At 37.5% G+C, this 72,089-nt stretch overlaps 1 protein-coding gene across 1 annotated transcript; it reads left to right on the top strand.

The window, feature by feature from the left end:
• The first annotated feature begins 15,837 nt into the window (after positions 1–15,837).
• MTPN (myotrophin) lies at positions 15,838–61,821 on the top strand. Its single transcript, XM_069462761.1, has 4 exons — positions 15,838–16,161; positions 41,892–42,005; positions 42,914–42,997; positions 58,571–61,821. Exons 1-4 carry the CDS (start codon positions 16,090–16,092, stop codon positions 58,655–58,657), a joined length of 357 nt encoding a protein of 118 aa, XP_069318862.1. The 5' UTR covers positions 15,838–16,089; the 3' UTR covers positions 58,658–61,821.
• The last annotated feature ends 10,268 nt before the right edge of the window (positions 61,822–72,089 follow it).

Below are 72,089 nucleotides of genomic sequence, written 5' to 3'. Positions count from 1 at the left end.
TTTATTTCTTTGAAAATTTCCATGAGGACAGGGACCTAGTCTATCTAGAAAAAGTTCTAGATACACAAAAGGTATTATATAGGGTATATACTTCTGCATAACAAATTACTACATATTTAGCAGCTTAAACCACACCCATTTATTATCTCACACTTTCCGTGTGTCAGGAATCCCAGCTGTGTGCTCTGCCTCAGTGATTCTCCCAGGTCTGCAATCAAGGTGTTTTATCTGAAAGCTCGACTGGGGAAGGATCTGCTTCCAAGCTGATGTGGTTGTTGGCGGAGGTCAGTTCTTCAAGGGCTATCAAAATGAGTCCTCAGTTCCTAGCTGGCTGTTGTCTGGAAGCTGCCTTTTGCCCCTCCCCACCCCAACAGGGCAGCTCATTTCACAGCAACTTGCGTCATCAAGCAGTGCAAGCCAAGAAAGCAACAGTGAGAGAGTTTGTTAGCAGGAGAGAAGTTATAACCTTATGCAAAGTAATCACGGAAGTGCTATCTCATCACTTTTGCTGTGCTCCATTGGCTAGAAACGAGTCACTAGGCCAGCTCACACTCAAGGCCAGAGGATTGCTCAAGGGCATGAATACCAGAAGGCAGAGATCATGAGGCTGGTTTAGGAGTCTGCCTACCACAGGCAGTGATTAAATATTTGCTGAGTGGGTGAATGAGTGAATGGACAAAGACACTATTCTACCCTGGCTGAGTAGTTATGCCAGTATAGCACCTTTGTTCCTCACTGTGGAAGGTAAAGTCTCTTGTGTTAGAAATTAATCAAGGAAGAAATGGAGGATCTTTCCTTGATGAAATCTGAAAAATTAAAAGAGCAGTGAAAAAGAAAGTTCCTTAGCAAAGTAGGCAGAGCCTTACTTGATAATTGTTTAGAGCATGGGCCTTGGAGTCAAAATGCTCAGGTTCAAAGCACAACTCTGCATTTGTACCAATTGTATACTTACCTTCTGTGTGCCTCTGTTCGCTCATAAAACTGTTGTCAGGATTTAAAGAGTTAATAAACGCGGTGAACGTTTATTATCTATGTACCTGGCACAGAGTGAGCACTCCAGAAATGTTAGCTATTATTGTAACTATTAGCACAACGACTGAATTCTGTTTTGAAAACAAATTTTCTGCTTCTAGTGCTGTTAATGTAATTCTTACAAGCTAAAATGATTGTATCACTCGGGGTTCTTAGTTTTAGGTAAGAAAAACCAACTCCAGCTGACTTAAGCAACAAAAAAGAAATGGAATCTATTAAAAATATAGTGGATGGTTCCCAGAGTCACTGGAAGAACTGGAAAACTGGCAGGGTGCTGTGCAGCTAGCTGACTACAACACCAAAATCACGAGGTAGAATCCCCTGTACCCTCGGTTCCCACGGCTGCCGCCATCACCTCTGAACCTTAGAAGCCGTGGCTTGCTCCACCAACACCCCTAAGTCGCAGATGCTGCACAAGGACAACTGTCACAAGGAACTCGGTCTTCCTCCAGCTGCTGCTCCCACAGAATGTGATTCTCACAGTCTGCATATCCCCGGCTCTCGGTTCTCAGGTGGCTCCATGAGACTGACGAGGCTAAGTCTCAGAGCGATGCTACATCAGCAAGTATTTGGCATTTTCTTCTTCTATGGTTACAGACAAATCTGTTTCCTTCCAAGACTCATTAGAAGCGGAATTTCCAAAACATAAGATGAGCATTCCAGGGCTGGGCAGCCAAAATCATTTTAAAGGCAAATGTCCACTAGTGTGGCCATGAATGATTTCTCCTTCATAAGCATGATTTTTTAATCTGTGTATTAAAAATGCAGTAAGTTCCTGCAGAGAAGTTCTCTCAAGGATTTACATCTTTCATTATAATCCTTTATGGATCCAAGTGGTAGTTTTGGAGCCAGAATAAAAGAATGGTCAAAATACAAGTGGTTTGACCTACTTATTTAGTGTTGTTGTTTTTTCATCGATGGATTTTCCTTCACCAGCAAACCATTAATTGCGTATTATATTTCTCCATTAAGCCTTGTGCCCTTTCACTACTCAGAAGCTGTAATATTCCAAGCCTCTTGCCCTTTAAAAATTAGGTTGTCTCTATTCAGGACCTCCTTGGAAGAGGTTCAAAATCTTACTGCTTGTGGTATTGTTATTTTATTTTTCTAGGAGATAGTTGTGAGAGTTTCTCACATCAGAAACTTCAGAATGGGTGTCTCTGGGCCTTTGAAATTGGCACCAGTGAGCTTGATATGAAGTAGAGGCTCCTCCACACACTAGAGAAGGAGCCCCTGATACCAGAGTCAAGGGAAATGGTCTTCAAAAGGATTGTGCTGTTTTACATGCCTACCGACAGCTATGATGTCAAAGCATGAGCCTCCGGAAGTTTCTGCTTCGGGTAGTATTCTATTGCCAGTATGTCAAGAATTTGGAATTTTTCCCCAAAGTCTTTTTCCTTAAGACCATAATTTCCCCTCTTATTTTTCCCTGATGCTACACATCTGTAGAGGGTTGTCCAGTGAGCATACATTTGACAAGTTGATTGCATTGGTTTAAAAAATACTTTACAATTGTGTGAGGGAAAAAAATGTTGAGATATAACTCATGTGCCAGTAGATAAACTTGAAGCATACAATCTTGGTTACTTAATTCAATTTGATTCCCCTTAAACAATGGTTGTCAACCATGGGTGACTTTGCCCCCTAGGGGACATTTTGCAATGTCTGGAGACATTTCTGGCTGACACAACTGGGGATGAGGAGAGGCAATGCTACTACTGGCATCTAGTGCGTAAAAGCTGGGGCTGTTGCTCAACACCCTATAATGATAAATGTTCCAGAACAGCTCTCCAAATTATCCCACCCAAAATGTCAATAATGCTGAGGCTGAGCAATCCTGATGGGAACACAATGACTTTCATAACATTTCCAGTCCTGCCTGACTCCAAAACTCTTCCCCTTCCTGGCCTAATGGCATCTTTTCTAGCTGCCAGGTCTTCAAAGAAACAAGATTCTTTCTAACCTCGTCCTCAAGCCTGGACTGTGGAAAATGAAGGCATGTACTGATTTCTTCTAACAATTCTGAAACACTTTTACTTAGTTACGTGCATTGGAACCTGGGACTTTAACAAATTCAACTCCTGTTCTCACCGCACCATGCATGCCTGCCACCCCCCCCCCCCCCTCGGTTTTTCTAAACAGTATAGTTTTAAAGCCACAATGGACATTCAACGCCTCTACCTACAGCATATGTGGCCTTGGAAAGTCACAGAGTCTCTCCTTGCTTCATTTCCACACTGCAAAATGACATAGCAACGAAACCAACTTCATAGGGTAGGTTTGATGTTCATAAGAAATAATGTAAAAGCATTTGACAATCTACCAAACATTAGAACGTTTGTTTTCACCATTATTCTTTTCCTCCACAACTCCTTTCCGTACGTACTCCCCTGTGGCTAATATGCCTAGGCCTCCATGACAAAGATGTCACATGGCATGCCAATCATGCATTTGCTTTTAACTACAAAATCAGCATATCTACAACATGCATATTTATTACACTTGCTCCTACCCATATAGACGATGCATCTGCACAGTCACATATTTCAAAGATTAGAGAAAGAGTTATACTGCTATTGAACTTTCTCCAAATTTACCAGAAAAAAAAAAAAAAAAAGATAGGTGATTCAGAATTTTTACTATATGGTACTATGGATAAAAACATAAAATAAATCATCATAAAATATATTTTCTCATAAGAACAAGATTTTGATTTACGGTTTAACAAACATTTGATATCAAATAGATCAAAGAAAGAACAAAAAACAAACATCTATAACCCTTAAAACAGAAGGATTATACTCCAAGCCATATACAATCAACATAAACGTGTTGTACCTATTGATACTTGATATTTTTGTTAGCCTTTTTTTTATTATCATGGGTACATAATAGTTGTATATCTTTATAAGGTACATGTGCTGTTTTGATATAGGCATACAACGTGAATTAATCAAATCAGGGTAACTAGGGTATCCATCACCTCAAGCATTTATCATTTCTTTGTGTTAGGAATATTCCAATTCCACTCTTGCAGTTATTTTAAAGCATACTCTAACTTCTACACCCAGTTTTTGGAGAGTTTTTATCATGAAGAGACATTGAATTTAATCGAATTCTTTTTCAGCATCAATTGAAATGATCATATGGTTTTTGACTTTTGTTCTGTTGATATGTTGTATCACATTCAATGATTTGCATATGTTGAAGCATCCTTGCATCCCTGGGATGAATCCCACTTGATCATGATGAATATTCTTTTTAGTGTGTTGTTGAATTCAGATTGCTAGTATTTTTTGAGGATTTTTGCATCTATGTTCATCACAGATATTGGTCTATAGTTTTCTTTTTTTGTTGTGTCTTTGTCTGGTTTTGGTATTAGGGTGATACAGGCCTGGTAGAATGAGTTTGGGAGTATTTCCTCCTCCTTGATTTTTTGGAATAGTTCAAGTAGGAATGGTATTAATTCTTCTTTGAAGGCTTGGTAGATGTCAGCAGTGAAGCCATTGGTCCTGGGCTTTTCTTTCATGAGAACCTTTTTATTACTGCTTCTATCTTGTTACTTGTTATTGGTTTATTCAGGTTTTAGATTTCATCCTGGTTCAATCTTGGTAGTATATGTCTAGGACTTTATCCACTTTTTCTAGGTTTTCCAATTTATTGGCACATAATTGCTCATAGTATTCTCTAATGATCCTTTGGATTTCTGCAGTATCAGTTGTAATGTCTCCTTTTTCATCTCTCGTTTTATTTATTTGGGTCCTCTCTCTTTTTTTGTTAGTTAGCCTGACTAAAGGGTGTGTCAATTCGTTTATTTTGAAAAAGGGATTAAGTTCATTGATGTTTTATAATTTTTTGTTTCAATTTAATTTATTTCTTCTCTGATCTTTATTATTTCTTTTCTTCTACCAATTTTGGGTTTGATTTGCTCTTGATTTTCCAGTTCTTTGAGATGTGTCATTAGGTTGTTTATTTGAAGATTTCCTACCTTTATGGTGTAGGCCCTTATTGCTATTAACTTTCCTCGTATTACTGCTTTTTCTGTATCCCATAGGCTTTGATATGTTATATTTTCATTTGTTTTGAGAAATTTTTTAATTTCCTTCTTAATCTCTTAATTTACTCACTGACATTCTGGAGCATGTTGTTTAATTTCCATGTGTTTATATAGTTTCCAATGTTCCTCTTGTTATTGATTTCTAGTCTTATTCCATTGTGGTCAGAGAAAATATTTGATATGATTTCTATTTTTTTTGAATTGTTTAAGACTTGTTTTGTGGCCTAACATATGGTCTATCCTTGAGAATGATCCATGAGCTGGGGAGAAGAATGTGTATTCTGCAGCCACCATCTGTAAATATCTATTGGATCCATTTGATCTATAGCATAGGGTAAGTCCAAAGTTTCCTTGTTGATTTTCTGTCTGGATGATCTGTCCAATGCTGAAAGTAGAGTGTTAAGGTCTCCAGCAATTATTGTATTTGGGTCTATCTCTGACAATATTTGCTTTATATATCTGGGTGTTCCAGTGTTGGGTGCATATATATTCAGAACTGTTATATCCCCTTCCTGAAATGACTCCTTTATCATTATATAAGGACTTTCCTTATCTCTTTTCACAGTTTTTTTTCTTGAAATCTATCTTATCTGATAGAAGTATAGCTACTCCTGCTCTTTTTTGGTTTCCATTTGCATAAAATATCTTTTTCCATCCCATTTTCAGTCTATGTGTATCTTTACAGGTCAAGTGTATCTCTTGCACGCAACATATGCTTGGTTCTCATTTTTTGATCCATTCAGCCACTGTATATCTTTTGATTGGTTGGTTTAGTCAATTCACATTCGATGTTAATATTGATAAGTAAGCACTTACTACTGCCATATTATTATTTGATTTCTGGCTGTTTTGTGGTCCCCTCTTTCTTTCTTACTCCCTTCCTGTCTTCTTTTGTTAAAAGTGATTTTCTCTGGTAGTGTATTTTGATTTGAGGTAACCATGATGCTCATGGAAAATATTTTATAACCAATTATTTTAAGCATATGACAACTTTGCTTACAAATAAACAAGCAAAGAGAAATCTAACAGAAATTCTACCTTTTAACTCCATCCTCTTCCCCCTGCTTTTTAACTTTTTATTGTTTCTACCCATATTTTTTTATACTATCTATCTTTCAAAAAGTTGTTGTAATTATTTTTGATAGATTTGTCTTTTAGGCTTCCTATTCAAGATATGTTTTATGCACCACAGTTACAGCAATAGAGTATTCCATATTTGTGTACTTACTGTTACCAGTTAGTTGTATGCCTTCAGATGATTTCTTATTGCTCATTAACATTCTTTTCTTTCAGATTGAAGAACTCCTTTTAGCATTTCTGGTATTGATGAAATAAATACCTCAACTTTTGTTTTCCTGGGAAAGTCTTTACTTCTCCTTCATGTTTGCAGTGTATCTTTGCTGGATATAATATTCTAGGGTTAAGGTTTTTTTCCTTCAGCACTTTGAATATGTCATGCCACTTCTCCTGGCCTGTAAGGTTTCCACTGAGACCTCTGCTGCCAGATATATCAGAGCTCCTTTATATGTTATTTTTTTCTTTTTTCTTGCTTCGCTTAGGACCTTTTCTTTATCCGTGACCTCTCAGAGCTTGATTATTAAATGCCTTGAGGTAATCTTGTTTGGGTTAAATCTGCTTGGTGTTCTATCACCTTCTTGTACCTGCATATTGATATCTTTCTCTAGGTTTGGAAAGTTCTCTGTTATTATCTCTTTCAACAAACTTTCTACCCCAATCTCTTACTCTACCTCCTCTGTAAGGCCAATAACTCTTAGATTTTCCCTTTGAGGCTATTTTTTAGATCTTGTAGACATTCCTCATTCTTATTTATTCTTTTCTGACTGTGTATTTTCAAATAGCCTGTCTTCAAGCTCACTAATTCTTTCTTCTGTTTGGTCAATTCTGCTGTTGAAAGACTCTGATACATTTCTCAGTTTGTCAATTGAATTCTTAAGCTCCACAATTTCTGCTTGATTTTTTTTTTAATTAGTCCAATCTCTGTGTTAAATTTCTCTGATAGGCTTCTGAATTCCTTCTCTGTTGTCTTGAAGTTCATTGAGATTCTTCAGGATGGCTATTTTGAATTCTTTGTCTGAAAGGTCACATATCTCCATTGCTCCAAGATTGATCACTGGTACCTTATTTAATTTGTCTGTTGAGATCCTGTTTTCCTGGGTGTTCTTGATGCTTGTGGATGTTCATAGCTGTCTGGACATTGGAGAGTTAGGTATTTATTTTAAATTTCGCAGTCTGGGCTTGTTTGAACCTGTCCTTCTTGAGAAGGCTTTCCAGGTATTCAAAGGGAATTGAATGTTGTGACCTAAGGCTTTGGTCACTGCAGCTAGCAATATATCAGCACTTGGGGTACCCCAAGCCCAGTAATGACTCTGGCAGACTTCTGGTGATACCACCTTGGTGGACTAGGGTAAGATACAGGAGAATTCCCTGGATTGCTAGACAAAGACTCTCACTCCCTTCCCTCACTCTTTGTGCTGGGCTGCTAGAGTTGGGGGAGGCAAGATGTGGACACTCCCTAGTGGCCACCAGAGTCAGGTCACACCTGAAGCCAGCTCAGTCTCACCAAATCAGTGGTGACTGTTGATTGGCTGCATCTGATGTTTATTCAAAGCCCAAAGGCTCTTTAGTCAGCAGATTGGCAAATCCTTCCAGGACTGGGTCTTTCTCTTCAGGGCAGCAGGTTTCTTTCTGGACCAGGATGGGTCCATAAATGCCTTCTAGGAACTAAGGCCTGGACTCAGGGGCTTCAGGAGTCTGCTTGATACTTCATTTTACTGTGGCTGAGCTGGTACCCAAGTTGCAAAATAAAGTCCTCTGAACTTTTCCCTTCCCCTTCTGCAAGTATTAGAAGACTCCCTGAGCTGTGCTGCCTGTAGTTGGGGGAAAGAGTGACACAGACACTGGCTTGTCTGCCACCGCTGGAGTCTCACTCAATCACATGCACTGAGCCAAGTCCACTGGCTCCAAGGCAGCCCAGCCCAGCTACAAGAACTGTCCAAAAACTACAACTTTTGTGGCCTGACTGCCTTATGAATTTAGCTGGTGGAACTAGCAAGAACCCTGGGATGGGGGGTGGATTTCTCTCTGGGAGACCTGGTCTAAATGTTCCTTCCATAGGCCATGGGCACTGGCAGAATTCTGCCCTGTGCTGTGTTCCCCTATGCCAGAATGGCACTGGGTTTCAATGTAAAGTCCCACAATTATGTCATTCTCCCTTCCCCAAGCATATAGAGTGTCTCTGTACTCTCCCTCCACTTGGAGTGCTCTGCAGCACTGCTGAGGGATGTGAAAGGGGTGGTGTTGGCAATGTAAGATTGTCTTTTCTGACTTCTTTAGTGCCTCTTTCCTTGACATAATGTCAAAGGTTCTTTTCAGTTCTTCAGAACTTGCTTGCTTGCAGAGATAGTTTTTGAATTTGGTCTACCTGCAGAAGAATGATTGCTGGAAGTTTCTATTCAGCCATCTTGCTCTGTCCCCGCCTAGTCTTAATATTTATAAGACTTTTTGATTGATGACTTAGTTGATGTTTTATAAAAACAAAGCTCATGGAACTTCGAATTGTTGTTTTCTTTTTCTCTTAAGCTAGCAAAAACATCAGATCTCTTTCCATCTACCTTGGAGGACCTTGCAATATTGAGACCTTTAGTAAACATAGTTCACTACAGGATCTAAACATCTGAAGCTTTCCCAGAGAACTTTAGTTCTCCATTGCTTTTATCCTCTAGGGTACATTTCAGCAACTGCTGTCACCTGTGGCAGCTTCACATTTGCCTTTCCTATTATATGTTTAGGAATGCAAAGCTAACATATCAGAGACGATTCATCTCAACCAGGGATGTGCCCTAAAATTCAGGAACTGTCAAAGTAGTGCCTAGCACCAGAACCCACATAGATGTGGTTAATAAAAGGAAAAATAGCATACTTTCCAATTGGTTATATTTAGTCTGTAATAATACATTCGTTTCTATAAACGAAGGCAATAACAATAAATTATTCTCTAATACGAAATGATAAATGTTCCGGGTGATAGCCTAAATACCCTGATCTGATCATTATATACTGTATGCATGTATCAAAATATCACATGCAACCCATAAATATGTACAAATATTATGCATTTATTTAAAAATAATTAAAAATTAAAAAGACCAGAAAAGTAAAATATAATTTAGAAAAAAGAAGAATACAAACATCTCAGTAATGTTCTACTCACAAATAAACTTCTGCAGTAAGCCAGGATCTCCTCTTATCTCTGAACTAAACCTCTCTGTTTGGTCAAGCTTATTTACCGTCTTTCTCAAATGGCTCATCTTCTCTCAGCTAAGCCAACCAAACTCTGAGTGTGCTGCTGCTAGCACCACCCAATGCTTGGTAGGGAGTTTCTGAAGGATCAGAACTGTACTTCAGGGCCCTGCCAGTCTTCGCCTTCCACAGCTGAGGCTTTTTAAGCACAGCTTGCTCTCATTCTAAAAATGAATCCGGATCCTCTGAAGCAGAGGTACCTAATGAGCTCAATCATTCCAGTTGTGTGTCCAGCCCAAACACTGTGGCCTCCCAGATTCACAGCCACCCCCACCACCAAACACATGCACACACAACCAACATGACCTGTATGCTGTCCCTCTGACCCAACTCACCGACTCAGTGCCTGCCACCTAGAACTTGGTGCCAACACCATACATCACTTTTAGAGGGCTTAATCAGCATGAAGAATAGGGTTCCTTGAGGCATTATCTCGAAATTGTTTAACTATAAGGGGCTTAGCTGTTCATGACACTGAGTCTACATGAGATACATAATCTAAATGAGAATTTGAGAGAAGCAAAAAAATGCAAATCTGAATTTTATACTCAGACTTTCTGTGTGGTTTTAACGCCATTTTAGCTCTGCAATTATTCTTATCACATTTGACAAGTTTGTCAGTAACATCTTATAGGTAGTACTTTTTCCCCCTCAAGAAAATCTCTATAACACATTCAGCAAGTCCACATTCTCATCAGGACTTGCCCTGACTTCTCACGCACATGTTCGTACTGTTATAGCTGAGCCCACCCAGTCCCTGGCTCAACCAAGCCTATACCTGCATTGGCATTTGCAACTGCTGGTTCCTTCTGCCTGGAAGGCTCTGCCCCCAGAGGGTTGAGCGGCTTGCTCAAGTCTTAGCTCACATAGTCCCCGAGAGGCCTTCTTTGACTGCCCTGTCTAGCTAGTGTTACCCACCAACAATAACATTCACTATTATCACGACCTTCTTTAGTTTCTTAATAGCATTAAATATTACCTGAATTACCTTATTAATGTAAGGTAATTCAATTCAATTACATTATTAATGTAAGGTAATCATTCATTATCTGCTTCCCGTACTAGAATATTTATCTCCATGAGAAGAGGGATCTTATCTGTCTTAGTTACCACTTTATTCTCAACTCCTAAAACAGTGTTGGCACAAAATAAATATTTATTAATAAATATTTGTTGTAAATTTCTATTATGTTGACTACCTACTAGAGCTACACTAACCACATTACTCTTTTCACTTGACTTTTGTAAACTTACCACAATGACTTGAAACTCCTTCAGTTGAACTGGACATAAATCCTGCTCTACATAGATATTAAATTAGTACTTTTAATAGAAAATTAGAAAATGTAGAAAAGTATAGGGAAGAAAGCAAGAAATCAACCATAATCCCACAATCTGGAGAATACCACCATTAATACTTGATTCCTCCTTGTACTTTTCTAAGTATATATGTATACACATATACACGATACACTTATAAAACCATTTTATGTTTTTTCTATCTCCAATTAAGAGTATATGCCATGGTTCACCAGTTCTGCAGAATGCTTTCAGTGGTTATCTATGGGGAGGTATGTTATCTATGGGTTGTGTAAAGAAGAGATTAGGGACTGCAATAAAGAGTATTTTCACTTTTTACTCTATATACAATGATGTTTTCCTAAATTTTTAAAAAGCAAGCATACATTAATTTATTACTTTTGCAATATGGAAATAAAAGAACATGATCCCAGTTAAAACTGTAATGGCCATCTTTAAGTTCATTCTTTTTGTTGGCATTTTAAAGCAGACCTCAAAAGTCTTACCTTTTGTAGAATATATAGATCCTGTTTGCAAAGGTTAGAACCATGCAAAGGTGAGGAGACTGTCTACTCAGGCATGACTCTTGGTTAATTAAGGTCCTTAATTATGCAGATAGAATTCACCCAGCATAACCTCTATAAACACTCCCATTGGAAAAGGGAAAGAACAGAATACAGACAGCAATCATTAGTTTATGGAACTTCTGGAACCTTGCCCGGCAGACATTGCAAGGATCCTTTCCACTAGGGTCTCGGATGACCCTTGATGAGGCCCCAGTTTTGATCCATGGTACCCCTCTCCCTCAGTGCATTGTTTTCTGTGGTTCTTAGGTCCACCTTGCAGAGGGGTTTTTCTTTTCCACCATCTCCCTTGTCCTTATCTTAAGTGAGTATTAGAGAACTTGTTTGCTTGGAGTTTGAGCCACCTTCTCAGACTACTTCCTGCCCACAGAAGGTTGAGGTGCCAGGGTCATTTCAAGGCTATTTACAGTTTCCTTGAGCCCTAACTGATAGATATTCTGGTACTTCTCTCAAAAATTTAGTCAGCTTCCATATTTGATTCAAGTTAACTCTATGTCATAGTTACAGCCACTGTACTTTCTGAGACAGAACTTTCTCTGTACTTTCTGAGACAGAACTTTCTCTTCTGTTTCTTTTTTTTTTTTTTTTTTTTTTTTTAGGTATCTTTAGCCTATAAGGCTTTGTCATGGAAAGACCTGTACCACTCTGTCCAACTGAAAGTATTCACTTTATGCAGAGGTTTTAGTCATGGGTATGATAGTCATATCTTTACTTTGACCCTTGCCACAAGGTTGAGTTCTAATCAGCCTTTCTTGCTCATCTCAGTTTTGTTTTTTTAATGGAAAGGATAAGAATCACTTGTATCTTCCAATTGTGCAAGTCTTCACATTTCTGGCTCCCTAGAATCACTTTCAATCCTGGAAAATTATTTTATGAACTCATCTTTTCCTGTAGTATTTTATGTACCCAATATTTACCAACACATGCTACCAGCTTTCCACTTTCCAGCCTCTTTCCCTAGAGCTACAAGTTTATAGGGTACATTATCTGCCTTCCATGTTTCGCCAAATGTTTCACTCCTGTGAATATGAATCACCATTTCTATGGCTTCTCACATCACTTCCTTTGTTGTATACCACCTAGCCCCTGAGCCAATGCTATTTATTTAAAATTTTTGTTCTATTAGTAGAACATCCTCATCTGGCAATAATTTCCATATCAGTCAAGATGGGTTCAGCGTTCCTCCAGTAATAAACACTAAAATCTCAGTGGCTTAAAACAACAAAAGTTTAATTCTTATTCATGCTACATATCCACAATGGGATGGTGGGGGAGCTCTGTTCATTGCAGTCACTTGAGAACCCAAACTGATTGTGTAGCCACTATCTTGAATGTTGCTGGTTGCTGTAGCAAAAGGAAAAAAGAGTTCTGAAGAGTCTTGCTTTGGCAAGCCTAGAAGTGACTCATGTTGCTTCTGCTCATAACTAATAGGCCAAAATTAGTTATATGACATTAACAAACTATGAGGAAGCCAGGAAGAGCGATTCTCTCCTGTGCCCAGAATGACAGACAAAAGGATTTATTTAACACCATAAATACCTACCAAAATAGATAAATAAAAAAGATAATTAAAATATTTGTGATAAGTGCTGTGAAGGGGGTAGAAACTGTGCTGTCTGATAGAAGTAATTGAGGGACCTATTTAACATGGATGGTCTGAGAGGCCTCACTGAAGAGGCAACATGTGCATTGAGACCTCAAAGGTCAGAAGGCATGAGTAGGAATTAAAAGAACATTCCAGACAGTAAACAACAAGCCTAAATGCCCTAGGGTGGAATGAGCTTGGTTTTCCTGAAACTTACAGAAGACAAGATAGTTTAGAATTAAAGAAGCAATGTGGTGGGAGGGAGCGTCATAAGTTAGGCGATACAGTCAAGGGTCACATCACAGAGGGCCCTAAAGGCCCTAGCAAATAATTAGGCTTTTATTCTACCTGCAATAGAAAGCCATTGAAAGGCTTTAGGACAAGAAGTGCAAGTTTGAGTTATGTTTTAAAGGAGTAACTCTCTATGCGGGGAATTACCTGGAAACAAGTAAGAGTGAAAATGGGAGACCAGGATGGTGGTCCCCAACCTTTCTGGCACCAGTTTCAAGGAAGATAATTTTTCCATGTTGGGGAGGGAGGAGCTCTGTGGCCTGGTCCTGAACAGGCCACCAACTAGTACTGGTCCCCAGCTGCAGGGTTGGGAACCGCAGCTTTAGGAGGTATCATAGCAGTGCAGACAGAGATGGCAGTGGCTGGGGTGTGGGATAGGGGCAGAGATCAGTAGTGAAGATGGCAAGAAGTGAAAAATTTAAGATATTTTGAAGGACTTACTAATGGATTGAATAAGAGAGAAAAGTTTGGAATGACTCCCATGTTTTTTGTTTTAGTGACAGTGGTTAGTGTTGTGATTTACAGAGACCAAGAAGTATAGGGGATACCTAGGTTTAGAATCTATAAGCAACCAGATCCTATTTTGGACATGTTGAGACATTCAAATGGGTAAGAAATTAAATATAAGAATGGATCCCAGGCCGGGCGCGGTGGCTCACGCCCGTAATCCTAGCACTCTGGGAGGCCGAGGTGGGCGGATCGTTTGAGCTCAGGAGTTCGAGACCAGCCTGAGCAAGATCGAGACCCCATCTCTACTAAAAATAGAAAGAAATTATATAGACAGCTAAATATATATATAGAAAAAATTAGCCGGGCACGGTGGCACATGCCTGTAGTCCCAGCTACTCGGGAGGCTGAGGCAGGAGGATTGCTTGAGCCCAGGAGTTTGAGGTTGCTGTGAGCTAGGCTGACGCCACAGCACTCACTCTAGCCCGGGCAACAGAGCGAGACTCTGTCTCAAAAAAAAAAAAAAAAAAAGAATGGATCCCATAGGAAAAGTCTGGATTTAAGACATAAATCAAGAGCTCTCAGCATGATGTCACTCAGATCACACAGGCAGGAATGTGGGTTGGAGGAGAGACGGGGACTCCAGGATTTGCCTAACAAATTCCTCCTTGATATTTGTTCCTGGAAATGTGTCATTGCTGGGTACATAGATTTGCATTTCTAATTGTCAGGAAGTAAAATTAACAAATAACAATCTAGGTAGCTGTTAATATGTAGAGGTTTTTCTTTTGATTTGAAACCTATTTATTATTTCTAAATGAGAGCAAAAAATACATTTATTAAACACTATTGTTATCCCCATTTTACATATGTGGAAAACTGAAGTGGAGAGGGGTAAGTAACTTGCCCAAGATGAAATAAAATTAATAAGGGGTGGATCCTGTATTGAAAACTAAGCAATCTGACTCCAGAGTCTGTGTTTATAACCCCTAGCAGGGGTGGGGAACCTGCAGCCTCAAGACCACGTGTGGCTCTCTAGCTCCCCAAGTCTGCCCCTCACCCGAATCCAAACTTCACAGAACAAATCCCTTTATTAAAGATTTGTTCTGTAAAATTTGGATTCAGTCAAAAGGCCACACTCAAGGATCCAGAAGGCTACATGTGGCCCCAAGGCTGGAGGTTCCAAAGTCGCTTGCTTTATTTAGCGGGTCATAAATAACAGACTTTATGTTTATAATAGTTCCAACAAGGATTTTTATTGGATCTCTCTGTGTTCATGTGTGCATGTCTGAATCATTACAGTTGTGAGGTACAGTTTACTTGGTGGCTGTCCCCTGTGGCATTACAGCCAAACCCTAAGAAGAACAGAAGTGGCTTCACTACAATGGCCCTGAAGCTTCAAACCATTAAAAACAAACACAACATTTAAAAAAAAGGCAAATTGTACCAGACAGTTTGGTTTGCTCTGCTTTGTGGCATCAATTTGGATGCCATTTGCTAGTCAGGGAGATGAGTTAATTTCCGTCCCCCCCCCCCCACTAAAGCTTTTCTCTCCACAGAACATTATAATAGTATTAACACACTGAATTTACATGGTTGTTTTAAATGTTTAAGATTTCCTTGAGAGTAGAAATTGCTTTTCCATTGTTTTTTCCTATAATATATTCTCGGTGTCTAGCAGTCTGGCACGTAGTAGGAGTCCAGGAATACTGGATAGGATGGCAGAAGGAGGGAGAGACGGAAAGAGGAAGAGAAGGAAGGAAAGGAGGAAGGAAGGGAGGAAGGGAAAGGGTAAAGGAGGAAGGGAAGGGGGAGAAGAGGGATGGAAAGAAGAAAGAGAAACAGCGAACGAATTCAAATCAAACTCTCCTACTGGACATTTTTACAAGGTGAGCAAGATGCCCTCCAAGATCATGTTTTCCAAAAAGAAGTTTTTACTATTTATGGTAGTACAAAAACCTCCTAATCCCACCAGAAATAATAACTCTGCCTCCACTCGCTCTCTGCCCTTCCAGACCTCCCCTGGACCCTCGGCCTTCCTCTCGGCCCCGCCCACTCACCCCCAGCTCCTCCCCTCCATCCCTGCTTGGGCCTACCTAGCCACTGCGCCTGCGCACCAGTAGCCAGCCTCGGGCTGTAGGGGCGGGGTCCAAAGACCGACGTAGCGAGGAGAGGAAGAGGAAGAGGAAGTTGGGGGAGGGTCCTAGCGGGGAGTGAACCGGAAGCGTAAACGCTCCTGCTTCTCGGCCAGGCGGAACCTGCTCTGCTGGGCCCAGTAGCCGCAAAAGAACTTTCTTTCTCCCGCCCGAACGGTCGCTGCGGCCAACTGCCTCGCCCGCCTGGCAGCCTAACCCGCCTTCTCTTCTCTCCGGCTTTGCGCGGCCCTGTCTCCGTCTCGCCCGGCGGTATCCGCTTGCTGCTGCCACCGCCTCCTCGTCTTCTGCCCGGCCAACCGGCCTGCCCTGGCTGCAGTGATGTGCGACAAGGAGTTCATGTGGGCTCTGAAAAACGGAGACTTGGATGAAGTGAAGGATTATGTGGCCAAGGTAAGCGGGGATGAGTGGAGTGGGCGAGAGCACGGAGGTGGGATGCAGATGAGGCTGAGGAAGCTGATGGGAGCTGGACTGGCGGGGGTGGGGTGGGCGGGAGGAGAGACTTCCTGAATGGATGTGGCATCAGAGGAGAAGGGTGTCTAGACTGAAAGGTCGGTCCAGGTAGCTTGATAGCGTTCTGGGTCAGGTAACTGCTGTGTTGATAGTCAGGCTCTTCTTGCCTTCCTAACCCCTTGGGGGAGGGGAGGAGTGGTATCAGGCTCTTTGAGCGCCTTTTCTGAGAGCTGATCATTTGAGTTTGGCCCTCTTCTACACCAGATTACTTAAATCTTTCTTTGAATGAGGTAATTCTCCATCTTGGACTTGCCCATTACTGAATGAAGTTACCTAAGTAATTAGGATCAGAGGAACATGTCCTTTAACTTTGGGCCTGGTATGAATTTAAAGAATTCATTGACCGTGACAGAGTACCGAAAATAGCGATAGTTAAAATTCTGAAACTTGGTATCACTTCACTGTGAGTCTTAGCTTTGGGTGTGGCCTTTTTCCTCTCCCCTACCACAACAAATACATATTTGCTTCAAGTGGTAAGGTTGTCAACTGGCATCTGGGAGTGCTTAAGATGTCTTAGTTTTTAAACAAGCATGTTAACTTTAGTTACTTCATCCTTCTCTTTGATTCCATCTGAAATCTTACATGTGTAATAAATAGTAATGCAGTTTAGTCACAGTATATTTGGGGGTAAAGTCATGATAAAGAAAGCCAAACCAAACCTAAGGCCCGAAAATAAAACTGAATCCACATTCTGGCAGAGTGGGAAACTTAAAATTCCAAGCTAGCCTGCCTTTGGACGTGAAACTGTGCCTTGTGTAATTATGAAAACTTCCGTGTGATTTTAGTATGGTGGTAATCTAAAAAGAAGTCTTCCAAAACAAAAGTATAATTTTGTGACATAACCATGGAGGCATCTTGCTCACATTCTAAACCTGGTCTAGATTTTAATTTTTCAAAGGATATGACCACTGGTATGCTGCTTTGTTTTTGTTTCAAAGATCTGTGTTAGGAAGCAAGTAAGCAGAAGCACAGTTTCTTAAAATTTGCAGGATTGTGCAAGGCAAGCTGCTGGTGGTTTTTACTCTGTAATACCATTACAATTTAGACTTTTTGGATGCAGCTTATCTGCTTAGTTATTATTTGTAGTGGATTTTTAGGACAGGCTATCTTCTATTCACTGCTTTCTCAGCTGGTAGCAAACTGAAACCCTGACTTATTGACTGTTTCAATGTAAGGTTAAAGGGAAGATATTACGTGGTATACTTACCAGTGGTAGAGTACTGCAGTACTATGGAAGTGAGTGGGCTTTTTGTTTACCTGTCATGGTAGAACCTAGGTTATTTGATATACTTGAAATACAAAAAGTTGGTAAGTACTAACTGAACTTACAGCTACAAAAATAACACAGTTTATATAGTGTCTTCCTGATACATTATTTTATATCATCCTTGTGAGTCTTGTAAGTCCTATTATTAGTCCCATTTTACAAATTACTGAGATGTAGGGTCCTTAAGAATCCAAAGTTATAGAGATATTGAATGGTGAAGCAAGAACTAAACTGGTGGCTCCAACAGAAACTCTTTAACTGCTTCATGCAGTCTCTCTCAATCTAAGATATAACTGTGAAAGCATATAATACCAAGATTTCTAATAGGACATTCCCAAGGTCCTCATTGTGGCAGATAAATTGTGCACAAAGAATTCTCAATTACACAAAAATATTTATGTAGAAATAAGTGCCAGTAAAGGTGGATTAATTTATTTTCAGGTAGTTTTAAAATTAGGTCATTATATTCAGTTTGATTTTTTTGTCCCCTTGCTACTACCATTTTGCCTATTCTTCATTAACATAAAAAATGTGCACAAGAGGGAGGGTAGACATTCAAAGAAAGGCAAAGGGAAATACTGAGAAGTGATCTATCCAAAAAGATTTGACTGTAATGTAACCCTATGTACAGACCATTGAGCTTTTTCCTTTCTTAGTTTTTATTGAATAAGGTAGGCTTCTTAAGATATCTTCTACTTTGTTAATAAGAAATAGTAAGAAGACAAACAACAAAACTAGCATCCAGTTTTACTAACTGAGCTCCCTTATTGTGCCTCTTCAGACTCTCAGGTTCTTATCACATGGTTTCTTCTGCTCAGCAGCCATCCCTGCTTATTCATTTACTCACCTTTTTCATTCACCAATTTATGAACACTCATTATTGTCTGAGTTTATGTAATGTGCGTTTATCTGAGTAGGTATGTACTAAGAGAGTACTAAAAAAACATTTAGACTTGCCTAGTTTTCATTCTCAGAAATGAGAATCCTTTTAAAATACTCCCTTCAGTATTCCTGTATAGATCTCTCACATTGTTAACATAAGAATGTACTTATAAGACAAGCATTTTTAATATTTTCCCTTTTTAAATATTTTTTAAAATCCATAATTACACTTTTCTACCTGCTTCTGAATTCTCTATTGAATTTGAAGCGTGGATAGTCGTAAATTGTTGGTTTTAGGTGAGTTCTTGAACTCTGCCAAAAAGTCAATTCAGCGTTCTCAAACCACTGAAAATTGTATGTTTCTGAATGGAAAAGGCAGTATATAGAGAAAAATTACTGCATTAAATGTTCATCTATAACTTTAAAATGGTATCTCAAGCAATTTTAAAGTCTTTTGATGCTGTATTTTGGCTTCTTGACTGACCTAAGGACCACATTTAGTTAATTCATCCATTTTTATTGGGCATCTTTCAGGTCCCAAACACTTAACTAGGCCTGGAATGATAGTAAAAGAAGTTGGACACAATGCCCAGGAAACTTAAGCATCCATATTTAGCCTACCTATGTGAAAAACTTTCAGACCTTTAAAGTAGTATGCAAATTATAAATAACATCTCACTTTCATAAAATGCAGTTGTCCAGTTGGAAAACAAGTGAAAGCCAGAAAGTAAAAGTGTTCGTGAGCAGTTATATATAGCAGATATTCGTAGCCCCATTTTTGATCTATATGCTTCCTGTAGGTGACATTATTTTTGCCTTTGTCTTCCATTTCTGCCTTTATGTTAATTTCTCCCATTGGAGTTAATTCTGGCCTTAACCTGAGCTCCTCCAGACAGCTTAATGGATAGCTCTGTTGAGACAAATTCCAAATTGAGCTATTTTCCTCTCAAAAACTATTGCTATTCTTACTGTCTCCATTTTGACTAATGACATCATGGTCCAGCCATTTGCCAAAACCAGAAATTGGGAAATTTTCCTAGATCTGTGAGGGTCACTAAGACTACCTTCTTGGTCTCTCTCATCCATTCTTTATTCTCCACTCTTATCACCACTACTTTAGATTAGCTGCTACTTCTTTCCAGTCTGGACTATATTTTCCTTGACAATGATCTCCCCCTTCCTGGTTAATTTACACAGATTAGGTGGAAGGATCTCTCTATAATATGAATGTAAGCATGTTATCTTTTTCAGCCAACCTCCTTCACTGCTCTTAAAATATCTCTGTGATTCCTCCTTACTTATTTAAAAAGGGCCAACTCCTCCTCAGTATGGCGAACTAGGCCATTCTGATCTCGTCCATCCTGCCTTTCTAAATTTGCCTCGCTGCAAGCACTCTGCTCCAGACCCTGCCATGCTGTTTTACTTTACATGTGCCCTTCTGGCCTCCTTGATCACATCTGCTCACCTAAATCCCTAACTCCCAACCTAGTGAATTTCTCTTTATCATCTTAGGGTAAATATCACCTCTTCCAGAAAAACATTCTGATTTCAAGTGAAGCGCTGCTTCTTTTAATGTTTCACTTATCAAATTGCTGTGACTTTGTTTACATGTCTGTCTTCATTAGGCTCGAGCTTCAAGAGGGTAGATACTATATTCTTTTTTATCTTTGTATCTCCAGTATAGTGAGAGCCAAGGAATTTCATACATTAAAAGCATACATTCCTGGTAAGGAATTCTTTTTATTCTTAACTTAGCTATAATTTCAACATACTTCATTAGTTATATAATAATAACCATTTGTAGTTTATAACAATTTAGAAATAATTAGCATAGAGGCAAACATCTTTGTAAATTTAAATTCTCAGGTATATCTGTAAAAGAGACCGATTGCTTGTGGAAACTGTTTTGTGTTCATGGTCACACATAATCTTACCTTAACAATTTGTATTTCTAATTGTGATCCTGCACAGTCCAGAAAAAGTTAAATTGTCTCTTTGCCTTAGGAAGAAACAAAAATAACTAAATTATTGAGATTTCTATTCAGAATGATGTAAATTAAATAACACTTTAAAAAAAGATTATGTTCATAAAACTTTATGTATTTGAGCATTGCAGTATATAGGTATTATTTCATTATCAACATTAAGCCATGAGCATTGTTAATAATGTTAGTCTCATTTTAGAAATTTTAGAGGCAAAGATTAAATAACTTGCCCAAGATCACAAAGTTCTCGAGTAACGAACCTGAGATTTGACTCTAGTTCCTTGGATTCTAAAGAGCTTCAAAGTTCCTTGCTATTTAACTACTTCACCGTACTCTTGACCTCCATTTCTCAGTAATACAAGATAACTTGGTGGGGGGGAGGAGGATACTACATTATTGAGTATGTAAGTGTTTAAAATAATCACAGCAGGGTGGTAATTATCCATTGAGACTACTTAGAGGTGAGCTTTGTGGTAGATTTTGAGAATCCAGCACTCTTACAGCTGAATGCTTTTGAGTTGTATTGATATGCAGCCCCTTATAATCTCCAGCAGGTCTGATATATGTACTCTTGTTTACATGTGCTTCTGTTTCACTTGCTGTGAAATAGAAGCCTGGTCTCTAACTTCCCTTTCTCTGTGGTTTCCTTTCCCTCTCCAACCCCCATTCTAATTACATCTGCCTTTGACACTCTAATAGGTTTGAAAAGCAACAATTGTGTACCACGTGAGAGGATAGGATCTCTTGAACCTGAGAAAGGTATCAACTCTAGGCTTTAGAAATTGTAAGACTTATTGAGGTCACTTTTCACCTTCCTAATAAATTAGCCAATTTAAAAGAGGCCCTGATTCAATCTATCTTGTATTTATTAGTTTTAGACAGCTTCCTTTTTTTTTTTCTTTTTTAAATTATCAATTTCTTTCTTATAAAAATGTATCGCTATGTGTTGCCCTTTCTACAGCAGGGTTCAATACCCATTCAGAAAGCAAATATCAGCTTATATAAGATATAAATGCCCTCAGTAGATACGAAAAGTTTAATATAGATACTTTTCTTTATAAATATGCTTTTAGTCTTCTTTCTTTAAATGTAAAATGAAGATCTTTTTTTACATTGCAACGTAAGTGTTCATTCATATATCCATAGGCTATGTAAAATATTTTGTTTTGAAATTTTAAACATTTTCCTTCCATTGGTGGAAATAATTAAAAGTTTAATGAATTAAAGCTGATTTAATTTATAAAAAATAATGTGTGCTTATCATTTTAAAATATAAAACTGTGCTGAATAGAATAAACTAAAACAAGATATCTCATTGCCTAGTCCCACTACCTAGGTGGTTTCTTTCTTTAAAATATAAAATTTATTAGGTATTCTTAACATAAAAAAGTACAACCAAGACAAAAGTTGGCCTTAAATTCTGCTTAGATAGCTGCTATTAGCTTTTAAGAAAGTAAAATTAAATTAATTTAGGTGTAGATTTAAAAATCCACCAGAACTGAAAGGTAAAGGATTCCCCTTCCCAATTCTTGTGAACAAAGTTTGCCATCATTAACAAGTTCATGTAATTAATTTCAGAAAAACATTGGAAATTCACTTAACTCTTTCCCCACTTAAAAAAACCTTTTGCACTTTGCTTTTGACATTGAAATTTATTCATTCTCCTCCTTTCAAATGGTGCACAATATTCTATTTTATGGATATTTGTTTAATAGTCCTCTATGATAAACATTTTGTTTCCAGTTTATTTTTGCAATTAAACATTATAGTGATCACGTTTGTATGTATACCTTGACAACTTCTGAGAATATATCTGCATTACCCTGCAGATGAGTTTCTTTCACTGAGGCACACATTGGCAATGCCTGAGATAGATTGTTTCCTCACGCTGTTGACAGCACTGGACATCATCAGACTTTAGTTTTTGCCATTTGTATGGGTGAAGAATGATAATGTTGCTTCAATTTGCATTTCTTTAATGAGAAGGTGGAACATTTTATCAGAATTTTATTAGGCCCTGTATTCTTTTCCCCAAATTATATCTTTTATTCATTTTTCTATTAGGTAGTTGGTCTGCTGCTTATTGATTTGTGTGAACTCTTTATAAATAAAGGAAATTAGTTTTTTTATCATATGTTTTACAAATATTTTTCCCAGTTTGTCTCGACGTCATTTATTTTGTTGTTTTACAATGGTCTTTATTTTTTATGTTGTTATATATTAATATATCGTTTTTTTTCTCCCTTTTGTTACTTGGATTTTGTATCCTGTTTATAAAGACCTGTTTATTTTCCTCTATAAAATTATAATTAAATTTGCTCTTCTAGTACTATTTTTTAACAGTTACTATACCATTCACTTAATTCTTCTTTACTAATAATTGGAACTGTTATCTTTATCATAAGCAGATTTCTTGTCCTTTTTCTATCCATACTAAACTAGTTTAATGATTTGCGTTTTCACAGTATGTTTTAGCACAGGGGAGAGCCACTTTTCCTGTAATATTTTCTTTAGAAATTTTGGAGGTAGTTCCTTTAAAGTTTTTTCTTTTTTTCTAAAATCTCAGGAAAAATACAAGGATGATTTGAACCTATCTCACATTTAACCTTATGCTTAATAAGAATTAAACATTTTTTTTCCTGGAATGTTGAGGTCATATGATCTGAAGAACATAATAGTTTAGCTTTTAATTCTTTATGAAGTATCTTAAGATAGAAACATATGGTGCAATATGGGAATATGCTATATCAAAGTATCTGAATCAGAGAAATTGTGTTTAGGTAAATCACAGCAGAATTGATAATTAATAGTTACTTTATGGTATTACATCAAAAGCCACCTTGTAATAAGAAATATGGCTGAAAGTAATTTTTTTGCAACTGTATCTTTACTATATAAATGGTTCTGATAAGCTTGGAAGCTTGAATTTTTTTTTTTTTATTCCACAGAAAGCAACAAGAGTAGAGAGGAGCTGTGATTACTGAAAACAATGAGAAAAGGGACTACAACATAAGAAGCTGACCCAAGAAATTGAAGGGCAAAGAGTCATATTTACCTTAAAGTGCCAGAGGCCTGGACAATGATTAATATATATATAAGTGTAACCTTGAGCTTAGAGAAAAGTTTAAATTTCACTACTTTTCTCTTATTTAAAAAGTCAGAGACATGTACGGTATATTTTAGGAAGATTTCTATTTAACATATATAAAATAGTGAACATTTTGATACTTAGATCTAAACTAAGTATCTGAAAAACACTGAAAAATTTAAATGCCAAAAAAAAGATTGTAGATAATAAACACTTTACCCATAGTGCAATAGATGCTCATTATAGCATTGTCCTTTGGGAATTTGGAATTGCATTATTGGTGAAACCATAGTGTAGAGGCTAAACATGTAGATGCTTTGGAATTAGATCTAGTTTTGGTCTTCTTAGTAAAATAGATCACTTTGGGTGAGTTAATCACTCACAACTTGATTTTTTTTAATTGGTAAAAATGGGAATGGTTATAATACCTACTTAATATGTATAAACTGTACCATTGTGCCTGCCATATAGTGAGTGCCAATAAATGTTATTACTAATAATCATTAATTTGCTTAGAAGTGAACTTAAAGATCATCAAGTCCAACTGCTTTTTTTCATAGATGAAAAAAATTAGTTGTTGAAGGACTTGACCAGGATCGTATTGCTAATTGAGATTAGGACTTAAATTCAGTTGTACTGAACCTGAACAGATACTTTTTTCACTACATCATTGTGTTTCCTAATCAAGTGCCTTATGCTAGCTGTTACCTCTAATGGAATATTCTTTTTTTGCCCCACTCCATCTGCTTGGTAAATTTCCACTTATTTTTAAAGTTTTGTGTTCTTGTCTGTTTTATTCTGCATAGCATTCCCTGACTGCTTGTGTGGATTATCCCTCATTGGAAATATCCAATATAGAGCTTTCTTACTCTGTTTATACTCTGTAGTAGAGTTTCTTAAACATGAGGGCTTACGGGCTTCTGACTTTACTGACAAGTCACTTGACTTGAATTTGAAAAACAGTGGCTGACAACCTCAAATCTTGGTCTGTGGGATATGTCTTTTAAGTTTTGAACATTCAAAAAAAAGTGTTGTCTTAATGACTGGTTAAAAAAACAACAAAGGTACCTTTATCCATATCGAGCAGTTATTACCATTTAGATATTTGAATAATGCCTCTCAAACTTGAGAACTCATAGGCTCCCCACCTCCCCCAAAAATATTTCTGTAGATCTTATTTAAGATACAATGTTTATAGTGGAGCATTTGGTTTCTGGTGGGGAGTTGTAGCATGTGATGTCCTTTCCTGTGCTTGAGGAGTTCCCTACTATTCATTGTGAATCTTGATGAAATGTAAGTCCTGGTGCCTACCACAATAAAAGCCAAAAAAGACAAATAAATTGCTTTCTCCTGCCCACATGGGAAATGGGCTCATAACCCAAATATGATTAATTGGATGCTTCTGTCTGGAGCTGATACAAAGACTCAGACATGGTAAAAGGTTGTAGTGGCAGCCATGAAACATCCAATTTCCAAAAACAGCAGAAGTAGTAATGTGCCAGTTGTGGCATCTCTTCTGTGCCCAGGTGGTTCTTGTGACAGATTTTGATTTTACAGACGTTCCCCAACTTACAACGGTTCGACTTAAAATTTTTCAACTTTATGATGCGAAAGCAATATGCTTGTAGTAGAAACCATACTTTGAATTTTGAATTTTGATCTTTTGCTGGGCTACCAATATGCAATGTGATACTCTGTACGCAGGGAGCCACAGCTCCCAGTCAGCTTCACAATCATTAGGGTAAACCACCTGCCCATTTACTGAGCTTGGTTATGCAATCTTCCCAGCAGTTCTGGAGCTACTTTCAATATGTTTAATGTGTGAACATTTCTATTAATCAGCCTGAATTGGTTTCTGTTGCTTAAAATTAAGAATTAATGTGTTAACATTTCTATTAATCAGTCTGAACTGGTTTTTCTTGCTTAAAATTAAGAACCCCATATTAATTTTTACCTCCTGATCATCCTTGTTGTGCTGTATATGGGTTCGTTGAAGATAAAAATTATCTTTGTATTCTCAGTAATTATCACATTGCTCTTTATCTTCCATACATGTTAAATTAAATTTGTGTTGAATTGGTATTTGCAGAAACTAGCCGTTCCTTTGTTATTTTCTAAGTTGATTTACCATATACTTCTTTGTAACAGATGTTCTTAGTGTAAATGGTGTTCTTTCCTCTCTTAGCAATAGTTGTTTTCAAACTCTTTGTTGTTTTAACTCAATGAAGTCTGTCCAATTTTCCACACTATTGTAGTGACGATAGTTGTATTAATATAACACCAAGTTCTGCTTGTGGCCTCTCATGACCATCATTTTAGAATTTCAATTAAGAATTGAATTTTACAGTATGGTTTTACAAGAGGAAAGACAGTGTTTGTGCTTGTCCCCTTGTGAAAAAATAAAAATCATCAGTGCTTTTTCATTGCTATTAATAAATATTAAAACCTATACTTAATGCCACATTAATTATAACTATAAAAGCATGTGGACCCTCAAACCAATAAAATTGAAAGCTTTCTGGCTACAAACTAGGTCCTTTGAAAACATTCTTTGTTGTTTATTATTTTGAAGCTCTCTGTGAGAGAGTAATCATACTTTCACTTTGGATTTCAGTAGATCTGGGTTTGATTCCGAACCCTACCACTTGTTATCCTTGACCAAGTTATTTAATTTCATCAAACCTTACTGGCCTCGGTGGCTCACACCTGTAGTCTCAGTTACTTAGGAGGCTGAGGCAGGAGGATCACTTGAGCTCAGGAGTATGAGGCTGCAGTGAACTGTGCTCATACCAAAAAACCTCAGCTTTCTCATCTGTAAATGGGGATTATAATGGTACTTAATTCATGTTCTGTTCAAGCTTTAAAAGAAATAGCAAATGTAAAATTCACAAAACAACACTTCACACATGGTGACTCTATAGTAAGTCTTTGCTATTTATGGTATTGTCTGTGTAGGTCCTTTCCTAAGAGGAGGCTTAGAGAGACCAAGGCTTTATAGCAGGGGGTGGCAAACATTTTTTGTTGAGGGATATTTGGTAAATATTTTAGGCCTTGGCAGTCACACAGTCTCTATTACAACTTCATCTTTGCTGTTGTGCAAAAGCAGCCATAGATGATATGTAAATGAAGGAGTATATCCGAGTTCCAGTAAAACATTATTTACAAAAACAGGCAGCAGGCTGGATTTGGCCCATGAGCCATAGGTTGTTCACCCCTGCGTTAATACTGAAGTTAGAAAAACTAATTCATCTAGTAAACTAAATTTCACTTCTTTCTCCTCAAGTTTTTTAAGTTCTAAAAAAAATTAAGATGTATGATAAAATATAAAACTTACTTTGGGGATCAGCTTTTCCAAAAATGATTGATAGTTGTTGAACTGGGAACGCAAGGCATAGAAAGCCACATGTGGATAGATAAAAGAGAAAGAGAGGTTGAATGAAATTCTCTAAAAGAAAAAGCATAGAATCTCTATAGTACATTTGAACCTTCAGCAAGAGGCCTAGAATTATTTTAAAACTGAGGAATCATTGCTGGTAAACGTACAAACAGAAACTAATTTAGATCCTTAAGCTGAAAGGAGATTCCACAAAATCTTTTCTATGGTCAGAGGTCATCCTTTACCAAAAATGTTCCAGAATTCACTCCCCAACCTTAGTGCCTGTCCCGTGACCTGGCTTGATTTTCCAGCTCCAGAAGTGAAAGAGAAGGCTAGTTAGCAGTTTTCAGCAGTTCATTCATAATTCATTCAGCAAATATCATTCGAGCACCTACAGTGCCAGCCACTAAGGATGAGTTTTCTTTGGTAGCTTCAGTTAAAAGGGTGCACAGGACAAACAACAAATAGGATAGCGGTATGGGTTCTGAATAAATTATTTCCCTTATTTAATACATGAAATATGGATAAAACTTATAAAGCAGCTATACCCTGTGTTAAGTAAAGTCATATTTGTTTACAATATAGAGGAGAATCAGCACTGTAGAACATCAAAGTCAAAATCAAAGATAATGGGTACAGAATGCCTTCTCTGAGTACTTACTCTATTCCAGGTATATTCTACAAAATAAATTAATATACATATAGATATATATATTATTCAGCCCTCACAACTACCCAAGGAGGCCTTATCCCCATTTTATAGTTAGAGAAATGGAAATTAAGTAACTTGCCTGAGATTCCACAGCTAGTACGTGGAAGGACAAAATTTGAACTCTGATCTGACTCATTCTAAAAGAGTATTCCCATTCCTTTTCCATCATTTTGCATTGAAACATTTTAGAACTACAAATGAAATACATAGATGGAAAAAATTGAAAATGGAGTACTCCAGTATATAAAGCATTAAGATGGAACCAGCAAAAGATAGGGAGGAGCATACAAGTTTGAACTAATAAATAGAAGTAGAAATTTTCAGAACTGAAGGAAGACCCAAGGTTGTGAGGGTGCCCATACTTCTATGCACAATTAGTAAACACAAATGAAGAGCAAGACACATACTAGCTAAAATGTTTTAAGAGAGTAAAATCAAGGTAGCTTTAGATTTTTTTTCTGATAGTACTAGAAAACAATGAAACAAGCAGTTCTGCCAGGACTAAGAGATATGAAAAATGTTTCTGTTCAAGTTGTCATTTGTGTATAATGACAACAGAAAAATAATCCTAAAAAAATTTGTATTCTTCTTCCCACTCAATAAAATTTCTACAGATAACATACCTTGAAACTCTAGGTATTAAATTTTTCTCTTTCCCTATCTCTTTCTCCCCTCTCGTTACCTCTTTTCTTTCCTTTCTCCCTTCTTTTCTTCCTCCCCTCCCCATCTTGGGTTTATTTACAAATACAGCTTTTTATAATATAAACCATTGGATCAGGATACTAGATAATTTCTCAGGCTACATAAGATTTTAGGGATAAATTTCAATGTGGAGCCATGAACTAACACCTTATAAATGAAGCTACTTTTTGATTATGTCAGTTTTTTTTCCAAATTGAGATAGTACCGTAATGTTTTAAATGGATTTTCTTAATTTTGGTAGTCTTTCTTTAAATAAATACATGCATTTTGTTATTAAAATTTAAATTTTATACCACAAGTAAAAGTTTTTTAAAAATACTTCTCTATTTTCCATTAGAAAATGTCTGTGTGACTAACTTCCTTTAAACCTTCCAAAGAAGAAAAATAAAGTGTGTACTTAGTAAGTAAATCAGCTGTATAAAACTGAAGTTTCTATGATTTAAATGACTGAAATAATCATTTTGAATAAAAAAATGCGTAAGTTAAAGTTGCCAAGTAAATGTATAGGTGGAGGAATGAATATACTGTAAGATTTAGGGCCTTAAGCATTAAAGTCCCTAAATCTCATCGGCTTCCATTTAAAACCCCTTTTTTTAAATACGAAAAGTAGATGCTTAATGCTTTTTATTAGTGAAAAATACTTGGCAAGAGTTATACATTTCAATGGTTAATAGGTGCAAAAATATAGATAGAATGAAAAATATGACTATAATCAACAACAAGTTAGGGTATACTTCAGAATAACTACAAGTAGAATTGGCATGTTCTTAACACAAAGAAATGGTAAATGCCTGAGGTGATGGATACTCCAGTTACCCTGATTTGATTAATTCACATTATATACCCATATCAAAACATCCCATGTATCCTATAAAGATATACAACTATTATGTACCCATAATTATTTTTTAAAAAGTAATGCATTTCATATGCACTTAAAATTTTTTGTAGTTCAATTTTATTTCTTTGACTTCCATGAGTTCTGTGTAAACTGAGAAGTAAGTGAATGAAAACAAGCCTGTCATTTGAATGTATACTTCTAGAATCATGACTAGTCCTAGGTGAAGAATCCCAGAGTTATGTGTACAACTGTGTTAAAAACACAGGACTAGGTTTTATTGTGTAGTTTTCTTCCATAGCAAGATATATGTGTTTTGTTTTTTACTGTGAACAATATTTTTGGTAGGATTCTCAGCCATCACTACCAACCATTGAAGTATACCTTTTAGTAATTTGTCAGTGAAAATGCTCCTCATTAGAGACATGTCCTAGGTCAGCGGTCCCCAGCCTTTTTGGTACCAGAAACCAGTTTCATGGAAGATAATTTTTCCACAGTAGTGGGGCGGGTTGGGGGTTTGGGGGATGAGCTCTGCAGTCCCCTGGTCCCCTGGATGAGCTCTCCTGGTCCCTAACAGTCGGTCTGTAGTCTACGGCCCAGAGGTTGGGGACTGCAGTCCTAGGTGACTGATCTGTTAGATTGTAGAAGGTGATCACTTTGGTCAGGGTCAGCTTGTAACATTAAAAGTTTGATGCATTTGGGAGGGTGATATCAGTAAGAAAGTTTGATGCATTTGTTGTTAATTTTTAGAAAATATGTTGAGTAAAAGCAGATTGATTCTATGCTTCCCGGACCTTCTTTCTTCTTTCTGTTGTTACCTTTTTTGTTTGCTTTGCCCCTCAGTGGTAGATTTTACATTTGAACCCATTGCTACATAGTAATTTATAATTCTGGTCTTGTTTTACACACTAATCACTATTGTCTCCAGTGCGGTAATAAATATGATTCTTTTTTGCAAAATTATATCCTAAGATAAGGACTTGTAACCTGGGGCTGGCGGGAGGTTAGGAGGAGAACAGAGGAAGAGTGGGGAGAGGTAGGAAAGGAGAGAGACCATGATATTCATCTCAAAGGGATCTGTAATTTTAAAAATATTAAACACTGCAGTCTTAAGCAATTCTGAATTCTAAGTAGGGACAGGTTGGGGACATGGCTAAACTGTATAGAATTTGGTAAATTTAATAGTTTTGCTACTTTCTACTGTCAGCCAAATGTCCAGTATTAATTTACATGCTGTGCTACAAACTGGTCACACATATACTAATTTGGTTTACTATTTGTTACATAGCTGTTACATAGCTTTTGGTGACACTGGTCCCTTGTGACAGTACACTATGTACTTAGGCCTTAGAACTCAGTTGCAGTAATGTGTACATATCTTAGAGGTCAAAGGAATAGAATTGTTTCTTTTCGCCTGAAAAAAGGCCTAAAAAAAGTTGTCAGCAGGAATCAGGTGGCCATTTTATGTAGAAATTCTTTATTTCGATAGAAATGAAGAATGCTATTTCATTTTAATGTTTATTATTCAAATGAATCTAATGCTGTGTAATAGAGGCCTGTAAGAAGTACCGAATCTAGTAAATAATCTCCACCAAACCACACATTTGAGATGCATATAAAAGATTTTGCTGTTCAAGAGGAAATCTAAAACTATTAAAAATATACCACATATTTGTTAATATGTTTATATTCCATATTAAAACCAGTTAAGAGAGTAGGAGAGGCAAAGATTGAAAAAAGCCAGTATTATTTCGTATTAATTTAACTACATCACAAAAACTAACTTGGTTTTCTGCATTTTTGGTTCTGTCTGTAAGTAATCTTCTTGCCTTTAATATAATACCTTAATTTTAACCTTTATTTTCAAAATAGTCTGTAATTCTAGTATTGAGTTCCTCTTTGTTCCATCAGCAATTTAGGCCATTTAGTATTGGTTTAGTGGTGTGTGTGTGTGTGTGTGTGTGTGTGTGTGTGGTGTTATTTTTGTTCATTCAGTTGTTTTCTTCTATTTTGTGTGTGCTAGAGCTTATGGTATTAGTTTTGCTTTATTGCTTTGGGATTAAAGAATGGATTCTATAAGTTTTTAAGCTTTAGAATGTATTGAGGTTTTCTTTGGTCTCTTATAATCAAGTTTTGTTAATATTCAGTGGAAGTAGAAGGTACAGTTTCCATAGAGTACAAAGTTTAATATACATTAATTCAATCTCATTTATCATTAATCATGCCTGCTATGTCCTTACCTACCAAAGACTGAAATTATTATGGTAGTCTGTCACTACAATGCTGTTTTTTTCAGTTGTTTTCTTGCTATTCATTTAAAAGAGTCATGACTAGCTTATACATTTTTAAATGTAAAATAAACATCTCTTTTCCATTTACTTTTGTATACATTGAATTCTACCTTATTACTCATCCTAGTTTTTTGGATTTATGTGCCTGATATATTTTTGTCCATTTTTGAAATTTTTTTTATATTTTCTTGTATCATTCTGCTTTTAGTTGTCTCTCAATAGCAGTTTCTGGTTGGAAATTTGTTTAGTCTTTGTCGTTTAACAAAATTCAAGATTCATTCTTTACCTTTAAATTGACAGTTAAAAGCTGAGTGTGGTGGCATGCATCTGTTGTCCCAGCTACTGGAGAGGCTGAGGTAGAAGGATTGCGTGAGCACAGGAGTTTGAAACCAGTCTGAGCAAGATAGCAAGACCGCTGTCTCTTAAAAAAAATCTATTGTCATAACTGATAAATTTAAGCTTTCTGTTTTTTAGGCCTTGAATTTACTGTCTTTAGACTTACTTTCTTTTTGCCTTTTTTTCTTTTAGCCATAGGGACTTATTTTATTGCCTTCTTTTTCTTCCAGGACTGACTAGAAAGGTATATATCTTTTTTTAGTTCTCCTGGAACTTAAATTTCATCAAAAAACAAGTTTGAGTCTAAATTTTGCTAAGTCAACAAATAAGTGGTAGCTTTTGGTTTGTTTTAGTTTTTCAAAATGAAAATACCTGTTTTGCTTTCATTGATTATAAGAGTAATACATGCCCATTTTTTTAAAATGTAAATATCATGGAAATTCAGAAAGTGAGAGTATTCTCATAATCCTCTTCTCTAAGGATGTCTGCTAATAAATTTGTTATGTATATTATGTATATTCTATGAGATTTATGATTATATATAAGCATATACTCTTCTAAGTTTTAAAGTAAAGGTGTTCTTACTGTTCATCATTATCTGTAACCTGCTTTATTCACTTGATAACATGGTCATCTTCCCACGTCAACAATACAGAGCACAAGCAAGTTGCCTTCTCTGGACCTCAGTTTCCTTATACCAGAATAGGAATACTAGCCTCAAAGTTTTGTGGTAGTTAAGTGTATGAATGCCTGTAAGGACTTGTAACATTGTCTGGCACATGCTAAGCATTCAAGGAGTGTAAGCTATTTTCATTTTCATTTTACATGATATGCCATCATTTATTTAACAAGCTTCCCATTTGCAACATTTGGTTGTGAACCTGTCACTTGATGAGGTTTTTTATTTCCCCACCTACCTTCTATTTATTTTATATAAATGTGGGATTGTATATACTTGTTAAATTGTATATCTTCTCTTTCAGACTTGTTTTTGACATCTACATCTAGTTTTTAACCATATGTACTTAAAGTAAGGGCTTAATTGGCTTTACTGTTCATCATCAATTCTTTTATACCAAACTCTAGGACACAGTTGTATCCTAATTCTGAATATATTTCTTTCGTTTCACTAGAGCAAGAGTTCCTAAAGTATTATGGAACTCTGGGGATACTTGACACCTTTTCAAGAAGTCTATGAAGTCAAAACTATTTTTGTAATAATATTAAGATTTATTTGCGCTTTTCAAAGTGTGATGACACTTTTACTGATGTGCCATAAGCAAAGCTGAGTAAAACTGCTGCATGAATCAAGGCATTGGCACCAAACTAGTCATTGTGAACTTTACCACCACTCATGCACAGTGAAAAGAAAAATGCCAGTTACATTTATGAATGCCCTTGATGAAGCAGTAAAAGTGCACTCTTATTAAATCTCAATTATGAAATGTACTTTTTTAATATTCCATGTGAGGCAGTGAAAACTGCTCATAAAGCACTTCTACAGTTGTTGTAGTTGTGACCTGAACTAGCTGCTTTTCTCATAGGGGACATCATTTTTATTTGAAAAAACAACTGAAAGATTATAAATTTGGTTATTTAGGCTGGGCACAGTGGCTCACGCCTGTAATCCTAGCACTCTAGGAGGCCGAGGCAGGTGGATCGTTGGAGCTCAGGAGTTCGAGACCAGCCTGAGCAAGAGCGAGACCCCATCTCTACTAAAAATAGAAATTAGCTGGACAACTAAAAATATATATATAGAAAAAACTTAGCCAGGCATGGTGGTGCACGCCTGTAGTCCCAGCTACTCGTGAAGCTGAGGCAAGAGGATTGCTTGAATCCAGGAGTTTGAGGTGGCTGTGAGCTAGACTGACGCCATGGCACTCTAGCCTGAGCAATAGAGTGAGACTCTGTCTCCAAAAAAAAAAAAAAATTTGGTTATTTAGACTTGGATATTTGGCAGACATTTTCTTGAAAATGAATTGATTCTCAGTTTAAGGAAAAACAGTTAATAGTTTTTATTGCCAATGGTAAAAATTCAAGAGAAAATTTGAATTTTGAAACACTTATATCCGCCATTTTGAGCTTGAGGCTTTCCAGTGCTTAACGATTTTTGATAATGTTGAAAGTGATATTAATGAATTTTTTGATACTGTATAAAGAAATTTGGCAGTGTTTTGGAAAAATCTATGTAACTTGGCAAACCAATATTTTCTAAGTGACTGATGTTATAAAGTCATGCATGAATAAAAGATCCATTTAAAATGTAAGACAGACTGATGGATTTTAATATAACAGAATATAAAGTTCATTGACATAGTTTCAGATTCCACATTGCAAATAACCTTTAATAAACTATTTGTTGAGTTTTAGTGTAGTATCAGAGAAGAATATTCATAATTAACTGAAAAGGCTGTTAAAAACTCTTTTTACTTTTTCAGCTACATTATTTGTGGGAGGCAAAATTTTCTTCATGTATTTCAGCCAAGAAAACAGATTGAATGTGTAAATAGATATGAAAATCCAGCTACCTTCTGTTAAAACAAACATCTGAAGGTTTGCAAAAAATGTAATATAGTGCTACTCTTTTCACTTTTTTTAAAATACCATTTTTTATTTTTAATATTCTCATTTATGTTAACGTGTAATGTGTTTCTTTTTGCTATTTCTAAATTAATGAACATTTAGGTTTTCCACCCTAATTTCTAATTTGATACATATCAATAGATATAACCTATATAAACAAAAACCTTTGGGATCCTGAGATCAAAATGTTGGAGAACTGCTGCGCTAGAAGTCTTGATGTACTTCTCCCCAGTTTTCCCTACCCTCAAAGGGAGCATGAGTGGTGTATATTTTCTGATTTACTGATACCTAAGACTGCCTTTACACATGAATATTGATTTGCTGTTGGTGTGGTACGTGCTTGAATCATAACTTACTCTCTCCAAACTGTAGATCAGAGATTCTCAACCTTCTGCCTACCCCCAACATATTGAATGAATACCTCACACATCTCCCATTTGTATTAGTGTTAATAGCTCTCCTCAGGAGACTACACATGATCCCCAAACCCTCTCCAAATATCATTACTGTAGATAGCTTGTAGTCCTCTGAAATTCAGTGATGTAGGGAGGTCAGAAAGTTGAGAGAAGTCTAACTTAATTTTTTTTGGTGTTGATGTGTTTTTGACTTTTTTATTTTTTGGGTTTTTTTTTCCCCCCTTAATCCTTATGAAACAGAATGCATAACTGTACTAATTTGGGAGGGAGGAATCTACTAAATTTTTGCCTGTAATACAGTGAGCTCTTAGAATCTGCAGGCTTAGGTCTTTCTTGAGCTCAAAAATTTTGTTTTTATAACTCTCTGTTCCCATTGTTCTGGTTATATATTATTTATAGGTTAGAACTTTATACTCTTTATGCTAAGCATTTTTTTAAAAAAGCATTTTTACTTCTTTGTTTATCACCTCAGTATTCTGGGAGAATTTCTTAAGCTTGTTCTCAATGGTTTAATTGAATTCTCTTAATTTTTGCGTAGTGTTTCTCAACTCTAACTGGTTTTGATGTAAATTTTAATTTTGTAATTGCAGTTTTAATTTCCTTGCTATATCTCACTTTCTCAGCAGCTCACTTTTTCTATCAGCCTGCAGCTCACTTTGTTTACTTTGAATGTTTACCTGTTCTCTTTAAGATATACATCCTTTTTCATAGAGACCATGTCTTTTGGATTCCATTTTGATTACTCTGTAGATGTTTTCTAAAGTTAAGTTTCTTATATGAAATCATTTCAGCGGTATATTCATCCTTAGAGTTCAATGTAAAATTTCTTTTCTTTTGTCATACATACCCCCATATTGGTTTTCTTCTGTTACTTATCCTTTAAAGGGGAGATGCTATCCAGATTTGGAGTGTTCCAACAGTTAAGACGTGAGGGTTGCCCCTGACCACACTTACAATCTGCATATATACTAGAAGAATCCTAGGGCTGGTGGCTTTGGTGTCCTGATGTGAGATCTTTTATATAATATTTTCTACTTATTAGTTCTAAGACATGTCTTCATTACATTGTTAAAAATATGAAATCATGAAGACTGGAAAAGAGAATCTTTTTTTAAAAGAAAATAATGTTAGACTCAGCTCAAGCTTTTTCTCTTCTTGATAGCTTTACCAGACCCTTCCCAGGCTGAGCTAGGTCTCTTTTTCTCTTTTCCCAAAGCAGACTTATAGCCTGTATTGTAACTTTATCACATAATATAATTTAATCATATGATATGAATGGTTTACTTGCTGTCTTGCTCTTTATGACTACAAACTCCTTGTGGGGAGTGGCTCCCTTTTCATCACAATTCATATGTTTACTACAATGCCTGAAGCTTTAAAGCTGTTGGTAAATGGTTCATGAATGATTGAGTAACCAAATTGGTATCTTTGGGAAAATATTATAATATTAAATAAACTGTCTCATACCTAGAAAAGCAATAAACACTAGAAGGAAAAAACAACTTGGCATTGTGAAGAGGAATTTATACCAGGTTAGTTTAATTTCATCCTGTTACAGTAAGGCAAAAAGAAAGCAATAGACTTAGTTTATCTTGATTTTAAGAAAAGTGGATATTTCCCCAGAATAACACTACTGACAAACTAGAAAAGTCTTCCCTTGCTGGTAGTACTGTTAAATAAGCAAATAACTGACTCAGTGATAGTCAGTTGGTATATATTGAACTCTAGAAAGCATAGCGAATAGCGTCCCTCTTAGAAATTAAATCTGACACACTTTCTATTTAATATTTAATTTCTTTTGATTTTCTGGATTAAAAATAATTGATGGCACACTCACCAAATTTTTATGAGAATAATACCAGCAGGCCAATTCAGTGAATTTCACCATTTCATGTTCTTCAAATTCAGCTTAATCTAATTCTGTACTTGACATTCTAACATCTTGACCCACTCATGTATAAGTTTTGGCAGCAAAGCCAAGCATAGGCAATGATGGTTAGTGTTTATACAAAGCACATAATCAACCCCTAAGTACCTTTTCCCCCAATCATCGTGGCAAAAAGTTCTATGATGAAGATTTTTCTATATAGATACTACATCAAGACTGTATAAGGATAGCCAAATTTATCAACTGTTTGAATTCTATATAATGACAATCTGAAATCTTAATCAAGACCCCAAAAATATATTTTAAACATCTGGTAGAAATGGATGAGTCAGGAGAGGAAATGGAGTAGTAGTCAGAGAGATAGGAAGAAAACTATCATAATGCAGTATCACTGGAGCCAAGAGAAGAGAGTATTTAAGAAAGGAAGGAGTGATCAGTGTGTACTGTTGGGAGGTTATTAAGACAGGGACTAAGAGATAACCTTTGAATTTTGCAATATAGACGTCCTTGACTTCAGCAGAAATGGTTACGGTATAGTGTTGAGGGTGGAAGCCAGATCAGAGTGGGAGGTGAGCACTGGAGCTAGCAAATATATAGACGGTGCTTTTGGAAAGTTTAGTCATGGAAGAAAGGAGACAGAACAGTAACTAAAGGGTAGATGTTGGATCCAAGGAGAAGTTTTTGTACTGCTATTTGTTTTTTTAGTGCAGCAGTCCCAAACTTTTTTGGCAACAGGGACCAGTTTCATGGAAGACAATTTTTCCACAGACTGGGGGAGTTGGGGAGAACAGTTTGGGGATAATTCAAGTGCATCACATTTATTGTGCAGTCAAACCTTTCTTCTAATAATCTGTAATTGTAACTCTCCCCAGTGCTAGCATCACCGCCTCAGCTCCACCTCAGATCATCAGGCATTAGATTCTCATGAGGAGCGCGCAACCTAGATCCCTCGCATGTACAGTTTACAGTAGGGTTCATGCTCCTATGAGAATTTAATGCCACTGCTGAACTGACAGGAGACAGAGCTTGTGCAGTGATGTGAGCGATGGGGGGCTGCTGTAAATATAGATAAAGCTTTTCTCGCGCATGGCCACTCACCTCCTGCTGTGTGGCCCAGTTCCTAACAGGCCACAGAACAGTGCCTGTCTGTAGCCAGGAGTTGGGGACTGCAGTTTTAGAGGAAGAGCTGTGAATGGCATATGCTAATGAGGAGTCAATAGAGCAAGAGGTTGAAAACACAGTCAAGAAAAGCAACATACAAGTGATTAGTTTTCCCACAAAAACCAAGAAAGGATGATATACAAAGCTTAGGTGAAGGATTGGCTTTTGCTAGGAGGAGAAGATGGGTCAGTTGCTGGAAGGTGTGGTGGAGAGGAGTTCCTGAGGGAGGTCATGTCTGAGGGCAGTCTTCTGTGTAAAGAAGGATGTGAGGTCATCTGCTGAGAATACCGGGTGGGGAGGAGATAGAAAAGTCTAGGATCTATAAAAAGTGGAAGAGCAAGATAAAAAGGAAAACAAACTAAGATTGCCATGTAAACTAAGGGACCTGTTAAGATTGTGCTTCTCTGTCTTCCATCCCCAGAATCTGGAAGATAAAACTAGGATTTGATTTATCTCTGTAGCTTGTTATGTTTCTTGAAGTTAAAATTACAGAGTAGGTGTCTTACTTTCTCTCCAGTGATGTCACTGATGCCTAGAGTATGGGCTGGAAGGTGGGAAGAAAGGAACTAGACTGAGTGAGCACTATCTTCCTTCCCTATTTCACCACCGCTATGCAAGCTAGCACCTATCAAGACTGCTGAAAACCTGGTGAAACTGTCATTCAAACTCCCAGATCATGCAATCTGCAGATAAAGACAGATTTACTTCTTCCTTTTCAAGATGGATGCCTTTCACTTATTTTCTTGCCTAATTGTGCTGGATAGAACTTCAGTACAACATTGAAATGGTAAAAACAGACATCCTTGTCTTGTTCCTGATCTTAGGAGTAAAGCATTCTGTCTTTCACCATTTAAGTATGATCTTAGATGTAGGTTTTTTGTAGATGCACCTTATTAGGCCAAGTAAGTTTCCTTCTTGTCCTAGTTTGTTAAATTTTTAGGAGGAATGCATATTGTGTTTTATCAGATGTTTTTTAATGTTGAGATGGTCAGTTATATAGTTTCTTTTTTAGTTTTTTAGAATGATGAATTATATTGACTGGCTTTTCAGATATTAAACCAACCTTACATTCCTAGGATAAACCGCCCTTAGTCGTGGTGTATTACCCTTTTATGTAATGTTAAATTCAATTTGCTAAAATACTGTTTAGAATTTTTCTGTGTTCATGAGGAATATTGGCCAGCAGTGATTTTCTTGTATTATTGATATCTTTGTCTCATTTCAGAGTCAGAGTAATGCCAACCTCATAGAATGAGTTGGGATACCTTCTCGTCTATTCCATTTTGAAGGAATAGGTAGAATTGGTATTATTTCTTCCTTAAATATAATATTTGGTAGAATTTACTAGTGGTGCTATCTGGAGCCTGGAGGTTTCTTTATGGGGAAGTAATCTATAGAGTCTGTATTGGCACTTTGTGTCTTCACTATTCTTTTCCTTATCACTCTTGCTAAAGGTTTATCGATCATATTGATCTTCTTGAAGAATCAACTTTTGATTTCTCTTATTTTTCTATTTTCTGTTTGATTTCTGTTCTGATCTTTTTCTTTCCTCCTGCTTACTTTAGATTTAATTTGCTTTTTTCTAGTGTCTTTAGCTAGAAGTATGAAGATTATTAATTTGAAATCCTTCTACTTTTTTAATGCAGGCATTCAGTGCTATAAGTTTCTCCATTCATACTGTTTTGCTAAGGCCCTGAAGACGAGGAATTTTTCTGTCAGTCACACAAAGCATTTCTAGTATTGTCGTTTTTTTGTCTGCTAAAATAAGAATTGTAATGGAAAGGTCTGAAGGGATAAACAAGAAAGTTTAAACTCACAACTCTATTCCATATGCATTTTGCACCAGTGCTTGGGAGGATGTAACATTTTGATTCAAGGAAATATCTTTGACAAAGCCATCTTATCAGTTACTTACTGCAAGTATTTATTTGCTTTGTCTCACTGTAAAGACCTGTCTAGTTAATATTAATAATGGAAGAAAAACTAGTTTTATTTGTGGATTGTTTAAACAGTATCTCTCTTTGCCTCAAAGCCTCACATGTTTACACTTGGTGGTATGCCAAGTGTAAAGACTAAGGTGGTATGCCAATTCACCCTTACTATTTAAATGTTCTTAAATATATAGTATGTTATATTAAATCAAATCTTTAATTATTCATATTTCAGTCATTATGTAGAAACCTGCATTGTTTTATCATCTCGTAATTCAGAGGAAAATTATTTCTGTTGAAACTCTTGATCCCCCCAAAAAACAGTATATTTGAAATAGACATCTGGGCTAGAACTCGAGAATACTGTATAATTTAGTTCCCTGACTTAATGTTCCAGTGCCTCCATTGATTGCTGAGACACCCCTCAGAATGCTTACGACTAAGTAATGGATTTAATTCAGTATTTGAGTATACCTATTATGTGCATAGATATAATAGCTAACCATGTTTCTATTAGTATTAGCTAATGTGTTATTTAAGTGCTTTATACATGGATCGTCTAATTTAATCCCCACAATTCCATGAAATGTAGGTACTGTTATCTACATTTTACAGTTAAGAAAACTCATACACAAAGAGAGAGTAACTTGCCTAAGGTTTAATGGTGATGGAATTCATGCTGTTAACCTCTACATTATACTGTAGGAGGATATGAGAAAGAAAACATATAATTTGTACTCTAAAGGAATTTGTGATCCATTGGGAAAGGAGGCATACAAGTTGCGAGGGCACCATATATTTAAATACTAACTGATTCCTTGAGTTTTAAGGGAGGAACAGCTCACCATAACCATGGGAGATTTCATAGACGAGGTAAATCTTGAATTTTGTTGGGACTTGGTGAACCCATATTATTTAAATTAATGGGAAGGAAGGCAGAAACAAGCATAAGTAAAAAGGGGAATTTAGGGTATGTATGGTTGAAAGAACAGCTGGTAATGGCTATAAAATGATAGGGCTCTGAATATCTTAATTCGGGAAATGGCTTGATGAGTTGACCAAACTATGCTAAGTGAATGACATAAGTGTTGAGAAAATAAACTATTTTAGACATTTTGGTACTCTGTAAAATCTGAACTCTCCTAAGAGGGAAGGGGCAAATAGTGAATTAGAAGCAGCATAGTGGTATAGAAAGAGAATGGGTTTAGATCTCTACTCTGTTACTAACTAAACCACATTAAAAAGTTATTTAACCTCTTTTAGCTTCAGACTTTTCATATATTAAATGGAGATCTTCTCCTCTTAGGGTGGTTTGAAGATTAGCAAAAATACATACGACAGTGTCAAACGTGGTAGCTGGTCAGTAGAGAGGGTAGTTGTAGTTGTTATCGTTAGCGTCTCTGTTAATTTTCAGTGAATAAAAACTACCTTTTGAGGCCTTAATTTTATTTTCTGACACTACACCCCCATCCATAGTTGAGATTGTCATGTTCTTCTGATCAGTATTTGTTTAGCCCTGTGTTTCTTTTTTTTAATGGCATTTATATTTTGAAATTTTATATTTACTTATGTGATTATTTTATTAATGTCTGCCCCACACTGGATGGTAAGCTCTGTGTAGTAGGGAACCCTGTCTGTGTCTCCCCACTGCCTAGCACAGTGCCTGCTACACAGTAGGGCTTTAGTAAATGTTGAATGAATGTAATGAATTCTTAATAACTAATACTGAAATTACCTTGTGATAATGATGGCTACACATCAAAGTAGGGTTGCTTTCTTTGACAAATTAAGGTACATGTCATATGAACTGTATAAAATCTCAGTTCTTGAACTCACCAGTCTTTTGCGGTCACATATTGACATTATGCTGATTGAACTCCTTAGAAATGGAGCACAGTAAGGTATTTCATTACATTTATCCTTATTGTATATTGTTTTCAGCTGGACTAATCATGACTTGAATTACTGACATACTGTATGTTAACTATTGTGCAGAATTTCATTTCAAGTTTTTGGCTATTTCACTTTGCAAGAAATGTAATTGTTTCATGAAATTCTTTTATGGCTTTGGGAATAAAAATATCAGGTGCCTCGTTTCTCTTCTTCAGTCTTCCATCAATATAAATATTGTTTTTGTTTGGCTTTTCTTATAAGGGAGAGGACGTCAACCGGACACTAGAAGGTGGAAGGAAGCCTCTTCATTATGCAGCAGATTGTGGGCAGCTTGAAATCCTGGAATTTCTGCTGCTGAAAGGAGCAGATATTAATGTATGTAGAGAACGTTGTCATTCTAGAAAAAAATTTTTTTATATGCTTTGGGTCATTGTTTTCTAGAGATTATAAGATAGTTATTTGAAGGAACCTCAGTTTAAATATGAATGCAGTCTGAGATGTGATATCTTACATTTCCTGTAACTTTGAAATATATAGTTGGGATTTTAAAAACTAAGCCAAAAAACCTAACTTTTTAAAGCTGATAAAACCTAGGGTTAGGATGTTTCCCCCTTTGCTGTTGCTTTTCAAGTTCTAAAGCTTGGGAAGTTAGCACTATCTGTGGGTAGCAAATGACTGTCACATAATAGAGCACAGGACTATGCAGTCATGGGATAAATCTAAACTGAATTGTTGGACAAAGGTCAGTGGGCAAGCGGTCAGACAAGAGCAGTCATCTTCTGACTCTAGATTTTTGTAGCTTCTGTACTTCAGAGTTTTAGAAAAGTGTTCAAGTAACGGTGACAGCAAGTGAGATGAACTTTTCACATTCCAGGGAACACCATGTCACCTGGCCCAACTGTGACAATCTTCTTTTACCTCCTTATCAGCTGTGTTCTCCCCCTCTCTTCCCTTACTGGACCACTTTGGCATTTCCACAGTAGTGGGGAATTGAGGCTCAGAGAGGCTAAATAATTAGTCCCTCAGTAAGTGGCAGAGCCAAGATTTGAGCTGAAGTCAAAACCTTCTCCCCCTACCTTACTACACTAACTCCCGAGGAGAGACGCTGCAGTGGGCTTGGGCCTCTGGTAGCTCACTGAGAGCCTAGAAACTTGTTTCTGTGGAATGATTTCGTATAGGTAAACACTGATTTTGAAATATTTACAGGAGTTCCCTAATTAGATGTAGAAACAAGGAAGAAGTGAAAAATGGATAAGCTTATCTCTTCATTTATTATTTCATAGGCTCCAGACAAACATCACATTACCCCTCTTCTGTCTGCTGTCTATGAGGGTCATGTTTCCTGTGTGAAATTGCTTCTGTCAAAGGTGAGGTCCATTGCTAATTTTTATTGCTTTTTCCACTGCTGTGTAACTCTTTAAGCTAGGCATTTGATTATTAATTTATTTGAATTTTGTGTGGCAGCAGGGACAGAAAACCAGAAGCAGTATCCAGAATTGAAGTCTTGAACAGCATTACTCAAAATAGCTGGTCCACAAACTGTTACCGGTTCATGATGAGTAAGGAGCTTAAATCAACTGAGTCTCCTTTACTGAGAAAATCTTTTTATGAAAAAAATGTTAGCCGAACTAAGCATCATATGTAGAAGATATAAAATGTCTTTGTGGACAAGTAACAATTTGCAGACTGGCAGCAGGTTCACAGACCACACTTTGAGTAGCACTGGTTTGAAAATTGTAAGCTTCATTTTCTGTATTACATACTGAGCAAGATTAATAGAGGTAGTTTGCTGTAAGTAAGGGCTCTCCAACGCATCTGGTTTCTTGATGCATTGGAGATAGTGGTAAATTTGGAGTTTTCCAGTGTATTTTGTCTATACTATTATAAGGCCTTAGATGGAGTCAAAATCCAGCCTCAGGAATTAACCAGTTAGTCACTGCCATTCTAGCTATATTAGATGGAGCCTGCAAATACTGGAAATCAAGAAATCTTCATAAAATGAGGCACCAGTATTAATCCCAAGCTTGTCATTTCATGACCATACTCTGGAAAGTGCTGTTCGTAATACTTCATTTGGGATTTTAAAATAAGCCCTGCTAAAAGAAGCAAGGAAGAAATAGAAATTAAATGAGTAAATGTACATAAAGCATTTTGCCACAGTGTCCGACACGTAAGCACTCAATACAGAGCCTTTATTATGACTAACTTTATTTATTAGAGGATTTTATGCTTCATAGGATCAGCTTCAATAAGATATGGAGAATATTGAGAAAGAAGATAGCACATTTATCTCTTAATACTTTATTGACAACTTTTTAAAGATATGGTTCTGAAAGTAGTTAATTAGGGTCCTCTAAAACTAAGTTGTTTTTCTACCTGTAGCTTTATGTTAACCACAGTTACTGGATTTCTTTAAATATGTTTTTTATTGTTTTGTTTTTTGGTTGTATATCAACAGCAGTCTTCAGATACTTCACATCATACTGATGTGAATGATGCAGTTCTCAAAAAGCCAAAATAAATGGAAATACTATTCTTTGCCATTGTAGCAGGTCCAGCATCTTTGGTGGGGTGTGCTTACAGAGATTTCCAGTCACTATGTCCTTCTCTTCACCGTCCGTCCCTAGCCTACACCCATGAAAAGATAAGAGTACTTTTGAAAACTGTTAGATAATTTCATCCCTGGAGGAATATTTTTGCTTACTTAATCAAAAACTGGTTGCCACAGGCTACAGATATTGATTCACAGTTCATGGAAGATTTATGTAATTCAAATATTGTATTAGTTAGGACTCGTCATAGTGCAAGTAACTAAACCCAGCTCAGACTGGCTTAAACAATAGAGAGATCTTACTGACTCATAACTGTACAGTGTAGGCATAGCTTGACCCTGGGCTTAAGCCGTATAACCGGAATCTAATTTCTTTTTGTCTGTCTCTGAACTCTCTTCTTCAGTGTTGACTTAATTCCCTTGGATTCACCTATCTGCTGGCTAAGTGTACAGTAAAATAAATGAATGATACCTTCCTTACTCTTCTTTTCCCCCTTTTCCCTAACCTTTTCTACCGAGTCAAGGGTTTTGTTCTCTGAAAATAAAAATCTCCGTGGGATCCTTTTTAGCTTTAGGGCTCTGGTCATTTACTAAATGAGCTGCCAGGCTTTCTCTTTCCTTTTAGCCATATCTCAAACTATAGACCAGAACAATTTTTCTTTCTGATAGGCCTCTCTTTCCTCCTAGGAAAAACAAAACAAGATATAACTATTCTTAGGCTAGAGAGAGCCTAAACCATGGTTCTGTATTTTCATGATTCTCCAGGTCATTGAGACCTTGTGGTTGTAAGTTTCCATTGTTAAAGCATCTTCTACATTGAGTTCCTGAAGAGCCATTTACGTGTACGTTGGACCCTAATATGTTATTCCAGAAGATTCTCTGTAAATATATACTGTATTGCTAAATTATTCATTGAGCTGAGTTGTCTTACATTTAAGTAGTTTGTTTTTTTCTTTTACTTGTGCCCGTATTTTTCTTTTACTTGAGCCTTGATTTCTGTAGCCAAATAAGAGACATTTAAAGATAGCTATATTGATGGCAGAACAGTTGTAACCCCATAGAGCTGTTATTTGTTTTATATGAAAGAAGAGATGTTTCTTTTTACCTTTTTGAAAGTAGCGTGGTAAATTTTAGTTCTCCTTTTTCAAAATTAATTACTTTGATTTTGATTTGCATAAGCTTCTTTAATAGATATTCTGTAGTTTTGTTAGCCAGATTTTTTTTTTTCTTTTGGAAATTGATTATGCTCTTTCAGAAATCTTTAATTGCTAAAACAGGGCTATTCCAGTGCATCTTTTGAAAGTTACAATCAATGTTTATATTAAGTCTAGTTTGTTCTACTTTTTATCAAAAGTAGAATCCTTATAGATTATTGTGAATTCATTTTAAAGGACTTGGTGTAAGAGCTTTTTCAGATTTGTTGTCATTTCTAGCATAGGAAAAAAGGTAATATTATATAAACGGGAATTTAAAAGTCAGTATGATTACAGCTAATAGGAGGAAAAAAATCACAAAAACAGATTTTTAGAATATTTGAAGTCAAACTTTGCATGATATGCTATATCATTTATAATTTACTATCAACCCAAATACTTAAGTAGTATTATCTCCATTTTATGGATAAAGAAATCATTTGTCTCAGGGAGGTCTAATTGCCTGAAGGGCAAATAGAATGTAATAGAATCAAGATTTATTCCAAATGTGTGATTCAACAGCTTGTATTTTTTTCTACTACTCGACATTGCCTTTCAGTATTACTGTTAGGACAGTTGTGAGAAATGGAACATGTATATAACTGCAAGTAAAAAGATGTCTGATTTTTAACTGGTAAGCTGGTAAATGAGGAAAAATGTAGAGATCAACAGATGTGGGGCTTCTATTTCAAGGTTGAGGTCTGAGCACATGCTGTGATGTCCCCTTTTTGCCCCCAGTGACAGAAAAGATGTTCTTAAAGTGAATGAATCAGGATCTGCTTTGGACCAATAAGAAGGGGTTCAGTAGATAAGAAATTATAAGGAATACTTGAAAGACAGAAATCGGGCAGGATAGGATCAAAGAAGAAAACATTTCCACATATGAGCAAGAATATTTTTGCAAAAGGGGAGCTGACCCAATGTTGACCCAAGCCAGAGGTGCCTAGTACCCCTGAGCAACAGACAGAGTGATAAGTTGGATGCACTTCAGTAAGAAGCAAACCCAAAAGAAAAGACTGAAATGCAAGAAGGAATCATAAGCAAGAAATGAATATATGAATAACTCTAAGCAAATAAATAAAATACAAAACAAATGCTAAATTTTTAAAAAATAAGCTAGAACCAAAGAATTGGTAAATAATAACACCCAAGATGGAAGGGGGATGATCAAATCTCCTTTGGCACTTTGACCAAATCTGGAGTACGTGAGAAGTGTTGGTAAACTGGCAAGAAGAGACAAGGGAAAGGAGGCGGATGATGCAGGCTCAAGAGTAATCCCAGGAGATGTAGCAACAGCAGAGGAGTGAGCGTGTGAAACAGGAATCCGTGATAGAGAAGTTATTTTTCAGTTACATATAATTTGATTTGTTAATCCAGTATTGTGGTTTAAAAAAACAATTCTCTAAGAGAAATTAGTAATTTGCCTGTTGCATTAATACACTGCCATGTTGTGTATTTTTATTTTGTCAATATTGTATATGTTTAATATATGTTCCATTTTCTACAATAGTGCTCATTAAAATTCCTTATATGTAATCCCTTGTAATTTATATAACCTATCATAAAGGATTTTAAGAAGTCCAGTATCCTTGCTCCCTAATCGTAAGGAAAAGCATTTCTAAATAATCCATTATAGGTAATATGGGGAATTATCCTGAATATTTACTTATTTTGTCAATCTTTTAAGGATGTTACATTTGCTAGAATTTAGAATTTAGACAGATAAGCTTTCAGTCCTTTACTTCAGTGTGTGTTCACACTCCTTCCCTTACACATATATATATTTATATACTATACATAGGTATTAAAAAATACTGATTATTGTGCAATACTAATTTTAGTGACTCACAGGTGTTTCAGACCACTCTCTAAGTTAACTGTTCCTGGTTTGTTGAGTAGGATAAAAGAGTGAAATACAAAACAAAGGTTTACTAAGAAAGTGAATCATAAAGGGCCTACCAGAATGATAGAGCTACAAAATTTACCCCATAAATAACTGAAGAACCAGAACAGAAAAAGTTGAACGCCAGCATGGTTTTGATAGGTTTTACAAATCTCATAACACAAGTATGCCTATTGTAAGTTCATTGTTTTTAATCATTTAGCTCTTTTAGCCTGGAGTACATCATTATTTTACATAGTTTCTGTTAGTGACTATACTCTGTCGCGCCACACACCCCGCTCCAAATTTAGTTCTCAGTTCTTCTTAAAAGCTCTGTGGCTTTGAGCAAGTTCCTTAATATCTCAGCCTAAGTTTTCTCTTCTGTAACATGGGCCAGTACTTACCATATAGAGTTGATAAGGTGATAAAATAGCTCACAGCTAAATGACAAGTCCCACGTACAAGTCCTGTTTAAGTGCTTTATGTATATTAACTCATCTAATCATCACAGTAATCCCATGAAGTAGGTATGATTTTTATCCCCCATTTTACCATTGGGGAAACTGAGACACAGAGCAACTAGGAAATTTTCCCAGATCACACAGCTGGTAAGAAGGGGAATTAGAATCCAAAAACCAGTCAGTCTGGCTCCAGAGCCTGTGTCTATAACCACTACATTATACTACCTGTCAATATAACCAAGGAGTTATTAAATGAGATAATGTGTATAAGCCACTATGGCAATGCCCAACACATCATAAATTCTCTGGAGGTACTAAGACCAGTTAGGACTGATGTACTTTTCAGAAAAGGGAAGACCCAGCACATCATAAATTCTCTGGAAGAACTAAGACCAGTTAGGATTGATGTACTTTTCAGAAAAGGGAAGAATTACTACAGGAATGAGGGTTCCCAGCAGAAAATAAGCTTTATGAAAATAACTCTGTTTCAAGTGTAGACAAACTTTTTCATCTAAAACTTATGACGTACCACCTTATGAGTAATACAACAGCCCAATATCTGAATGTCCTTGGAGAGGTGTAATTTGAAGGCTCAGTTCTTTACCCCATCCTCTTATTTCTATGATGAATTTTTCTCTGAAACCTTGAAATGATCTTTCTATTCTTGGCTTAATATGATTTCAGTAGAGATGTTAAATCATATTTTTACTAGAGGTAGCATAAGAACAAATCCAGGACCATTATATATGCAGCTGAAAATGAACTGTAGTCACTGTGTCCAAATAAGGAATAAAATGAAATATAAAATGTGTCTCATTTCTCATTTACACGTGTGGGTCTCATTTGTTATATGAGGAAGTTGGGTGGCTACTTGGAAAACTTTTGAAGTACGTGTCTCTTTAGAGTTCATTGAAATTGTAAGAATCAAATTTTTAAAACAGTAAAAGAGATTAGACAACAACAACAACAATACTTAGCCCACCAGGTAAATTAAAGTTCTCAGCAAATGCTATAGTTCATATATGTCATTTCCCATTGCATAGTTAGCACATTGTTTGAGGCAGAATGGTGCAGATGGAAGAGCTTGGCAATGAGAAAACCTGTAAGGGCTGGTTCTATAACTTAATAGCCAGTAAATCACTTGACATCTGAACTTGGCAGGATTATTGGTATTCATATCTCAGGATTATTCTGAGGATCAAAGAAGGTAATGGTCTGTCCCTCTATTTTTAGTACTTGCGACACTGATATATTTTACATGTGTGATCCCTTTCTGTGTCCCAGCTAGATTGTGAAACAGTGAGAACTTGCTTCTCATTCTCCTTAATGCCCCAGAACAGTGGTAAACAAACATTTTCTGTAATGGCCAGGTAGTAAATATTTGGGGCTTTGCGTGTCTTATGGTCTCTGTCATAGCTTCTTATCTTTGCTGTCATACACAAAAGGAGCATAAACAACATGTAAATGAATGAGTGAGGTTGTGTTCCAGTAAAATTTTATTTACCAGAACTACATCTGGCACTTAATAGATACTCAGTAAATATTTGTTGAATCCTCTTGTAAATTGAATGTCTATGAAAATGTTCTCTAGCATCAAAGTGCTCCACAGATGACATGTTGTATTTGTGCCATTCCACAAAGTTCTTCAGTTTCTATAAGAGCCACACGTAATTTGCAGATATGTAAAGGTAATGATGAATTCTAAAATCTGGGTCTTATCCTAACATTTTTTGGGGAAAGGCTATAGATAATTTTCAGTTAAAGATACCATAGAACACGAAATTTATAGTCAGAAGGTTCTAGTTTCTATAATTTGCTGACTGACCTTGGGCAAGTTTCTTAATGTCTCTGAGCTTGAGAACCTCTAGCTGTAAAATAGAGTTAACGATGCCTACTTCACAGGGCTGCTGTGAGGAAAAATGAGATTATGTATCTGCAGTATTATGTTAAAAACTCAAAACTGCTACAGAAATGTAACAGACATAACATTCACTGTGTTTTGTATTAGATGCTGTGGAATATCTTGTCTTTACTTTGTCTCCTGTATCAATGTGTAAATTAAACATGAAATTCAGTGTGCTGTGAAATCCTGCACCCATAGATAAAATTGCACAAAATGTATAATTATAGGTATTTGAATAATTTTTTAATGTCGCTAAATACCAAATCTATTTTTAGTAGTTTCCAAAATTGAATTGTATCTGTAAGTTCTATGGTAATGGTAATGGTGATATTTAAGTATATATTTAAACAGTTGAAAGCTCTCAGATTATGAACATTTTATCATAGTACCATGGAACTACAAACAGATTCCCCAAATCATGAGATAATGGAGTTTTTTATGAGCACACCATAGTTTCTCAAGACTGTGCTAAAATGCATATAAATTAATTCAAAATAAATATTTTGCAATATTCTTTCTAATACAATGATAAACAGTGGTACATACTTAGACAAGATGGTAGAAAAGGTACATTTTCCTTTTAATTTGGATGTTTGTATTCACTAAGGGTAAGGTTTATATGATATTAACTAAATATACATTTATACTCTGACCCAGTTTTGAACTGTTTTCATTTATTTAACATATTTATTGAGCATTTACTATATGCCTGCCATTATCCTAGATGTTAAAGGTACAGAGAGGAATATATCAAGGTCTCTCTGCCCTCATGGAGTTCAGCCTAATTTGGGGAAGACAGATCTGTTAACAGATAATTACAGACCAGGGTAAATGCTATAAGAGAGGTAGAATTCAGCCATTAGTAACAAAAACCTATGCGGTGATTTGAATAAGAGAGTGCCCCTAACAAGATGTCTGAAGGTGTGCAGTCCAACGCCGAATGACTGGTTCCACTATGTATATCACCAGTGCCCCACACTTCGTGCTCCCACCCCTGATTTCCCCCTGTCCTTATGGTCACAAGGTGACTGCTGAACCTTCAGGCATTGTTTGTTTGTTTGGAACAGGATGAAAGGGAAAGAGCTAAGGACGTTCTCCTCCCAGGGCTTTCTAAGGGAAGAGGCCAAAATTATGTCAGTTGATCATCTCTAGCTCTAAGGGAATCTGAGGATTCCATTTCTTTTACAACCTCTGTTGTAGAGGAAGGCAAGGGAGAAGGGGGTTGCACTGGGCACTGAGTGAGCCAAGCTACAGATCTACCTGCTCAGGTTCCACAACGGGTTGAGTTGGGTAGCAGGCGCACAGGGGGAGGAGGAGACAGCTGCTTGGGAAATTCCAGAAGGGCTTCAAGGAGAATGTAACAATTGGGTGGTTAGAGGGAAAGAACAAAGAATTTCTTTGTTCCTTTATGTTTTTTAGAGTCCTTATGGGACATTTAATATCAAATAAAAGGAAGTACACTGTATTCATTTAAATATTGGGGATATATGAGTGAACAAGATAAACAAGTCTTCTATCCTCAGAGACCTCATTTTCTAGAGGGAAGACAGGGTAAACAAATACACAAATAAATGTAATTTAATTTCAGGTAGTAACAAGGACTGAAAAAAATACCTTTGTAAGGATAAAAACATTTTAACTATTTTGGATAGAAAATTTCTTAGGGGTATTACATACTTTTCTCTTAAGCAGAATAAACAAGACATGATTAAACCTTTTCTTGAAAACTTACCAGTGTCAAACCCTCTGGGCTCTGTTGAAGTGTTGGGTTAATTGTCCTTACACTTAATAACTAGTTCACTGCTGAGCTTTAGTAATGGTTCCATCTCAATTACTTTCTCGCTCTAGTCACGTCAAGCTCTTGTCAGATGTTACTATTGTTAGTGTGACCATCTTCAGTAGGCCTTCTCTCCTTTTCTGTTTTCTATTTCTGATTTTATTTGGACTGAGAAAATCCATGTTTGAATTATAAATTCCTGAGTAAGGACCCTAGCTTGCTTCTGTGGAATAATAAAGAGATTATTAACTCTGGAAAACTGTTTCGATGGTTTGTAAAAGTTTTACATTCACTTCCTGTGAGTTCACATCAACATAAGCTGGCTGGAATCCTAACCTGATAAGTATCTGTCATAAAATGTTAAACTAGAAACATTTTGAATGTTCTTTGAATTGTCTTAAACTGCAGTTTTAGTCCTTTCAGACAATCATTTTGTCTTTGAATTGAAACTGCTTTCTCTCCAAAGTGAATTGACTTTTCCAAACCATGATTGCTAAAAATTTTTTTTAAATAATTGGTTATATTCTAAGGGAGTGTGTATATATAAAGAGGTAGATGCATATATATACATACACACATACACACACACAGTCGGCCCTCCATAGCCATGGGTTTCACATCCACGGATTCAACCAACTATGGATCAAAAATATTTGGAGGAAAAATAAATAAAAAATAATACAAGATTTAAAAAATATCAATAAAAAAACAACACAGTATAATAACTACACATGACCCTTGAACAATGTGAGGTTAGGGGTCCTGACCCCCCCACACAGTCAGAAATTCACGTATAACTTTTGACTCCCCAAAAACATAACTAATAGCTTCCTGTTGACTGGAAGCCTTACCAATTACCAGTTGATTAACACATATTTTGTATGTTATATGTATTTTGTACTATATTCTTATAAAAAGTAAGCTAGGGAAAAAATTATTAAGAAAATTATAAGGAAGAGAAAATGTATTTACTGTTCATTAGGTGGAAGTAAATCATCATAAAGGTCCTTATCCTCATTGTTGTCACGTTGAGGTGGAGGAGGAAGAAGAGGGGTGGGTCTTGCTGTCTCAGGGGTGGCAGAGGTGGAAGAGGTGGAGGAAGTAGGAGGGGAGACAGAAAAGCAGGCACACTTGGTGTAAATTTCATTGAAAAAAATTTGTGTGTAATTGGACCCACACTGTTCAAACTCATGGTGCAGGATCAACTGTATTTATGTATCAACTGTATTTTGCATTGTGTTAGGTACTATAAGTAATCTAGAAATGATTTAAAGTATACAGGAGGGTGTGCATAGCTTTTATGTAACTACTACACCATTTTATATTAGCGATTTAGGTACCCAAGGAGGGGGGGAGCAGTTCCCCTCCAATATCAAGGGACAGCTATATGTATAAATTCAAGTCCTAATTTTTTGACTAATTTTATAAATTTTTATTGAAACAAAGCTTCTTGTTTTGACACTTGATCAGATCAGTATAACTATAATCAGCATCTTCAAAACCTTGACAAAAGCCTTTTGTCAAGATAATGTCAGATAACCTCAGTAGAAGTTTGAGTTTCATTCTTAAAGTGTTACTAATGTAATTTTTTTGGCTTGTTTGTACATGTTGAGAACTGATAGTATACAGTGGAATTAGTTATCTGAAATAAGCAGTGGATAAAAGTAACAAGTAGGTAAAGATATATTGTTGTTGTTTCATGCTTGTATATCTTTCCAGCTAGATTGTAAACTATTCATGGGCAGAGGTAGCATGACTTGAAATTTCTTTTTAACATTCCACATATTCTACCACATGCTGTCAAATATTACTTGATTATCTAAAAGTGTGACTTCTGAAGATCAATAAACTGCTTGTAGTGCCTTAAAACTTGTACTCCCTAGAATGACAAACAGCCTGTCTGTCTACCTGGGCCACTTTAACATGGCCATAGCAACTTTTTCTTCCTCCGGGAAACCTTATCCCCTGAATCATGCTCTAAATATAGGCAGATGAACCTAGTCCTGATTCTAATCAGATGTCAGAACTAAAGCATCTTCAATGTTAAAATTACCTGAAAATAAGTTAAATATTTTATATTGTGTGCTAGTAGGCAACCTGTCCACAATGAAATAGGTTGTTGGTCTAGTCACAGCAGTGTGTCTTTAATGGATATTGCTATAATCGTATCTAGTCCCTTAGTACATATTTTTAGTTCCTATCTATGTCAAATAATTTCATAAACATTTATTGATTGCCTCTTATTTGCCCTGTTCAAGGCCTTGGGAATGCAAAGACTAATAAGTCTGGTTGCTGCCATCAACATCTTTAGTAAAGGGAGACAAATATGTAAAATAACCAGTGCATTAAGCATTGTGGTTGCTGTGACAGGAGTTATATGTAAAACATTAGGACCTGAGGGAAGAAAAGGGCACATATGGTCTTAGGAGTCAAGAGAGTAGTTGTGTTATGAATGAAGATGTCGTTACAGCTCCAGGTACCATTGTAACTTCATAAAGCAGTTCACACTTGAGCCAAGCCTTAGAAACTTAGTGTCTAAGAGTTTACTAAGGAATCGGGGTCCCATTCCAAGCAGAAGCAACAATGAGAAAAGTCACAGGGACAAGAAATAGAGACCGTGATACATTTGGATATGATAGATTGTTCAGCATAGCTACACTGTAGGGTAGAAAGGATTTAGCAAGAAATATGTCTACAGAGGTACAGGTAGTGAACAGATTATGCCTTTGTGTGCCATGTTATTTATCTTCATCTCTTTTGCAAGGATGCCATTAAAGGCTCTTAGATAGGTGAGTAGTATGATCAGACTTGCCATTTTAGAACAATCAACCAGACAGATGTGGAGTAGTGCTGCAATCAGAATGATTATATGAATATCCTGAAGTAAGAAAGTCATGATAGCAGTGGAGAAGCAAGGACAGACGGGAAATGTTAAGAATAGTATAGTCTAGAGATTTGCAAAGTAAACAAGAACTGCATAGTGTCTCCGCATTTCCTGGAAGAGGGTAGTATGCATCATAATAGTACTGAGAAAGGATGGAGTTTGTAAGTAAAGACTACAGGTTCATTTTAAGGAGACGTTGAATTTGAGGTATTTACGACACTTAAAGCAGGTTAAGTCTCAAAGCCAGTCCTCAGGATGAGCATAAAGGCTGAACTTGGATGAGATGATTAGGGGAAAACATCTTGAGCAAGTCGTGAAGAATGCTGAAGAGCAGAACCCTGGAGAATACCAACATGTAAAGGACAGGCAGAGAGAAAGTAGAGGTGGGGAGAGGAGAGTGGAAGGAGTTGGTGCAGGAGGAAGGAAAGGCAGGCTAGACTGACAGAATAATGTGGATATAATACTGTCTTGAGAGTTAGGGCTATAATGGGTTAGCAATAAGACTCTCATCACTGTTCAGATACCATAAATGCTGATTGAACTTGGCATTTAGAGGACATTGGTGATTTATTCCAAAGTATTTTCAGAACAGTCTAGGTCAGGTTGCAAATTGTGTGCCATGTCTATTTTTTCCTCTTCCTTTTAGGAGGAAAACCCCAGGTTGTAGTTGCGTCCATGACACCCTAAGCTAGTCCTTGTATCTCAGCTTCCCTTGCAGTAAGTACGGCTCTGTATCTAAGGTTAAGCTAATGGGATGTGCACAAATGATATGTGTCACTTACAAATCAGTACCTAAAACGTGAAGCCACTTGCTGTGGTCTTTTCCCCCATCCCCCATTCCCCATCCCCCATCCCCCCTCAAGCAGGCTGGACGCCGATGCAGAGGTGAGCCAGCTCCAGCCATATGGGTGAGGAAAGTGAGTACCCAGGGCAGAGCAATAGAATGGGAGGAACCTCGGTCCTTAGAAGACCTTACAGGACAGGGCCACCCTACCAACCTTGATGCACTTAGCACTAGTCTGTTTTATGTGAGAGAAGTAAATTAACTTCATTTAATCCATCGTGTTTTAGGTTCTCTTTGTTATAGCAGTTTACCCTAAAAGTAATAAATAGGTTTAAAAGTTGATAGGACTAGGGAAAATTCAGGCTGCTGCTGTGGCTGTTATCTCCTGATCTCTCATTTGTGAGGGTTGTGATACTGGAACAACGGACAGAAAATTAATCACATTAATCTCCTAGGTACCACAGTGTGCAGTGTTTACCTAGAAATAATTTAAACATAGTTCATTTATTTTAACTACAAGAATTGATCAAGAAACAGAACAGTTTTTCCAGACCTGAACATAAAAGTTAATCTTGACAAAATGAAAAAGCTGGCAAGTTCAGAGGAGGAGAGAATGATAGCAAGGTAGAGGAAGAATCTTTATGAAATTATTTCATGAGAGAGGAGATACTGTCAAAACTGGTGGAACAAGAAATATAGGTCTAAGCAAATAATTAAATTTATAAAAAACAAAATGATATTTTAAGTATAAGAAATTGCAGGGGTCTGGGGGACAGAGGTGGTGAGCTAACACCTCATCTATGTAGCTGGAAGTCAAAAGATGAATTCAGAAGTCAATAACTCCAATAGCATGAGTATATTAAAGCTTTGGAAATCATTATTAGAACTAAAACAACTAAAAAAGTTTCCTCAAGGAAGGAATGGGGCCAGATATACTTAAGTTCTCCAGTAACTGCATCAAGTACCAAAAGAAAAAATCATTTTCTTTTAATATTCTCATCCATATTGACAAAACTAGTTCATCTTTTTTAAAAGAGTTTGAGTTTGTTTAATAGTATTTTTATTCTTTATGATGCTATTACAAATGGAATTGTTTTCTTAATTTCATCATTGAATTGTGAACCTTTTATTATGAAATGTCCCTCTGTTTCTAGTAATATTTCTTAAAGTTTCTTTTGTCTGATATAAAAAGTTACTCTAGTTCTTTTATACTTAATCATTTATTTTAAAAAGAAATATTTAGAACAAAAGAAGGAAATGTTAACATTAGTTGTACCCAGCTTATAGAATTATGAGTTCTCTGTTATAAATTGGTATTAGAAAAATTATATAAATGTTTTAAATATTTTTGGTTGCAAATAGCAGAATTTGACTCTAACAAGTAAAAAAAAAAAAAAATAACAATTTTTAAAAGATATTGGACTAGTCACAGAATCAACAGGAAAGCCCAGGGACCAGGCTGAGAAGAGATCAGAGCTGGGGCAACTGCAGGGCTGTGGGTAGCAAGAACTTCCCAGCTGTTTCATTCGGGTGATGGCGCAGGAATAAATGAGCTCTAACTTCTTTTATTCTCTTTCTTTTGATCTCTCCAATCCAGATGCAAACTCTAGGAGACAGTGTCCTGTTTAAGTTAAATACATCTTTGTCACTTGGCGAGGAAGGTACTTGGCGCCTCGATATATAGTCCTAGGACTCCCACACTAGGGAACAAATGAGTCCCCAAGATGAAATTAGGGTGCTGTCATCCAAAGGAGGGAAACAAACTCTGGTAGCTAAAAAGCAGCACATATTCACTACAACATGTACTTTTTTGTTAATGCAGAATTACAATTTACAGTGCTAGTCATAGAAAACAGCAGCCATCAAAATGAAAAAGAAGTCATTTGTTTTGAATACAGTGATCCCAGTTGTCCCTTAACCTTTGTTGCAAGTCTCACCACAGTGAATTGAAGTTCTCACTGATGTTCTTCCACTTGACTCTGAGTTCCATGTCTTCCATGAAGCAGTTAACTTCAATTAGAGAATGAAGAAATAGAGACTTATAGGAGGACTTTGTAATAATTCGACACTTCCTAAAATGTTTGTCATCTCACCTGGTCAGTTTTTATTTACTTGTCAAGACTCAGGTCAAGCATTACCTCATCTAGCAAGATGTTGTCCCGTATGCCCTCCTACCACGTCCTGTTCTGACTTAGGGCCACTCGTCTCTGTGCATAGCGCTGGTATTGCACTCATCACAGGTGTTATATCGGTTGGTTTGTCTGTCTCCCACACTAGCCAGAGTGGCAGACTCTCTGTCTTGTTTTTCTTTGATTCTCCCATGCCTTACATGGTAGCTGCACATCACGTAAATATTTGCTGAATGCATGGATGAATGGATTTGGCAGAGAAAGGGGGTAAGGCTTTCCACATAGAGCCCTGCATGTATGAAGACATGACACACGGCATGTTCAGGAACCGGTGAGAAATTCTGTGGGTTTAGAACATGGAAAGAAAAGACTGGTAAATTTGACCAGTGTTTGACTCTGAAGGACCATTTATGCCAAGCTTAGACAGTTCTGTAGGCCTCAGGAACTCGTAGAAGAATGAGTGAGATTTGGCAAGGGAGGCAGAGAGGGCTGCAAGAGGCTGTGTGGTGCATACATGCTGACTGGGGCTGGAGCAACGAAGAGAACCCTCAGATGGTGAAATATCTTGTCTCTGGGAGTTAAAAGGGTCAGAAGTGGTCTGAGAGCAAATTCATCTATACACAGTAGGCGCTTCTCTAGGTGCTGGGAATACAGTGGTGAGTAATATGGACAAGACTCCTGTATCCTTGGAACTTTCCCTCTGGAAAGGGCAGACAGATAAAGCAACAGAAAGACACAAAAGTACACATACAAATTCTCAAAACTAAAATGCCACGTTGCATAGCAAATGCTCCAGAACACCACTCTCCAGTGTCTGCGCCAAAGATTTCTCTAGAGTGTAGCAGGGACCGCCTTACAGCCTGTATCCCAGGCATTTACTGCTAAGTTTTTACAAGTAAAGTGACCAGTACTATACGTGTCCTTCGTGTCAATAATACTGTGCACTCTACAAAAAGTGTTGCAAAGAAGAAAAAAAAAAAAAACTTGTCACAAGAATACTTGTTTAGCAAAAGTATTTACCTTTTTTCCATTTCATACTACAAATAGGGATGTTATCTTTTAAAGCTTAATTAATTGGGTAAATATATGAAGCCAGTCATTGCCTCTGTTAATTTTGTAGCTTACAATTTCATTTCTAGTGCCTGGAAAATAATGTGGCATTTTTATAACTTTAATCCATAACCTTGGCAACTGTTTTTGTTCGTGTGGGCTTTTTTTTTTTTTTTTAATAGTAGAATGGGCTCTGTCACTCTGTCAGTAAAAGAATTTTTAATTCTCAATATAAACATTAGCTTGCACCATGCAATCTAGTCTTATGTTCTCTTCTCCCATAGTGGGCTCATTTAATGATAAGGGCCCTTTCCTCTCTTTTCCAGGGTGCTGATAAGACTGTGAAAGGTCCAGATGGACTGACCGCCTTTGAAGCCACTGACAACCAGGCAATCAAAGCTCTTCTCCAGTGATGGGTGGATGGACTGATAACTCGGGAAGAATGACTCTCCTGTGGCCTCACACTGCTGCCTGTCTGTCTGTCACTCTCTATCTGCCAGCTTCTTCAGCTAAATACTTTAAGAGGGGTGAGGGGAGAGAGAAATTCATAACAAATCAGACTACCAGAAAAAAATAAAAACAATATTTTGGAAGAGAGGGAAAAAAACGTGATCAGGCTTGTACTGGGATTCCTGATCAAGTCAGCCTCTTTTCCATTTCTTATAAAATACACAGCTTATTCCCAAGGGAGAGCAAACACAAAATATACCAGTAACATTTGACCTTTTCAGCTCCCCAGCTAATTTATTCATTAGATTGTGTTGAAGGTCCGATTCTACAAAGGCCAACTCTACATATTTGGTAGCCCTAACTGCAAGCAGTAGTGGCTACTGCGATGTAAACTTAGGGTGCTGAGATAAGCAATTAGCTCTAGCCTTTCTGCCTTAAGAATGCACTCTACTGGGGGTTTCCTGGCATAGTTAAGAGCGCTGCCTGTGGTTGGTGACCAAATCTTTCCTCAGTGACTTTAAGCTTTCTGTGAAGCTTAGCGAAGGTGAGGAGGGGCACACTCCTAAATTGCTGGATGGCTGAACTTTGGATTTTCTCTCCCCTTTCACATGGATTTCATGTTTGCTTAGATAAAACTGACTAGTTTTATTTATAAAATCTTAAATTTTGGAAGTCTAAAGGAGAAATCATTCCAGTATGCATATTTTTTTCTCCTCTAGATTCAGACATTTATATAACATTGAAACACTTTCAAACTCCTGCTGGTAGTAAAAGGGGATTTAAAAATAGAATCATAGCCATAAGCCTGTTAGTGTCATATAAAGAGAGAACAGTTGTCTTAGTACCTATGAATTTTCTTTATTTTCTATTTGAATGGATAGACTTCAGTTATGTTTGAAGAATCAAGGAACATTCTTTGGAATGCCTCTCTCACCCATCTTGGATACTGATTACTTATTGCACCAAAGCTATCACTGGGGTGAGACTTACTATTTGGACAAATTTAGCCCCATTCCTTTTCAAACATGCTTGTTTCCGGGTTTCCCCGCATTGTTGATACGCTTCTGCTGAACATATGCCAACCCACCTGCGTAATATATTTTTGTTTCTTTTATAAATCATGCATTGCATAAAGTGTGACAACTTCAAAATATACTCTGTGTTCTTAGAATACAGTGCCCTAAAATGGTATTCTTATGACCTGCAGAAAATATCTACGTACTTCTCCAAATGTTTATTTCATGAGCAGTGCAACTAATTAAAATATAATTTTAAATTTGATAAAATATTAAGATTCCTTTGACTTGCCATCCATATAAGCTTACGAAAAAAAAATTAGGGTTTTTTTCTTAGCCAAGTCATGCAATAATTGAATGTACCTCAAATTTTTAAAGAGGGAGGAAGAGGGTGGGTTAGGGACTGGTATTCAGATTGTGGATAATAAAGAATTAATGATGGTTTTTGAAGGCAATGTAGCATTCTACAGCAGGGTTAAACGGTTATCAAGAACAGTCACCCTGGCTAATAGTAAGTTTTATTGATCAGTTGCTGATTGGTTGGTTGGCGTGTGGGTTTGCGTGTGTGTGTGTGTGTGTGTGTGTGTGTGTATCTTTCCCTGTGAACCCTTTTTTTATCCTGTGGCTTTTTCACTTACAACTAGCCTAACCCTGTAATTTTCATACGTCCAAGAAAACAATCACAAAGTTGTGGTTTAAATACTTTGTTATATTTGGCTAATTCTGCTGTCTTAATGCAGCCTGTTAGAGTTGGATTAAAAGTCAGTAATCAGTACTTTATTACATCACTGAACTAAAATACAGAGACATCCTCATTGAAAATGGAGGGCACTCTATCAATCTCTAACTAACATAGTGCAACAGGGTGTTTTGATATCTTTGTTTTGACCTCTTGGCATAGTGCTATTTAAAAGGCTTGAATTTTCCTCTTTACACAATTTTCACCTTTACTTTCAAAGTGTTTCGTTGTAGTTGGCTATTGCAGAGAGTGCATTGTCCTATCATTCCTAAACCTGGTCTACTTTCTACAGCCATTATGGTAGAGAAACCATGTGATCCTTTGTACAGTTTATCCTGATGTTCCTTGTAATGCAGTAGAGGCTATTGCGCCTTCCCTATTCTTTCTCAGCCATTTTGTAAACTCCATAATTATGAAGCGATTGCTTGAGAAAATAACATATAAACATAGAATAGAATAGACTGACCAAGATGCTTTACAGTTTCTTTTTTAACTAGGTTATTTATAATGTATTTCTGAACCACTTGGCAGAGGAATTCACAACACTTAATGTTCATATTTTGAGTAAAGGAAGCTAAAACCATGTCTGCTTTTTGGTACTACATGCATTAGCAAAATGTTAAGTTGTTCTCCACTGAAGTAATATTTAACATCTCAGAAAAAATCTTGCATGTTCTGTAGTTTTGTATTAAATCAGTCATTTCTTACGCACTATATCAAGTACAAACAGGTAGTTTACCTGTTTAAAGTAGTGGACTAACAAATTCTCCCTTGCAGCTTCAGACTGGTATCTATAGACTTATAGTTCAAGTACAGCACCTGAATATCCCAAGTAGTTCTTCTATGCTTAGCTCACCTTTCTACACCCAGTTGGACACGAAGAAGAGATAATAGGTAGGTGCAGTGTATGGAAGCTGCAAACAAGTGGGCCCTTAATTCATTGATTTCTTTCCCCAAATAATGGATTTCAAATCTATATGTACCTATTTGATTTTTTTTTCTAAACTTCAACTGAGCTGCTCTTTTCTTCCATGCAATATTATATACTCAATTGTGTATAGAAGCTGGTGAGAGTGCCCTCCTACATAAATAAGCAATTGCAGTGTTTTGCATGCAAAATTTAAAAAATTTAAATTGTCCTGATTCTATTTTGTAAATGGAGAAACAATCATATCTTTCTAAGCAGTAATGGAGGAAGACTAGTGCTTTGTGCATTTTGATATATTTGAGTTCATTTTTCCACAATGTCATATTTTTGACACAATTGAGTTTCTCATAAGTATCCTAGTTCATGTACATCCGAATGCTAAATAATACTGTGTTTAAGTTTTGTGTTGCAAGAACAAATGGAATAAACTTGAATTGTGCTACAGCTAATGTGTCAGCAGCGTTTTTCACCCTCCGTTATGATCACCTTCCTTTTTCAGTCTTCTCTGCAACTATACCAGAACCTTGATTGACTCAAACTTTTGATTAACTTAGATTACTTTATTTAGGTTAGTTAATTTTTTATTATTTTTTTAAAAAATGAGTGGAAAAAATAAAATATTAAAAATTTAATTGAAATAAATCAGACTAGTCGTTGGAAGGTTTTGCTTTTGTATTAGTCTCCTGATACAAATTGTTTTACTATAACTTGTTCAGTAACCCTCCTGGCTGACTGGGAGCAAGGTGTAGCCAACACATCCCAGCATCAGGATCTTCAGAGGGGTTGAAGAACACAGTCATGGTAAACCTCTGTGATTTTTTTTTTTTTTTTCATTGCTCGTTTACGTTGCTACACATTTCTTGGAGGTCTACATTTCCCAAGTTTCACTGGACCACAAGCACTTTTTAGGGTATACCACCTAACCATTTCCTGTTTCAGGTCAATTGTCTTCCACAGATACTAGCCAGATCATCACACATCAACCAGGGATATTTTTCTTTAGAGCATTTACTCCACTGAAATATAATTACTGTTTGAGAAGAGAATTTAGCAGCAGCTTTAATAGCACCTGACCCATGATGAACATGCACTGTGTATGTTCTGAACTGCTGATGTCAAACCATTACACAGTAAAATAAGAGCACAGCCTTGATTCAGTATAACTCCTACCCAAGAAAAGACTGGCCATTAGAATTATGAGGCTACCTGAGTGTCAGTGTACCCAAATATTAGCCAGGTAGCCTCACAAGTGCTACTGATATTGATCGCAAACCCAAATCAATGAGGGGAAGACAAATATCACAGAGTCCCAACAATTCATTGAGGAAATGCTGACCATGAGGTCAAATGTAGGTCACTGTGAGCCATTGTGGCATATACTAAAGTACAGCTGTAAATGGTGGAGCAAAACAAAGGATTGTCTGGCCACCCTAGCAACTTCTATGCATTCAGCAGCTGCAGCAGCAAGGATGATCTTATTTACACTGTTCGGATGGAACAATGGGTCACACGTCTGACAACATTCATAGCAACAGCATCTTGTCACACAAAGGAAAATAATACATAGACAATTCCTAGCCACCAGATGCTGGATTTGAGAATACTACTAGATAACTGGAAAGTTTTTTAAAGAAGCTGTATTTTTCTAAGAGTTTACTAACAAATCTGAAAATATATACCTGTCTGTTCTCTTCCTGATATCTAATAATCCATATGTTTATGCTCATCCCCTATGGCAAGCTGCCAAATCTAACCATATTGCCATGTCTTGTGACTTGCTAGTCAAATTTTAGTAGGCTTGAAAGCATTCATATCTAAACCAATTTATGGTCATTTTTTAATTAAAAGTTCTTGAAATGATAGAAGTTCTTGAAATGATACCACAACATGAACCTGGAAGTTCGGAGCATCATATTCCCATTCATACAAAAAATTATTTAAGGGAATTAAAGTTTTATGACATTTTGATGTTTGTTTCACTATTTTAATTGAGCATTTACTGTAATCTGGGGACCATTCTAAGTATTTTATGTGAACTGACTCATTAGATCTTCGTAATAACCCTATAAGGTGGTTAATATTGTCATCCCTATTTTCAGATAAAGAAACTAAGCTCAGAGAAGTTCGATAATTTGCCTGTAGTCACACAGCTAGTTAATGGTAGAGCCAGGAAGTCTGGCTGTAAAGTTTGTGCATTCTACACCTTTATTTTATTGCCTCTCAACTCTCACTCAACCAACTCATATTTTTTAAGAACACAGCTTTTTCTAAGACATTTAGAAAATTACTTAGAAAACATTTTATGTATTTGTTTATGATTTTAAACAACTACATGGAAAATCTGTGTAACATGCATTGATCAATCAATCAAATCAAATGGTACAAGGACATTTAGTTTTCAAGTTTGAAAAGTAGCAGTACTTGAGTGTGATATATAAATCTTTGACAGTCTCGAAAATTATGATATAATCATGAATCAGTGAACTATGGCCCCCAGACCAAATCTGTCCACCACCTGTTTTTGTAAATAAAGTTTTTTTTTTTTTTTTTTTTTTTTTTTTTTTTGAGACAGAGTCTCACTTTGTTGCCCGGGCTAGAGTGAGTGCCATGGCGTCAGCCTAGCTCACAGCAACCTCAAACTCCTGGGCTCAAGCGATCCTACTGCCTCAGCCTCCCAAGCAGCTGGGACTACAGGCATGCGCCACCATGCCTGGCTAATTTTTTCTATATATATTTTTAGTTGTCCGTATAATTTCTTTCTATTTTTTAGTAGAGACGGGGTCTCGCTCTTGCTCAGGCTGGTCTCGAACTCCTGACCTTGAGCAATCCACCCGCCTCGGCCTCCCAGAGTGCTAGGATTACAGGCGTGAGCCACCGCGCCCGGCCTGTAAATAAAGTTTTATTGGAACACATCCATGCCCATTCACTTACATATTATCTATGGCCACTTCCACACTTCAGCAGCAGAGGTGACTAGTTGTACAGAGACTATGGTTCATGAAGCCCAAAATATTTATTATCTGGCCCTTCACAGAAAAAGTTTGCCAAGCCAGATACAGATGTTTAGATGGTATAGGTTGAGAAATACCCTCTCTAGCATTGGCCAGCAGCTAGTTACAGAGAAATTAGTAAAGTCATGGGTGAATGTAAGGAGTTAGTCGAAGCAAATGAAAGCCTGTAAATAATGCACCTGTCTTTATACCTGTGGCAGATAGTCACAGTAATGATCCCAACCAATCTTGCCTATAGGTATCCACAACCTCGCATAATCCCTTTCCATGTAGACTCTTGAGTTTGGCCATGTGACTTGCTTGGCCGAAATGGGACATCAAACATGAAACCAACAGAAGCTTGACAAGTGCCTCTTCACTGGGGCTTGCCCTGTTGGGTCTCAGCATGGAACGAAGTCTGGAGTCACATTTGTCATACTTCGGAAGAGGCCACTTGAAAAACAGTTCCCAGCCAACAGCCCCAGCTAACCACCAGACATGTGAGTGGGCCACCTTGGACCGTCCAGAGGAATCTGTTAAAGTCCTGCACCAACGGTACCTTAGAATGTGAACTTGCTTGGAAATAGGGTCATTGCAGATGTAATCAGTTAAGAAGCAGTCATTCTGGAGTACAGTGGGCCCTTAATCCAGTATAACTTGCATTCTTGTAAGAAGATGTGCAGACAGGAGAGCAGAGATTGGAGTGATGTTGCTACAAACCAGGGAATGTAAAGAACCACCAGCCACCTCCAAAAGCTGGAAAGGAAGAGGAGAGGAAGGAGGGAACATGGTCCTACTGACACCTTGATTTCTTACTCCCAGCCCCCAGGACTGGGAGACAATAGATTTGCATTGTACTAAGCCACCCCAGTTGTTGTGGTGCATTGTTAAGGCAGCCCTAGGAAGCTAATGCATCCCCCTTCCTTTCTAAAACCTTCAGTTCTCCCATCTTGGCAAGTTCAATTCTCTGGCCTAGCTCTGGAGGCCCTGCACTTTCCCGTCTCACCCTTTCTTTGCAAATTCACTCTTTCTTCACGACCTTCTCCAAACTCCAGCCACACTTAACCTCTCCCTTCTTCAAATTCCTGCTGCCTTTGTCTCCACTGAAGTGTCTGTCACTACCAAGTATGTTTATTTCTGCCTTCCCTACCAGTCCATAAGCCTCTTGAGAAATGGCCTATGACTTATCTTTATTTTTATTTTCAGTGTCCCCTGAGTGCACAAATGCTCTAAAAGTACTTGTAGATGAATTGATCTAGTTGCCTTTGCACACACTTTGCCCTTGACCTGGAATACCTGAGTGAACTGTGATCTGCGTGCCAAGGACCGTTGTTCTAATCTTTGTGTCCCCAGTGCCTGGCACAGTGTCTGGCATTTCCTAGACATTTGATAAATATCTTACTTAATTCATTTTTGAAATCCAGCCTCCAGGCACAGGTTCTCGGTCCACCCCCGGTAAAGCAGTATCTGCCTTCTTTTAAAGAACTTGCTAATGAAATACCTTCAAGTTCTTCAGACAAAGGTGGCTAAAGAGGGGGGAAAAAATACCATTCTCTCTCTCTCCAGTAGCCTCACTAATAAGCCATTAGAAGGACCCGGCCTGGAGCCCCAGGGAACCTTATTAGTCCCTGTGACCCATCCAAAAGAGAGCCTTCCTCGTGATGACCAGGCTTTCTGTTTATTCATACATGACAGGGTTTGTCCTTCACCCCCATTGTTACCTGTGCTTCCAGAGCCCTTTGAACGCATAAATAAATGATAGCTGGCTGGTCTTCTTTCCCCAGGACATTGTCAATGCTGAGCATCCTGACAGTTTTCCAAGACATGATTTGCCACTACAAATGCCAAGTGGGGAGCCCCCTGTCCTCTCCTGTTCATTAAGACACTTGATAATTCAAAGTGCCAACTTTCTCCAGCAGAGTCAGACAGACTAATGCGCTGTCGTAAGTCTCCAGGCAAGAGAGCTGTGCAGTGTGCTTTTTAAACAACCCAAACCTTAGCAGGGCGGAAGACCTTTGCTCAGCAGGTACCCCATTCTGATCTCCTAGATGCCAGCACCCAGGGAGCCTGCAGGGCCACATGTGACTCTGAGGCATCAGAATGAGGAAAGGAGCCCAGAAGATAGTTGTTGTTCCAATTCTGTCTGCCTGCCATTGCCCCTTCTCCTCCTCTCTCACCCTCCACCCCCATTCTCTGAAGCTGAGGGTGAGCCTCCCTGGTAGACATATAGGTTTTTCCTTGGCTTTGACCTAAATCCTCAGAATACAAATGCTCTGACCAGCCACTGGGTGTTCAGGGTTAGAATGGCCTCTGAACAGCCAGTGGGTTGCTGAACATCAGAGGGTTAGGGGTGCAGTGTGGGGGAGTCCAGCCTTGGAGGGTGGTTGGAAGCCTTTCAGGAATATGGATGATCTGAAGGTTTATAGTTGATCAAATGCACTTGAGAAGAAAAGAGCAGAGATCAATTAAAGAATCAAAATTCTAGGAGTCGGTCAAGTCTAGGGCAGACTTCCAGGAAAAATCATTTTAGAAAATGGATGTTAAGGCCTCTGGTGGCTCAGAATAAGTTATTGAAGGACTCCCTAGATATTTTTGCCAATATTCTGTCCTCAGCAACTTTCTCACCCAAAATACTCAAGGCACTTTGCACATTCCCAAAAGATAGAGGGAAAGAGGCCTACTCTCTTTGGGAACGTGAAAAGGTGGGATGAAGGGTAGATTTGGCCTCAAGGAAGTGTGTAAGTGAGCTGGAACAGCCACTGGTACACTGGTAACTACCCACTTCCCATTCAATGTTCCTCTCCTGCCCCCAAGGTCATGGCTGTCCTTGGCCATGGGCTACTCCCAGGCCTCCTTCATAGGGAACCTACTTTCACCTAGTGGTCCATGATCACATCATCCTATAGCAGGCATGTTTGTGTTCTAACAGAGGACTGCACAATTTTCCAGACCCGACAGTCCATCTCTGAGGTAGCTGGAGTGTTGCAGAGTGACTTGGTTTTGATCACACAAGTTTCTAGGAATCCCAGAATTCCAGGCACTATGACAGGTGGGAGCAAAGAAAAATATTTTTGGAGGGAAAAACATGTCCCTTTATCAATGGCACCCCAGTAGCAATGAGCACACCAGCACCCAGATCTTGGTTTCTAAACACCATTCTCCAACAAAGGGAACAGGGGCTCCCTGAAGAAGTGGTTGATTCTAGGTCTGGGCAAGAAAACCACATCATGATCCTGGAACATTTTGTGCCAGAAAGTGAGGAGTGCTCATAAAAGGATGAGACCATCTTGAAAGGTCGTAGGAAAGCAGCCTGGAAGAGCTCACAATGACCAAAGGTGAAACAATTTTAGCAACAAAATAAATAATAACATTGAATTATAATAAAATAGAGTAAAAAATATGTAAATCTATTCTGACATAAATAATTGAATAAGAAAATTAGCACTAAAACATAGTTCTTCCTTATAGAAGAATTCAATTAATTTAAATATAGAAGAAAAGAAAGAAATATAAAATCACCATTAGAACTCAACGTAATTATCTTTGTAGGCAAGATCCACCAATAGATGCCAAAATTAGCTGGCAAAAGTTTGAGGAAAGACAGAATATTCACATGATCTAAAAGTTTCTCACCCAAGATATTTATTCATTACAAAGGAAGCATAATAACTTCACAGAGGAAAACCCCTTCAGATATACCTTAACCCACTGATCAAGGAAAAAGCCCCAGTAACAAGACCTACAGACACCAGGATGATGCCCAGAAGGGCACAGCACTTCTGAGATATTCTTGCCAAGAATACACAACCATGATTAACCATGGAAAAAAGCATTAGACACACCCAAATTGAAGGATAGTCTACAGAACAACTAACAATTACTCTTCAAAAGTGTCAAGGTCATGAAAGATAAGGAAAGACCTAAGAAATGGCATAGACTGAAGGAGACTAGGAGACGTGACAAATAAATGTAACATGGGAGGGACACTGAATCCTATAACAGAAGAGGGACATTAATGGGAAAGCAGGTGAATTCCAAATAAAGTCTAGAGTTTAGTTGTTAGTATTATCCCGATGTTAATTTCTTGGGTTTGACCATTGTACCGTGGTTCCAGAAGATTTTGACATTAGGGCAGCTGGGTGAAAGGTATAGGAAAATGCTTTGTGCTATTTTTATACCTTTTCTCTAAGTCTAAAATTATTTCAAAATAATTTTTTTAATATCCTTTCATATCACAGTCCCTGGAATAGTGGTGAGAGGAGAGACATAAATCATCAACCATGTTTTCTTTTTGTGCCAGAAATGGGGAAGATTCAAAGTGAAGGCCAGACATTCAAAGCCAGTTTCATGGAGGCAGATACGGAACACGGGGTCTGCATTAAGGAAGATGAGGGTTGGCCTATTTCCAGGCGTCCAGCTCGGAAGCAGGCAAAGCACCTTTATTTTAAGATTGTCAGCTGTCTGTGTCCACAAAAAAGAAAAAGCACTCAGCTTCAATACAAACTGCTCAATGGACGTCTACACTGGCTGTGCGCCCCCCAGCTGGCGGATTCTGTGGCTCTGAGAGCTTCGTAGGGATTAGCACCCAACAGTCTGGCCAGCCCAGAGAACTCTCCCACCCACCTTTAACCTTTTCTCTAAGTATTTTTGTTGTTTTTGTTTATTACCCAAAAAGTTTTTCAGCATATACATTGTTAAAGGCCATAAATGGGCCCCCAGAGACAGAAAATGACTCTTGGTTAAGAACGGAGCGCCGATACACAGAGGCCGTCAGTAGAGAGCTTGCCGAATTGACTTGAGTGCTCTTTCTACATATTACTTCTGGGAAGCTTGTCTATGCTAAATGGTGGCATTTATGGCCATAATCTCTCTTGTGCACAGTGGCCAGGATATAATATAAATTGGAGGGCTGAGGAGTAGCAAAGACACATCTAAAGACAATCTCCTCTATACAAGATGCATCATAAAAATAGGAATAATAATAATAACAGACTCTGAGTGTTTGCTATATTACATTTATGCAACCCTCCCAACAACTGTATCGAGTAGTAACTATTATACTCTCCAGCTGTCAGGTGCCTGGCAAATGGCATGACTAGAGGCCGACCCAGTCACTGGACTGAGTCCATGCTCTTAACATTACACTGTACTTTCTTCCACGTTCCTCAGCTCTGGTCCAGCTTTACCATGGCTCTTTGGGCAAGTCTTAAACATTCTCTGGGCCCCTGATTACCTCCCTATAATACCTATAATATGGGGATAATAATCCCATCTTGCCTTCTTAAGGAGTCAGTTACACAATTCAACAAAAGGTGAGCATGCAGCAGATCACAAAGCAAGTTTCCTAAAATCTCAGAGACTATAGAGGTCACATCTTTGGCCATAATGCAACAAAATTAGAAAACAGCTATTAAAAGATTGTTTCAACTTAATGTGCTTACAAGTAAGTTGTGGGTTAAAGAAATTATGTCTCATCAAAACAACACAATTTAAATATATATGTATACAAATTCACAAAATCTGATTCCTAAGCTGTGGTGGGGACAGCTGAGAAGCAGCCTGTTTTTTTATTTCAGGACAAAAGACCTGAACATTGTAGGAAGTGAGGATGGAGAAAGGTCTGAAGCCAGGAGGAGTGGTTGGAAATCAGTTCAGGAAGCACTTGGAGCTCAGGTGCCTTCCCCTCTGCACAGCCAGGTGGTCGCCCCTCCCCTCTCCCCTGCAGCAGCCTGGAGCTGTGTTTTCTGGAGATGGTAAGGCAGAGGGTCTCTGGGCCAGAGGACGCCAGGCGTGGGTGAAGGTGCTGGCCATACTGAAAACAGCAGGTTCGGTGAAACTCGCACTGAAATAAATATAAGAGAGCAGAAATAAAAAGCTCAATAAATAAAGTGTTAAAAATTGAGGAAATCATATGCAAAATAGAAATTAAGACAAACAATTGTAAAACCAGAGAGACAAGAGAATAAAAATAGTAGACACTGAAGTGGAGAACCAGAGATTGTATAAACAGAAGTTCTATTGATTTAAATAATTTTTTAAAAACAGAAAATCATAAAATTAATAATAACAAAAAATAAATTATTATGACATTCAAGAAAACGTCCCAGAACCGATGCACGTGAGAAACGGCTCACGCGTGTCGGGCAGGAAGGGGGAAGGCAGGTCCCTGCCAAGGCGGGTCATCGTGGAAGATCCCACAGGCTTTCAGAGAGGAAAACAAAATTGCTGACAAAGGGTCAGGGGTCGGGGTGACTTCTGACTTCTCCCCAGCAACTCTGGAAGCTGGAAGACCATGGAGCAGTGTCTTCAAAATTCTAAGGGACAATGACTTCCAACCTAGAAACCTCTACTATTATTAAAGGCACTTGTACTCCATGCCCTCAGACGTGAGATTTCACTGGAGCAGGTTTCCCAAAGCTTCAGTCATTCACGTGTTACCGTCAGGATTTTTGCCATATCCATAGAACACTAATACTATTTTTATTAACTTTTTTCTTAAATTCTTTTTTACTTAAATAAATTAGTTATAGAATTCACTATGGAAAACAGTGAATTGATCACATCACTTGTGATCCCTTGTGATCAATAAAAAGTTACTGTGAAAATATAAAATAAAGTAAAATAAATAAAATCAAATAATGATATCCAGCTCTTGCTGGCTCCTGTTGGCTTCCCAAAGCTCTGAGCCCAGAGCCTGCTTTCTCTGTATCACGCAGGAGGATTAGCAAGGAGAAGAGAGGTGTCAGAGACCAGCACTGCCTGGTGTGCCTTTTGATATAATCAAGAAGGTTGAGATTTGAAAGGACTAATTGTCTGTATGAGTCACCATTATGTAACGCCACCTCAGCACACCACCTACACCCCCACGCCCCCGACCATTCCACCAGCTCCTCGTCTTGGAAACACTGCACTGAAAGGACAGGCAGAGGCCACGTCCCACTCTAGACAGTCTTGAGAATAACAAGGTGGCCTGTGTCTACGCAGAGAAAAGCTCTAGGTGCTCTGAGACCTCCCGAGGCCACCAGCAAAGATCAGACAGGATCATTCAACCCTATTTTGCTTTTTAAAACCTGCCCTTCTCTGCTCTTCAAAGCTCGTAAACCTTCCTGCAAAAGGGCAGGTTTCCTCTTAGGGGCCCAAAACAGGGCTTGCTTCAACGCCCCATCTGCACCTGCAAGTTTATTCAAATGTCACCTCAGAGTGGCTTCTGCAGGCCCTCTCCCTGCAGGCTTGGGGTGCCATGTAAATGGTAGCTTCAGGGCCCTCTCCAGGCCTCTAGCCACACTTGTGGTTTTCCTCTGTGTTAATACAATCACAGGGGCTGGCCTCCAGACACTGAGGATTTGCTGGACCCTGACTGAGTCTGGCAACTTCATAAATATTAATCCCATGCTCAGCATATTCTCCGGCAAGACTAAGCCAGATCTCAGACCCAAGACCTTCTGTCGTCTGTCCTGTGTGCCCGCCATGACCCCTCCAGCCATGAGACAGGTACGGCACGGTCTGGCTGCCAGGACACCAAGGAGAGGTCCCAGGAGATGTGTTTCTAAGTCAACAAGAAACTGAACAATCACTCCTGGACTGAGTAATAACAATGACTACCGCAGCTAAAGCTGACAACGTGGAGGCCCCAGAGGAGTGTGATCTAGAGCCCTTTTTAATCTGGATGTTTTTCTGTCCATTTACAGAAACCTTGGGGCTTCACCCTTAGGGAATCTCTCA

Source organism: Eulemur rufifrons, chromosome 29 (genome assembly GCF_041146395.1).
Source record: "Eulemur rufifrons isolate Redbay chromosome 29, OSU_ERuf_1, whole genome shotgun sequence".
Lineage (NCBI taxonomy): Eukaryota > Metazoa > Chordata > Mammalia > Primates > Lemuridae > Eulemur > Eulemur rufifrons.
The sequence above is the reverse complement of the archived record's forward strand: the minus strand, read 5'-3'. Positions and strand labels throughout refer to the sequence as shown.

Coding starts and splice junctions, on each gene's coding strand:
- MTPN (XM_069462761.1), top strand. CDS start 16,090: ATGTGCGACAAGGAGTTCATGTGGGCTCTGAAAAACGGAGACTTGGAT. Junction 16,162..41,891: donor TGAAGGATTATGTGGCCAAG/GTAAGCGGGGAT, acceptor TTTTCTTATAAG/GGAGAGGACGTCAACCGGAC. Junction 42,998..58,570: donor TGAAATTGCTTCTGTCAAAG/GTGAGGTCCATT, acceptor TCTCTTTTCCAG/GGTGCTGATAAGACTGTGAA.